Below are 72,089 nucleotides of genomic sequence, written 5' to 3'. Positions count from 1 at the left end.
TTACTTGGATATTGGAATTGATTAAGGTGAGGGTGTACTTGACCGCCCTCACCCCTTTTGATAGTATTACTGATTGGCTACCGTTTTACTGCATTACTGAACTTGATATATTGGTTGGTGAATTCCATTTCATGGAAACTGCTTTGGTGTCGTTTGGACGAATGTCCAACGGCCTTACTGTATTACTGAGCTCAACCCCGTTTGGTAGTCAATTGGATCGAGCCGGCGAGGGATTGGTCGTGAAAATTGTCATGCCACGGGAACTGTACTGAGGAACCTTGTAGTAACGAGACTCTTGGTTCCGGTATACTCGAGTATTACCAAAACTACTGAAATGAAGTGCGGGCTCGGTTGGGGTATGTTAGGTGGAAGGATTGGAAGTAAAGGGTGGTCTACGGTTTGGTACTTTTAACATTGACGGAGAGTCAATGAGGTTGGATCAAGATTGCAAGCGTGGAAATGGGCTCTTGAGAGCCGCCCGTATCCTTTTACCGTTTTGCTTCATTGCTTATTTGTGTACTTTAAGTGATCGGTTATGCTATATGCTAATGGTTGTTATTGTGTTAGTTGCTCACTGGGCTTTAGCTCATTCCGTGTCATTTGTTTTCCTTACAGGAAAATGAAACTTTTGAAAAAGATTGTGATAGTTGGATGACAAGTTGAGCTCTTGTACATGTATTTTTGAATAGCTCCTTGAGGGTAAAAACCCTAAGTGTTTTGTTTCCACCAATGTTTGGTGTGTAAATGGCTTTTGGTACATGTATGAACTAGACGAATATCTTGGTTTGCCGTTTGGCTTGTAAATGTTGATTTCCAGTGTATATATATATGCTTGGCCGTGGTTTGGATAAATTTCGGCTTCGATTTTCGTTTTTTTTTATTTTGTGATTTTGACTTGTTTGTGCGCAATGGTAAGTTCCGAAACGTAATAGATCGACGTAAATTGAACCGTTAGTCCTGGCGAGAGCTGGGCAGGCAGTCCGCTAACCCCTTTGGTTCGCCTTAGGGGAAGGTGGGGCTGTCACAATCCCCCTAATGTTTGGCATACTTTTTAATTTAGTCCCAAAATTATGGCTAATTACTCATATTATTGGTGAAAAAAATTAGTCGGAAGAATGTTGCTCTGACAAGGGGGCATATGAAACTATTGTTGTATATATTAAAATTGCTGCCGGCAGCAATTTTAATATATATATATATTTTTAAAAAAAAATTGGTTGCCATGTTAGTCTGACTACTGCCAGGCTGTGTCAGCCCGGTAGAACCTGCAAAAAGTAAAAAAAAAAAAAAAAAAAAAGGCAGCTAGATTCCAGCTTTGATTGGAATTCAATTCCACTACCGGACTGTGTTAGTCCAGTAGTGATGGTTAAATTAAAAAAAAAAAAGTGGCTTTGGAACGGCTAACTAGATTTTCATTAATGCTTTGTCCTCGCCTATATAAATGAGCATTTTTAATGGAGCATATAAAGTCATTTAAGAGTATTTTTGGTTAACAAAAAGTGTAAAAGTGTAGTTTAGGATTTTTCAAGATTTTGTCTTGGAAGGTAAGTAGTATTTTTAAAATTTTAGGAGTAGTAAGTGATATTAAAAGAAGGGAAAATCATTCAAAACGTCTCTCACATTTTACAAGATAATTTTTTTCGTCCCTCACTTTTAAAAGTATAATTTTACATCCCTTACAAATTCAAATTGACCAAATTTGGTCCCTACCTAGGTTTCTGACTAGTTTTTTGCTGGAATCCACCATGTGACTGCCATGTGATCATTTTTTAAGGGCAAAATTGTCAAATCAAATTTTTACATAATGTGATTCATAGTCCCTCATATTTCACAAAATGAATTTTTTGGTCCCTAACATTTTACAAAATGAATTATTTCGTTCCTCACATTTCAAAAAAATGAATTTTTCCATCCCTTACATTTTTCAAAATGAATTTGTTCATCTCTTATTGATCATGTATATGAATAGTTTTTTTTATAAACCCACGTATATGTATATTTGACTTAATCTGAACACTACAAATAACATGTAATTTATCTCTATTGGATTTCATCTAAACATGCTACTTGTAGTTGTACAAATGTTATTTAATAGATATATATAGGGGTTTAAAACTAATAATTTTGTTTGAAACCCATGTATATATTTATATGATTTCACCATTTGAACCTATTCCATATTTGTGACATTTCTATTTTGATAATAATTTATTTATTGAATTGTCTAATAAGTTCATCTAATTAATGAGTCCTAACTCGAATTTTATAATTGTACTAACAAATTTCAGTTTAAATACGAAATTTCTACTTGACATTTTTAAGACGAACAGTTGAATTACTTGCCTTGTGATTGTCTTAAAATTTGAAAATGCCAGTCACTAATTTCTTTTTGTCATACTTTTCTTTTGTTTATTTTTTCTGTCCAAATTTAATTCGATATAAACACTCGATAATATTTAGAATTAAATGTCTTCTTTATTTTCAAATTTTGAGTAAAAGAAAATTAAAATAAGTGAAAAACTAAAAACTTTTTTAAAATCCATATATATATCTATTTGATTTCACTTGAGCAGTACAAATAGTATGTAACATATCTTTATTTGATTTCACATGCTATTCGTACTGTTCAAATGAAATCAAATAGATATATACATGGATTTAAAAAAAATTATTCACACAAATGATCAATAAAAGATGAAAAAATTCATTTTAAAAAATGTGAAGGATGAAAAAATTTATTTTGCGAAATGTAAGGGACGAAAATTTATTTCATGAAATGTGAGGGATTATGAATCAAATTATATAAAATTTGATTTGACAATTTTGCCATTGAAATATGATCAGGTGCAAGGCACGTGGTGAATTTCGATCAAAAACTAATCAAAAACCTAGGTAGGGACCAAATTTGGTCAATTTGAATTTGTAAGGGACGTAAAATTACACCTTTAAAAGTGAGGGACAAAAAAAGTCATCTTGTAAAATGTGATGGACGTTTTGAACGATTTTCCCTTAAAAGAAAGCTGAATGTAAGTTTATGATATTATACCTTTTTCTTTAATTTTTTAGAGGTAAAATTTTTAAATTTTTTTAATTAAAAACTTATACTGCTTGGCTGACTAAGACAGACAGCCTTTTGGTTAAAAATTTTTCCAAAGTTGAAATGTAAGAAAAAGGTCAAGACAGATTTCCTAAATCAATTATTTTTATCTTATGTTAAACCCTAAAAAAAGCGTTTTTAAACAAAAAACCTCATTCAATTTATAATAAGATGCATTTTCCAAATCTTTGAAAAATAATCGTTGAAATAATTATGTATAAGATTTGATTTAAATTTTTTTTATAAAATGTATAGAAAATTGATATTTATCTAAATAAAATATACCAATAAATTATTAAATGACAGTGGATTTTTTTATAAGAATAGAGGTAGAAATAAATATGATAGTGGATAGTTAAACATAAAAAGTAATTTTTAATGTACACTCTAATTTTATAAATATAAATTTATTGTGCAATATAAAAACAAAAACTAGAAAAGAAGAAAAATTTGATAACATGAAATGGTGAAATTTAAAAATAACAATAACCATTCGAATAATAGAAGTTTAAAATAATGCTAAATAGCATATTGAAATGGTGATATTTAAAAACATGTATAGAAAATGATAATATCAATGCCCAGTGCGCCTTTTGCCCTTGCCTTTATAACCAGTGTTGTAGGCAAACAGCAAAATCTTTTGGGCTATCGTCTGCAATGTTCACGAAGAACTATAGGCTCCTGAGGTGTATCGATTGGAGGCACAAGATCTATGGAAGTAGCATCAAGTCCTATGTTCTCCTTATCGACTGACTCTGCAGTCGTACTGCTACCATAATCGATTTGAGAACGATACGTGATAAAATCTCTCGACTGACCGTATCCAGTAGTAGATATGGGTTGGATTGACGTATGTACTGCCATAGGTTGCCCAAGACTATAATAATCGGGAAGGTCTAGAGTAGGAGACTTACCACCCGTTCTGCTAAGAAAGTGAATATTGGATGCCGTTTAGGAGCAAAAAATGAGGCCAATGCAGTGGCAGCATATCCAAATGGGGGCACGTGTGATGAGGATGGAAATTGTTCACCAAATACAAGAAAATGTGAAGAGGGCGTGGGATGTGTACCAAAAGGCGGAAACTGTGGCGAAGGCGTGGCATCTAAACCAATATGCGATGAGTGCAGGGATGGCGTGGCCTGAGGGCCAAAGGCTGATAACTGTATAGATGGAATAACATGGACATCTATCATCGTCAAAGACATGGATGTGGTGAATTGATTACCAATCAAGCTGTGTTGAGACCAAGCACTCGCCTCCGTGTTTTGAACGCTGGTTTCACTGATGACTTCGTCTTGCAAGCCATGCCTGTGACATTGACTTTTGCTAGATGATAGTACACCTTGTGTAGGGACATGTTGCACTGGGTTTTGGAATGTAATATTTTGCGACGTGGGAGGATTATGATCGAAGGAGTCCAAATCACCAACTTCCATGCGATCAAAGCGCTGGAGGTATTGCATTGATCCAAATGCCCCATAAAAAATGGTCAATAGACGTGGATGAAACCGTTTTGCAATGTCATTAAGTTCAAGTGCGTCATGCGATTACCGGCTAATGCACTGCATAGTACCCATCTGGTATTATCGAAGATGGAAAAACTATTACCAATCGTTGTTGAATAGTAAATAAATTAAATACTGAGTAGTGGTAACTTACTAAATACTCTAATTGGCCAGAAACTCCATGCAACATTTGCTCAAACTGTGCATTTTGCTAGATAGGAGGCGTAATGTATAGAATGGTGTGATTGTGATACCACTCGAAGGATTCAATCAAAGGTTTGAACGTTACTGTGGGCACACCAGGTACCTCTGCATTTGCATATGCATTCCAGTATTCTATTCAACCCCTATAAAAATGAGCCAAATTCCTTCTTGGATAACCAGAAAGATCCAACTGGTGTAGGCCACCCCGATTAGTGTCAACTGGTTTCGAAATTTTCTACCTCATCCCAAATTGACACATGACACGATCGGGACAATATAGTTCGATTATGTGCTAGAATATAAGAGGGACTCTTGCTTGCCATATGCGCTCTCCCCATCTATAGTAATCAGATAGACTAGCCAATATACCATCGCTATACGGTATTCAAATAAACTAATAACATAACAATTTTTTAGTTGTGGACGAAACCTACGAGGTTACGATAACATATAACTAGTTGAGTTATAAGAGGAAATACCTTATCCATCCGTAGCAAGGATAGCTGCTTACGATAATGTGCTGGATTGGCTAGAAAGGTCAACCCCAGTTCGTTCGGCTGCCTATCTCCCACCTTTAGGAAAATCCGCAATTTTAGTACATAGGTGTAAATCAGGACGAATCACAAAAATTCGCTCCCATGCCCAACACTATAGTAACAAGTACAACCCACTAGTTGTGATAGCAGTAGAGCGCGATACGTGGCACATTCCTGAGTATAAATAGGCCAACGTTGCGAACCCCCAACTGTACTGGCTCATGGCATCCAGGTCATGAACATAGTCGAGCCAATTTAAACTGACGAGATTCTGACATGAATCCGCAAATAGCAATCTACCCAAGATATACATGCGGGCATACTGGCGAACCATCTCATCGGAAGCATCTGTAGGTAGTGGTGTACTCAACCGATGGGATATAGATGATAGTTTAAGATGACCGTGGTTGAGCATATTATCTTCTGGCCAGTGTCATAAAATATCATGCACCAACTATTTGCGCTATAATGAATTATGTCTAGTATATACCAATATAACCAGTAGACCATCAACGTGTAGACCCCATAAAACCTCCACATCCTGCAGAGTGACTGTTGCCTCTCCCATAATTGAAAGGTGAAAAGTATGTATCTCTTGTCTCCAATGCTCCACAAATGCATTTATAAGGTCATGATCTACTATGAGATAACCGGTTCTGCGAATACCATAAAAGCGAACTGCATCGATGTATTGAGTAACTCATGGATCTAAATCTATCAGAAATTAAAAAAATCTCTTATCACAATGCCAAACATCTAGATCCATACTTGTACCTTGAAAAATAGCAACGGACCTATATTCGGATTGTAGATATAAAACACTACCATCTAAGGGCTCGAGATGAGGGGATGCTGTGGCTGTGTTCTATTGCTCCATTCCAAATCCTATTTTCAAATAAAAGTTATACAAATAATGATAGGTTATATAATTACTAATTCATCGCACCAGATAATATAGAAAATGCAGCATTTATTAACATAAAATAGCAGTTCATATCAAAGTAGCATGAATATAGTCTTAGCTACAATCTCGACCTTCTACCACAGCTCATACAAACCCTATTTATGAAAGTAACCATTATAAGGATAATTAGAGGCAGTGTGATCCGACTGTAAATAGTTACTATACCCGGGTGGTGCATCAGAACATCTTCTATCTATTTGATTTTTGATCCTAATAGTTTTCAATGGTCCTGGCATCTTTTGTTTCAATCGATCTCCTATGATGCTTAACCTTAATTCTGCTACAAGCCAATATTTTGGATCCCTTAATGGTTAAAAAGAACCACTAAATGTAGTCTGATAAGAGAAAAATGTATGTTCAGAAGCGACAAGCGTCATTAGACTAATGCTACACCTAAAACACGCGGTCATGGCATGTGAATACGGGAATCGCAATTCTCTCCATTTTTCACATGTACATGCGCGATTTCCAATGTCAACAGTCTGGGCATTACCTCTTTGATGATTTTGCTAATAAATAGTCATGATGCAGTAAATATGCTTCCCGTGATCGAACACTTGAATTGCATGTGCCCTTTCCTTTTTTTCATTTTTGACATATTTATCCCAACATTTTCATGGGAGTGAGTACACCTGATCCCATGCAATCTTATGATTTTTTTTTACAAACAGACCAACCATTTGGCTGAATGTGAACCATATACTTGCGGTGATTGATAGCAACCAAGCGTCCCTCAGTAAATTGTTGAGCATTCAGCCATATTTATGGATATGTACCCCCAACGATACCCCTCGTCTTTACACCAAGTCCATTGCTTCGGTCGAACTGATCCACTCGTTAGCTATGCATATGCCTCCGTATTTAGGGAGAAAATCACGTTCATGAATTTCTCATACTTGTGCAGTTGATTTGCTACACCAGATGCGAACATCAAGCTCTTAAGTCTACGAGGCGTGGCAAAACACAGTTAGAATGTGATCGACACAAAAAATAACATAGGAACATGAAAAGATGTCATATGTGTAAGGGTCCAGAGACAATTGACTTTTCATTCTTGAATTTTTGTGCAAAATTGCTCCGAACGTTAATCAAACAGAATCGGTGCACCCCTAGTGGCTCCTGCCACTCTTTGAGTGTACATATAGCTTTAATGATGCCGTGATGATAGTAAAAAATAATACATATATTCCACACATCACCACACACGTGAACATGTGAATGCGTAACAGTCTCATGAACCAAGGCCAACTCCGATTATTCTCCTCATCAACTAGAGCGAATACCAAAAGGAAACGTTGAGTTGTTAGTATCAAAACCTATGGCGACAAGTAGTTTTTCCCGATAAGGTCCCTTAAAAAAGGTACCATCCACACATATAACCAGTTTGAAATAACGAAAGGCTTGGATGGCAGGATCAAATACCCAAAATATGCAATCAAAAATTGTTGTGAAAGGGATACTTAATGGATGATTGTCCCAAACAACTATCGTACCCAGATTGGACCGTTGTAACTCTTGAACATAAGCCGACAACTGCGATATAGAAATTGGCCAATCCCCATATAATATTTCATTGGCCTCATTTTTGGCGTACCAAGTTTTCTTATATGACACATCTCAACGAAATTCCTGTTTCACCAATGCCTGAATTTTTTTTTTATTTTGTACACTGGACCATTTATAATATGGGAAATAATGTGCGCGACAATTATGTCACTACTCAACTCATAGCGATTGTTTATATAACAAACACGGACACAGGTATACTTATCAGCAAGTGTGACAATCATCCACATGTTGCGGGAGCTGCGCAAGGTTGCACGAAGTTCCCAATTACATGGAGGTACATAGTTACGAACCCGACAACGAACATACCAAATCGTTGGTATGCTCTAATGGACTTTGAAATCCCTATTCTCCTATCGCGCCCCATTTTTTATAAGAAAAATAAATGGTTTTAAAAAGTGAATTTTTGATTTGAAAAAGAAAATGAAAAAATATGGGTCAAAATGGGACATGAAAATGCGACGATTTGACCCAAAATATAGTTTAAAAAGGGTTTATTGAATGAAAAATGGAGTCGCCACTTGGTATAGAGTTAAGGTGTACCAAGTCACCTAAAATAAGTTTTCAAAGGAAAAAGTGGAAAAAATCCCTTTTAAACGACTCCTAGTCTACGTAAATCAAAGAAAAAGGTTCGGGAGTCACATTTGACGAAGGGGAAGGCAAGGATGAAATCCAAGGCACCCCTTTGACCTAGTCAAGGCTAGTTGCGTGATTTAGTCAAAGATTTTCCTGTTTTAACCAAAGAATTTATCATATTTGGAATGTACTATATGGATGCGAACCCTAGACCTAGGAGGGTATCGGGGGATCAAAATGTATCTTCAAATCTTATTTGGTACCAATCACATTAATTGTGACGCCCAATAAAGACTCTTCGAAGAACTCACGAATAATGCAAGTCATGAGACTATAAAGAAAAAGTAAAGAAAATAATAATATACAAATGTGTATGACCTAAAGGAATGCATCATGTCGGGTGCGGGGGATTAATGTTCGTGACTCAATATTTCCTTTAATAGAGGGAATACGAGCGTGCTAAGGTTAGAGAAACCAAACTCGTCCATATCTCATATCCAAGGGGGTATTTCCCTATCTAATCAAGCAAATGCACTAATCTACCCCCTAATTTCCTAAATGAGATGCAAATCTAAATGTTATATATATACATAGGGGCAAGGGGTATTTTATTAGGGGAAATATTATGTGAAAATGATAAAGATCCTAACAAATGAAAAAATATGCATGAAATGTAATGTAATCATACAAACATGATCTAGCGAGGGAGGTCCCTAAGGGTTTAACATTGGACTAGCCCATGTCTATGGATCCTCACTAGCATTGGACTAGTGGGAAATCGGAACAAAGGGGCCACAACTAGCGTTGGACTAGTGTGGTGACGTCACACAGTCATTACAATCAAATAAATCAGATAAAGCATAATAAAGCGAAGAAAATACATAAATCACATATAGCACATAACACATAAACATGATATCTAGATGCAAGACCCTAGGAAAGCGAGTAACACATAGCACATAGACATGCAAAACACACATAAGGCAAATCAAGCAAATAAAACCCTAACTATTACATTCGGGGAAGCCTACTACAATCTAAAAGGGAAAACGGAATAAAAAATAATAATAACCTAGCTATTAAAACTTTGGCATTCAAGTGCATTTCAAATGATCGAAATTGAAAATAACTATATAAAACTAAAACAAATAAAGTGGATAAAAGAAATAAATCACATAGACATCCAAAAGGCATGCAATTTAGCACATAAAGTCACATAGGGCACGTAGGGTCAAATAAAGTAAGAAATAAGGGATAGGGTGTACCTCCCTTGATTTGGAGCCCCAATGGTGTGAAATTACTTATTTACCCTCCAAAATACAAAGAAAAGGTCAAGGCATCACTTTAATTAACAAATAATCATAAAAGATAAAAGTGAATTGTGAAATTGAATCAATTAAATCATATAAACAACCCACATTTAAGAAGTCAAAAGAAGAAAGGACTTGATTGCAAAAATTAACAAAGTTCAGGGGTCTAAAATAAAAGAAAAATAAAGTTTAGGGACTTATTTGTAATTAAATTAGGGACCCAATTGAAAGCATTGAAAGTTTGTAGGGCCATAGTGAAATTAAAGAAGAGTACAGGGACTGGTCTGCAAATTCGTTTTCTGGTTCTAAAACAAACAGGCCATTGGGCCATTTTTAACTTCTTCTTAGGCCAAGACCACTTGGCCCGATCGGAAGTCCAAGATACTGGAATGGGTTAAACCATTTTTACCAAATAAAATCCAACCAAATAAATCAACAACCCAATCCTAAAACCCAACCAAAGCTTTGAATTTAAACCTTCCAAAGTCCAACAAGAAACCCAAACAAATATTATTAAACCCACTTCTCAATCCCAATCAAATATTATTATCCAAAAACTCAAAACCATAAAACTAAACCCAACAAGATTAGCAAATCAACTAAAATAATCAAGCCACAATTATGATCTAAATCCCAAAATCAATTTATCCCAGAAAGTCACATAAAATAGGCAAACATAGGATTAAACTCAAGAAAGGCAAAATAAACTCGATTTTTCCCAAATTTTGGGGCCACGGTGAACAAAAGGAGACTTGGGGGGCCAAAGTGCAATTATCGAAAGTTTTTTCCTGCAAGTTCATGCAAATTTACGAAGCTTATGCTTCTGCAATATTTTCTCTGTTGCTAACTTGTAGCTTATCAAAACACCATTAAAATGCCGTAAACCTCTGCCGAAACTTTCAAAACAAATTCACAAGATAAGAACCTAAGACTCCAATCATAATCTTGCAATCAAGAACAAACAAAAGACTCAGCATTCACCGCAAACATCTCTCCAGGTTCTCGGATGGGGCAAATTGACAGCTTTTATTCAAAAGACAGAAATGAACAACAATGGCAAAACTGCAAACATGTTCTATTAAAGGAAATCTGATATGAGTCAAATCATTCACATGCAAAAACCACGAGCAAAGTGTAGAATTCTTTTGAAAAAAAAAACCATACAAAGCCACGAGGAAACTTTCTTTGAACAACAAATACTCTTCGCAAATTCTGATATAGAAGTCTCATACGGACCTTCAAACAGGACCAACTAATCTATCACCCCAAACACCACCGAACATTTCGATTAACAAATATGAACCCAGAGTCATTGTCTAGAAACACAAACTTGCATAAATCACGCCTTGCGGCTAAACAAAGACAACCAAACAGAAGACTAGTAGTAAATAAAGCTTCAAACTGCAAATCTAAACCAATAAACCAAAACTCATGCCAGCCAAGACTTCTTGTGACTAAGCAAAGCACCAAAAAATTTTTAAACGTAAGGAAAGGAATTGGATGACTTCGCCGGTTTCTTCACACGCAAAAATGCAGACCAGTTATCTTTCAATTAGAAAACTCAGTTGGGCATTTCATCAAACAGGTAAAGGGCATTAAAGAATTTTACCGGTTCTCTAATCGATTGGAGTTATAACCAGCCCAAGATTTGTCAGAAGCACAAAAGGTCTCATTCCAATCACAGCACATAAAGTGTATGTGTTCACAAATTGTGGACAATCATCAAGAACAATTCTCTGTTTTGAAAGTCTTAAGAGTCGGGTTTGAAGAGAAAACGAGATTTAAATGGAAAAGATGGCTTACGGTAGTGGAGTGGCGACCTCGCTTTCGGCGAGTGCTATCCCCAGGGGATGACAGCGTGTTCCCAATTGGGCCCGAAAGTATGTTATCAGGTGATAATGGACCGCCATTGATGTTACCTAGAGATGAATAGGAAGCCATGGTCGATGTGGATACTGAACTGCTAGCAGCGGTGCTGAATTCAGATGAGGTAGTGACGATGGATTCGGACGGCGGCAGTGACAACAGCAACTGCATTTTGATTCCTCTGTTTCCGTCTACTCTCTGGCTCTCTCTCTCGTTTGCGGCCTCACCCGAAAACTTCCTCCCAATTTTTTGATTGTTCCCCCCTGATCTTGCTCTCTTTTTTTTCTTTGGCCGAAGTCTTCCCCTTTTTTCTGTGTCTTTTTTTTTTCATTTCTTAGTCCGCCGCCTCTCCTTTTGTTTTCCTCAAAAACCCTAGCCGCTCTACTGTCTTCCTCTCCGAACCCTAACCGCTCCTCCCATTCTCTCTCTGTTTTTTTATTTAGCCTGAAGCCCCAAACTCCCCCAACTTTCCCCTGCGTTTTTCTCTTCTCACCGCTCCTCCCCTTTTTTCACTCTCAGATGAAGCCTCCCCCAATTGCCTTGTCCGCCGCCCCCTTTTTTTTCTTGCCTGATAGTTTCCTTCTTACTCCCTCCACCGAAGACCTCTCCAAGCTACCCTATTTTCCCCCTTTTCCTTCCTTGCGCACGTAGCCTCTTCCCAAAAAAATTCTCCTCCCTTTTTGCTAAACAAATGTCCCCCTAAATGTTGTGTTGTCAAATAAGCAAATGGACACTTGTCCCCAAAATCCTTAACCACTTGTCCAACTATCCTTAATACACTTTTCCCCTTTTTTTGTTTGTTTTTCTAAAATTTAGTATGAAGACAAAATAAAAAAATAAAATAAAATAAAATAAACTAGAACAAAATAAAATAAAAATCCTAGAATTGAAACAAATAAAGAAAAATTAAATTAATTAAACTAATAAAGTTAAAAAATCAAAAATTTGGTGTCTACATCTCCTTTATGGACCACAATTTCACAGCTCGTTTGATATGCACCTTTGTTTCAAACAGCTGGCCCAATTCTAAATCTTTGGTGTGTTCGTTCCACAACTTTAACTTCTCCACTCCCCCAAAATCAAGGGGTCAAAGTTTAATGCAGTGTCAACACCAACTTCATAAAGCAGTTGTGGTCCCTCACTATTTATCCAAGGAGCACTACGACCCATGTTGGGTCTGTAGACACCAAATTTTTGTCAATTTTTAATATTTTCTCAGGATTTTTCTATTTAATAAGTTATTTATTTTCTTGCATTTTAATGTGCATTTTCTCATTTTTGCAGGTTTGCTTTACGAAAAGAAAAAAAAAACAACAAAACAAAACAAAACAAAAAATAAAAAAATAAAAATCAAAAAAATCATTTTGATCATTTTGTTTCACCAAATTAACTATTAACCCATTTCACACTCAATGGCCATGGACTAGTCTTTTCAACAATTGAGAAATCATCATTTTGGAAGATTCAGCACACAAGCTCCATTTTGGCTACAAGACATCTCTCGGCTCTATTTTGGCTCTAGAGACACACACACGAAGAAAAAACAGAGAAGCCAAAAGAAGAAAGGAAAAAATTTTCCCTCCCTCTCTCGGCTGGGCTCTTCAGACAGGAAACAAAAACAGACAAGAAAAAAAAAACTCCCTCGGCTCTTTCTCTGGTCTCTCAACCGAAAAAAAAGAAAAAAAACTCTCTCCACTCTTCCTCCCCCAAAAATACATCCTTCGGCTCTCTCTAGTTTCAGGAGACCAAAAAGACAAGTCACAAAAGAAAAAAAAAAAGCATTCCAATCCCTCTGGACTCACTTGGCAGAGGCAAAAAAAAAAAAGAAACGCACAAGAAGAGGAAGGGAAGCACTCGGATTTTTGCAGCCTGACCCCTCACTCTCCCTCTCTCGGACTTGGGCGGAGGAAACAAACAGAATTCTCGATTCCATCTCAACCTCACACACACCTACATTGAGGTATTTTTTTTTAGTTTTTGTCTAGCACATTAAATCAATGCTTCATTGTTTAGTTTTCTTTCATTTCTGCTGGCTGCCTCGTATTGTTGTTGTTGCATTGCTGAAAATTGGGAAATGGCATGAACTAGATGAAGGAAAAGGAAATGATGTCTGTGAATGCATATTAATTGTTTGAAAAAATGCCAAAAAAAATTTTTAGGGACTGTTTTGCCTTAATGTAGTCTTTTGTTATTGTTTTCTGGTTAGTTAAAATCATAGTTGTATTATAGAGGTTATAAGGAGTATTGTAATATTTTTTTTATGATTTTTGGTGAAAGATTTGGGTGTTTTAAAAAATAAAAACTGGACTGTATTTTGACTTTTTGGCCACTTTCAGATCATCTTTTGTAAAAACTAACTCCGGAAATGGAACCTACGCGAAAAATGGAGTGGGGAGGTGCATTTTGAAAAATTTTGGCGACCGGAGAAGCCGCCGGAGGCGGTGGCGCCACCTGCGGCCACCATGGCTGCCAGCTGAAGCTTCTTCGGTTGGCCGAAGAAGAAGGAAAGGAAACGTATGAGAAAGAAAAGAAAGAAAAGAAAAGAAAGAAAAGGAAAGTGGTTTGGGCTAGTGTTTTTTTTTAGGTGGGCCTGTGGTTATTTTGGTTGGGTTTGGGGAATGGACTTTTGTTTTATTTCTTTCGGGTTTCGGTTGGGCTAGAAGGTCGGAGCCCATGCTTTAATTTTGGTTGGGTTTGAGTGATAAAAGACGGGCTGGCCTGTGTGTTTGGTCTTGGATTTTCGGCTGGGCTTAGGTAGTATCCGGCCCAAATAAATAAAAATAACGGCCCGATGGCCTTTCTTCTCCCAAATCAGAAACCGAATTTTGCACTTTGGCCCCCTGATCTTTTGAGTAGTTTCACTGCAGCCCAGAACATTTTAAATTTCTTTCATGTAGGTCCTTATATTAATTGCATTTTGGTCCCTGAATTTTATCTTTCATTTAATTTTGACCCCTGAACTTTGGAAAATATAATTTTTGTCCCCCAAAAGTTTTCAATTTTTGCAATTCAGTCCCTAGTGAATTTTGACTCTCTTTATTATGATTGCTTTTTTTTTAATAGCTAATTATGTTACTTTTGAGTACGTTTAACTTGTAATTTTTAAGTATTCTTAAATTTATTTACGTTTGACATATTAGTGTGAATTTAGTACTTTTATTATTATTATTATTTTTTCAATTAAATTGGTGCCATGATTCTTTTGTTCATTGTGAGTATAAATAGGATAATTTGACTCCACTTAGTCACCACTTCAAACGGGAGGTACTCCTATTTTATTATTTCAATGTCAATTACGTGCTCTTATGTGCTTCTATGTGTTCTTATGTGTTTATATATTTTCATATGTTTTATTTATTGCATTTAAATGTTCATTTAAATTCTCTTATATTATATTTGTTTAGTTAATTTTTATAATTATTCGAGAGGCATTTAAATACCTCAAAAATGTAATAGATAGGATAATTAGATTTGTTTTATTATATTTTTCCCTTCTAGATTGTAGTTAGGCGTTCCCCGATGTAATAGATAGGTTTGCGTGTTTATGTGGCTTATGTGTTATATGTTTTACCTGCTTTCCTTAGGATTTTTGCATTTAGATATTATGCTTACGTGTTACGTGCTACGTGCTCTTATGTGTTTATTTGTTTTAATTTATGCTTTATTTGTTTCACTATGAATTGTTAATGCATGACGTCACCACACTAGCCCAACGCTAGTTGTGGTTTCTCCCTCCACTTACTTGCTAGTCCAACGCTAGCAAGGATTTTTAGAAATGGGTTAGTCCAACGCTAGACCCTTTAGGTCATCTTGCGCTAGATTCATCATTGTATGCTATTCACCACATTTTCATGCATATTTTCATTTTTAGGATCTTTTCTCATTTGCATGATATTCCCTATTTTATTATCCCCTACCCGCTATAGGTGCTAATCATGTCATTTAGAATTGCATCCCATTTAAGCTAGTTCATTTGCTTGTTCATGTTAGGATAATTATTTTTCAAACATGGGAAATGGGTGATTATAACTTTCTAGTTTAAATACCCTATTAATCCATGTATAAGAAAATTATGTCACGAATTTTTTTGCCTTCCGTACCCTTTATGTTGCATTCCCTTTTTCTTTGATCACTTATATATATGTATATAATTTAATTTCTTTTCTTTTATTTTCTTTTCTTTTTCATCATTTGCATCCTTGTGACACCTTCGAGGATTTATTTTGACCTTCGCAATTAATGCGATTGGTTCAATTAAACCCTTGAATGAACATGTTGTCCCTTGCGATATTTTTTAGATTTGCATTCATATAGAAAACATCCAAATGTGATAAATTAAGGGTTAGATTAGGAAAATTTTGACTAAACCTCGCAACTAGCTTAGACTAGGTTGAAAGGGTGCCTTAGATTTGAGTTAATCGAATCTTTGCCTTCCCTTTCTTCAACCGTGACTCCCGAATCCATTTTCTCTTGTTTTCAAAGATCTGGAGTTGTCAAAAAGGGTTTTATTTTGTTTTACTTTATTTTTTTGGGTGACTTGGTACACCAAAACTCCATACCAAGTGGCGACTCCTGTTTTTTTTCTTAAAAACCCTTTTAGACTAAATTTTGGACCCAAATTGTCGCATTCTTTTTAAGTCCCATTCTAGGTCCCTTTTAACTTGTTTAAAAATAAAATCATATCTTTTATAAACCTCACACTTTATTTTTCTTTTCCATCGCGAAAAATGGGGCGCGACAACTTGGCGACTCCACTGGGGACGTTAGAGAGTCCAAGCACTTGGTTTAGTCGTCTTTTCTCTTTTTAACCCTTATATTTATCATATTTGGATGTTTTATGTTGCATTTTTCTTTTTTTAGGATGTTTTGCATTTCACACTCGTAATTGTTCCTCGTCTTACGTGTATGTGATGAATAATTTATTTATTTACTTTTGTTTCGCGCTTTGCATTTGGGGGGTGGGGAATATTACCCTAGAGCCTCGCATTGGTTCTCGATCCTTCCCCTCCAAACCGAGCACTAGCATACGTGCATACGTTTTATCTTTTGTCTCTCATTTATTTTTCTTTTAGTGGCTTGTCACGCCACTCTTCCCTGTTAGGGTTAGGCGACCCACTTGGACGTGTGATCGCGACACGACGTGTGCGTAGCATGATCCGAGGGGTCACTCAATCTTCCATTTTAAGCTTTGGGTTGATTGCCTTTAGCTTTTAGTTGAAGATTGAGGATTTTTGATAGATTCACTTGGACATGTGGCCGTGGCACGACGTGCGCGTAGCAATGTCTGGGGAATCGCTCGAGCCACCGACAAAGAACCTCGGGGTTGATGACCTTTGGTTTCCAAGTCTGAAAGCTCGGGGACCTAAAACCTATCGAGTATAGATGCATTAGCGAACTCCAACCTCATGCATCCATATAGTTTCACCTAGGGTAGAGTCTGCCTTACCCTATTAGGGACACCTTTCACGAGGGGAGGGATCCCACCCTTTTTCCTTATTTATGTTTCCTGCTTTTTATATCCTTTAATTGTCCAACGTGTTATGTGTTGAACTAACTTTCCTTGTCTTTTGCCTTTGCATTCACAAACGTTAGGAAATAAGAGGTCTGGCATGACCTTCTTTTAGAACCTACCCTTGTAGATAGGTTATTGCACGTTTAAAGATTTTGGTATATTGCATTCATAGATTCATAATGCCATACCATTTTAGGCCTACCTTGGCATATAAAGGGTCCTTTAGGCCATATTTCATTTCAAATTGCATTTTTCCCTGCTTTAATAAACTGGCATCATGCATAAACCCTAGAAAGGGAATGCCATTTAGGGGATCCCGTGTTAGGAATAAACCACCTTGTGTCTCGGATACTTAATCCAAAGAGACTTGCACGTTTACATTTGGTACCATCCAAAGGGGTAGTGCACAAGGTAAGGTAGGATCCGATCATTTTCATAGAGCAATCTTTGGAATATGAGCGTCTAATAATCACTTTTTGGCCATTTTATCAAAAATTGGTAAAAATCCCTTGCGTGAAGGACATTAATTTGAAGAAATTCACAAATGATTCCTCCTTTTGAGACGACAAATAAATTGAGGCCAAAATTTGATTTTTAGAAGGTCATAGACTAATGCACTTCAATAATTTTGAAATAACCAATGGCCGGACAACTCAACCAATCCATTTTGCCGATTCATTCAATAAATCATCAATTCATTTGACCAATTTACTCTTTTTAGGGTCATTTGACCAATTTACCCTTTTTAGGGTCATCCGGTCGATTTTGAATAAATCGTCAATTCATTTGACCAATTTACCCTTTTTAGGGTCATTTGACCAATTTACCCTTTTTAGGGTCATCCGGTCGATTTTGAATAAATCGTCAACTCATTTGACCAATTTACCCTTTTTTAGGGTCATTCGAATAAATCACCAATTTCATTCAATTCATTTGATTAGTTAGGGCAATTTTGTCGATTTTCGATAAATCATCCATTTCGTCCAATTCATTGGACCAGTTTACCCTTTTAGGGCGATCTGGTCAATTTTGAATAAATTCTTGATTTCATTCAATTCATTTGACCAATTTCATTTTGAACAAAATTCTCAATGTCATTCAATCAAGTTTTTTTTAGGATGATTCGGTCAATTTTGAGTAAGTTTTAAATTTCATTCAATTCATTTGACCTGTTTCCCTTTTAAGGGTAATTCGGTCGATTTTAAATAAATTGTCAATTTCATTCAACCCATTCGACCAATTTGGGTCTCAATGTCGAATTTCAAATAGGGAAACCTGGTCAATTTTGAGAAAATCATCAGTTGGAGTTTTGATCCGTGCTTCACTGAGAAAGTTTGTCAACGAATTCCAATCTCTTCGATAGGAAGTTCGTCAAGGTCATACCCGTACGTTTTTTGCAAATTCTTATATCGATCAAAAGTGATCAATCCCTTCGGACGAGGTCCTCATTTTGACCAACGTCTCTTCTCATTCCAATGGGCCAAATTTTTCAAATTATTTTTCACTCCATGAGTTGATCAGATCCATCAGGTATTGTATAGTGCCTACTCTAGCGGATTGCATTTTCATGCTAGGCCTACCCTTGGCACAAAAAGGGTTCCCCCATAGGACATGCATACCGATTTTGCAGTTTTGCCTACTAACTCTGGGTATTTTTCTTTTGTTTTCCCCCTCCCCTGCATTCATAAAAAACACTTCAATAAAAGGAAAAATATTTTTCTATATCTGATGACACTTCTGATCTAATAAGGTGTCAAAATTGCAAGTATTGTGTGATTCTTGGGCAGATCCTACAATGAAAACATGAATGATCTATCTGGAAGCTCTACGCTAAAGCATCTGAGAGATTTTATAATTATTTCCAGAGGAAAATTTTGTATATTTGATTTGTTAATACATTTTGTTCAAAAGAAAAGGAGACAAAAAGTGTATATGTGGAGCTCTTTACAAGTTTCTCTTTTCTCATTTGTATCATAATTGAATAAAGAATTTTGTTTCAAACTGTTTCAGCAATAAAATTTTTGGACAATTATTGTTTTGTGTATATTTATGTACATTTCATCCTTTATTCTTACTCATTGGGGATTTCATGATGAGTTTTGAGAAATAAAACCAAATTGAGATTTTTTCAACCTCCAGCCTGAAAATTCACAAGTGTCTGCTTTCAAAAATCCTTACGTACACCAGATTGTTGATCCGAGTCATCCAATAAGAGTGCTAAAAAAAAAAAAAAAAAAAAAGGGTCACTCAGAAGACCCGTGAGATGCCTTTCTCCTTCACTTAACCCCAAAATAAAATCAGTCACATTGATTGATAAATTGCAAATTGGGGCCATCTTTGCTTGAAAATATCCATTGTGTTTAACCGATTCAATTCACATCTAAGTGAAAGCAAAAATGTGCATTATTCTTGTTTGTTTTGAAAATTTGGAATGATATTTTGAGCATTCTTTTCTCTATCTATACACATTTTATCATTTGCTCTCCCATTTGAGCCTTTGAAAGAATAATTTCGTTTCAAATAAGAGCCTTGTTGATCACAACCCTACATTGATGAAATTTTCAAATGTCAAAAAAGAAATGGATTTTTTCAATGGGTTATTCTTTACTTTGGTTGTCATGAGAAATAAGAATGATACTTTGGCTATCGTTTCTACTATCTGCACACTATCCATCCTTTGCATCCTCGTTTGAGCCTAAATTGGTGGTTCGTTTCAAAAGCACTTATGATCGCACCCCCACACTGGGGAAGGAGATTTGAGAATTGAAAAAAAAAATGGCAAAGATGCTCAAAATTTTTGAAAGGGACATCAAATAAAGAAAACAAGTGAAAAAAAAGAAGAAGAAAGAATTACAAGTTGGGGGATTTTGACTCTACCATTGATATTTTGGTATTCAATATCGAAAAGAAAGAAGGGCCATTTACACTCCAAATTAGGGAGTTTTCAATTTTATCATTGACATTGGGATATCAGTATTTAAAAAAAAAAAAAAAGAAAAGAAAAATGTGAAAAATGATGAAAAATATGAAAAGAAAAGAAAAAAGCAAAGACATCCAATGCTGAATTCCCTCTAGTGATTGAAAAAAAAGAGAGAGAGAGAGTCACATCAAAATTGGGGCAATTTTTGAAGGAATGCGATCTTAAGTGCGTTGTCCTTGAAAAGTTTATTTCTTTTAGCTATCGTTGTTAAGCCATATTACAAGCTCATAAAGTCCATTGTTGACTTATCTTTCATGACAATTTGAAGTGAAAATCTTGCCTCTAAGGAACCTACCATTCACTCGTGATCATAAGGTCATAACTTGTTTCCATATGTTTGGCTATCGTTTCTACCCATACATTATAAGCCCATAGAGATTATATGTTGACTGAGTTTTCTCAAAAAATAAGAGTGATAAGCTATTTGCTTTCACCAAGATGTGATATTGAATGTGTTGGGTACAATTTGGGCACCAAAAAAAAAAAAAAAAAAAAACAGATTCTGATATACCATTACCCTGAGCCATCTCAAAATCTTGAATAATATCCATTTGATTGGTTCTAAAAGATGAGCTCATAAGAAAAGTGGTCCTTTTCCCTCAACACCAATCCCAAAATAAGGAAGAGATCTTTTTCAATTTGGTCTTATTTTTGAGGGATTTATCATGGAATCTTCTACATGAGTTTGGATATGATATTTAAATTCTTCATTTGAAAAATGTAGTTTCTATTCACATTGCATGTGATTATTTTGCAACTAAAAAAAAAAAAAAAAAAAAAACCCCCAAATCTGGGGCAAATTTTTTGTAATATATTGTGAGATTTCACCAAATAAGTTCAAATTGGGGCAAAAGTTTTATAATACATTTGTAGGGTATGTCCAAGATCAAGTATATATTTTTTGAAATCTTGATAAGTCAATACTTTGCATGAATCTTAATTGTTACATCATTGCTCAAAAAAAAAAAAAAAAAAAATTCAAGTGCTTTGAAAAATTCCCCTTATGCAGGTGTTTATGGTTGAGATCGAGGAACAAGTGCAATTCAAAACTTGCAAATTTGGAGATTAATCACGAATAAAAATGGAGCAATAATGCTACATTGCAAAGTGGAGGATCGGCTATTTGCTCAAAAGGAGTACATACTTCAGCAACCAACTTGAAAAAAAAAAGAGAGAAAAGAAATGGGGAATGGAAAGAGAAAAGAAAAAAAATAAAAAAAACAAAAGAGAAAATGAGGGGGGAATAAAATAAAAGAGAAAAGAAAAGAAAGGGGGAATGAAAAAAAAAAAAGAGAAAAGAAAAAAAAAAGGGGGATTAAAAAAAAAAAAAAAAAAGAAAAAGAGAGTTTTTCCTTCGATTTTGCAAATTTTGCAATTGAACTCTGGGAGCATTTCATTGGAGATTACATTTCTAAGTTGGGGCAACACCTTGCCTTTTTATGCTGAAATGGAAGTGGTAATACATGCCCAAACCGAGATCCCGTCCTTGCACATTTTGACAAAGGCTCAGGCAGAAGAAATCAAATGGATTAAAGAGCACAATGAGTTGCTGTCTCTAACTGACGAAAAAGAGGTTGAATGTTTGCCATAGACAATGCTATCATCAAATGATGGTTCGTTGGTTATGACAAGAAAGACAAATCTCGCTTATTTGAAGTGAGAGATAAGGTTTTGAAGTAAATTCTACCGATTCAAGAGGAGGTTAAAGAAAAGTTTGCTCCAACTTGGCAAGGGCCATTTATTGTTCAAAGAGTGCTATCCGGAGGAACACCCATTCTCACAGAACTGGATGGACAGGTTTTTCCTCTGCCAATCAATTCAAACATGTGTAAGAAATTCTTTATCTGATTATGTGATTTTTCTTTTTGAGATACCATCTAGGGTGGATTAAAGGCGAACCTTCTTCTTTTCTCTTTGAATATCTTACCCTTGATTTTTCCCTTTGAACCTTCAGAATAACTTAATAATTCTTTTTGATAGCCCCTTAAAGATTGCAAATCCCACACCGGGGCAAATTTTATCTCCTATTTGTCATAAAAAAAGAGAAGGAAAATGAAAAGGAAAAAAGATTCAAAAGCCAAACTGGGGCAATTTTTTCAGTTTTAATACCCTCATGCTGGGGCAAATATTGATAGAACATGATCTTAGGGTTTTTGAAACCTCTTTGAGGATTTTGCTCTCAAGCCTTAACATTTCTTCCACACCCCACCTGACCCCATCATAAAAAATCATGAAGTCCCGACCTCCGCCTTAGTAGTATCTCTAACAAAAATCACTTAATCAAATGGCAAATGATGTCAATACACCTTCACCAATTTTGCATGGGAAGGATTGTCGCACTGATGCCATTATTTCTTAAAACATATTCTTGAGTTGATAAAGGTTGTTGACAAAATTTGTTCATTGAGTGAAAACCCGAATGGGTGTCTTTTCAAAAAGAAAAAAAAAAGAGAGAGAAAAGAAAAAAGAAAAAAAAAAGAAAAAAGAGAAGAAATAGAAAAAGGAAAAGAAAATGGGGTGACCTTAGGGAAAATCCGAAATGCTAAGGTCATCAATGTAAGGTTTTGGAGCACAAGAGATCATGAATGAAGAGCAGAGTGTTGAAACTTGAAACGGGCAGTCCTTCAGATCTAGTCATTAGAAAAGTTGATTTGTGGTACAAAGTGAGGTATGGCTGACTGATGTAGAAAATTGAGAAGATTCAAAACAAATTGCAGCACAACTCTTGAGGAGCAATTTTGACATCAAAAGATCATGCTTGCATGGTTCTCAGGGCCAAAAGGAGCACAAGGAATCACATGGTGGCATTATGTGATCACCTTTTCTGCATTTTCGAAAGCATGAAAAATGTGGTCTTTGTTAAACATGATTTACGCTAGAGCAAATAGCAAAAGGAGTGAGCTCCAATTTTGGTAATGCATTCTAAATCGTTTTTGTGAAAAAAAAAAAAAGGTGAAAAAAAGAAAGAGAGTTTTTTACAGTCGAGAAGATAGTGACATATGTATGCACCTCTCAAATCTCTTGAAGGGAGAGTTGTTATTGGTATTCTTCAAGTTTTAAAATTCTCAACAAAAAAAAAAAATGTGTTTCTTTCATTCCTTCTAAAGTTTGAAAAAAAAAAAAAAGAAAAAAAGAAAAGATTGCAAATCCACCGACTTGAGCAACATGCATTTTAATCTTTCAGTTTGATAGTATTGGACTTGCGTTTTCATTTCTTTCAGTATTTCATTGGATCCGGGTCTATACCACCAATCTGCTATTTTAAAATCAAAAAATCAAAAAATCAAAAAAAAAAAAATAAAAAAAAATAAAAAAAATCAAAAATCAAATCAAGTTCATCACGGCAGGCTCGGGTTTGATCCCACTGTCCGATTGTCAAGACATTTTATTCTCATTGCTATTGGAGTTGGGTTTGTCCCGCCAGTAAGCATTTTATTTACATTGCTATTGGAGTTGGGTTTGTCCCGCCATAAGCATTTCATTTTCACAGCCACTGGAGCATGGGTTTGTCCCGCCAGTGAGCATTTCATTTGTATTGCTATTGGAGTTGGGTTTGTCCCGCCAGTAAGCATTTCATTTTCATTGCTATTGGAGCTGGGTTTGTCCCGCCAGTAAGCATTTTATTTTCATTGCTATTGGAGATGGGTTTGTCCCGCCAGTAAGCATTTTATTTTCATTCCTATTGGAGCTGGGTTTGTCCCGCCAGTAAGCATTTTATTTGCATTGCTATTGGAGCAGGGTCTGTCCCGCCAGTAAGCATTTTATTTTCATTGCCACTGGAGCTAGGTTTGTCCCGCCAGTGAACATTTCATTTTTCAGCATTGCTGGAACGTGGGTTAGTCCCGCCAGTAAGCATTTCATTTTTCAGCATTGCTGGAACGTGGGTCAGTCCCGCCAGTGAACATTTCATTTTCATCGCCACTAGCCGTTGGGTCAGTCCCACTAGTGCGCCTTTTATTTTCCCCCGCCGCTAGCGTCAGTCCCACTAGCGTGCGTCCCATGATTTTCATTTTATTCGGGTCAGTCCCTTGATTTTCATTTTATTCGAACCAGTCCTATGATTAAATTTTGTTCGGGTCAGTCCCATGTTTAATTTCCTGTTCGGGTCAGTCCCATGTTTAAATTCTCGAGTCAGTCCCATGATAAATTCTTGTTCGGGTCAGTTCCATGTTTAATTTCTCATTCAGGTCTATCCCACCAATTTGTTATTTAAAAAAAAAAAAAAATCAAATCAAGATCAAATTTTAATTTTCTGTTGGAGCGTAATCGCGTCCCTCCGCGCATCAATTTAAATTCCTGTTGGTGAGTCTCAGCGTCCACCGCGCACCCTTCTATCTCCCATTCTTGAAAATTTTAATTTTCTGTTGGAGCGTAATCGCGTCCCTCCGCGCATCAATTGAAATCCCTGTTGGTGAGTCTCAGCGTCCACCGCGCACCCTTCTACCTCCCCTTCTTGACAATTTAAATTCCTGTTGGTGAGTCTCAGCGTCCACCGCGCACCCTTCTATCTCCCATTCTTGAAAATTTTGAATTCCTGTTGGAGCGTAATCGCGTCCCTCCGCGCATCAATTTAAATTCCTGTTGGTGAGTCTCAGCGTCCACCGCGCACCCTTCTACCTCCCTTTCTTGACAATTTAATTTTCTGTTGGTGAGTCTCAGCGTCCACCGCGCACCCTTCTATCTCCCATTCTTGACAAATTTAATTTTCTGTTGGAGCGTAATCGCGTCCCTCCGCGCATCAATTTAAATTCCTGTTGGTGAGTCTCAGCATCCACCGCGCACCCTTCTACCTCCCCTTCTTGACAATTTAAATTCCTGTTGGTGAGTCTCAGCGTCCACCGCGCACCCTTCTATCTCCCATTCTTGAAAATTTTGAATTCCTGTTGGAGCGTAATCGCGTCCCTCCGCGCATCAATTTAAATTCCTGTTGGTGAGTCTCAGCGTCCACCGCGCACCCTTCCACCTCTCTTCTTGACAATTTAATTTCCTGTTGGTGAGTCTCAGCGTCCACCGCGCACCCTTCTATCGCCCTTCTTGGAGCGTAACCGCGTCCCTCCGCGCATCTTTTTCTAGTTATGACAAGTTACTTTTCTTGACTGTTTTGGTTAATAATTGTGCTTTCTCATTCATTTTGTGTTTCATGTTTAGAAGTTCTGAGAGCTCAGACTTTTTCGACTTTGCAAAGATCACAGTTGGTCAATGCACTTGTTTCATTGTGGTTCACTTGCATTCGAACTACGTTTGACCTGATTCCCATGGTGGGATACGTAAACAACTCTACATGAGTTCGGTTACATTTTCTGCAATGTTATTGCATCATTTTGTCCAATCATTTCAGCCAAGTGTTGGCTTGTTTATTTTAGTTCAGGTGCAGTTGCAAGAGACAGGTAAGCAATTTGGTGTCTACGTCTTTGTCTTGAGTTTCTTTGAAACTCTAGACAAAGAGGGGCAAGCTGTAGACACCAAATTTTTGTCAATTTTTAATATTTTCTCAGGATTTTTCTATTTAATAATTTATTTATTTTCTTGCATTTTAATGTGCATTTTCTCATTTTTGCAGGTTTGCTTTACGAAAAGAAAAAAAACAAAACAAAACAAAACAAAACAAAAAATAAAAAAATAAAAATCAAAAAAATCATTTTGATCATTTTGTTTCACCAAATTAACTATTAACCCATTTCACACTCAATGGCCATGGACTAGTCTTTTCATCAATTGAGAAATCATCATTTTGGAAGATTCAGCACACAAGCTCCATTTTGGCTACAAGACATCTCTCGGCTCTATTTTGGCTCTAGAGACACACACACGAAGAAAAAACAGAGAAGCCAAAAGAAGAAAGGAAAAAATTTTCCCTCCCTCTCTCGGCTGGGCTCTTCAGACAGGAAACAAAAACAGACAAGAAAAAAAAAACTCCCTCGGCTCTTTCTCTGGTCTCTCAACCGAAAAAAAAGAAAAAAAACTCTCTCCACTCTTCCTCCCCCAAAAATACATCCCTCGGCTCTCTCTAGTTTCAGGAGACCAAAAAGACAAGTCACAAAAGAAAAAAAAAAGCATTCCAATCCCTCTGGACTCACTTGGCAGAGGCAAAAAAAAAAAAGAAACGCACAAGAAGAGGAAGGGAAGCACTCGGATTTTTGCAGCCTGACCCCTCACTCTCCCTCTCTCGGACTTGGGCGGAGGAAACAAACAGAATTCTCGATTCCATCTCAACCTCACACACACCTACATTGAGGTATTTTTTTTTAGTTTTTGTCTAGCACATTAAATCAATGCTTCATTGTTTAGTTTTCTTTCATTTCTGCTGGCTGCCTCGTATTGTTGTTGTTGCATTGCTGAAAATTGGGAAATGGCATGAACTAGATGAAGGAAAAGGAAATGATGTCTGTGAATGCATATTAATTGTTTGAAAAAATGCCAAAAAAAATTTTTAGGGACTGTTTTGCCTTAATGTAGTCTTTTGTTATTGTTTTCTGGTTAGTTAAAATCATAGTTGTATTATAGAGGTTATAAGGAGTATTGTAATATTTTTTTTATGATTTTTGGTGAAAGATTTGGGTGTTTTAAAAAATAAAAACTGGACTGTATTTTGACTTTTTGGCCACTTTCAGATCATCTTTTGTAAAAACTAACTCCGGAAATGGAACCTACGCGAAAAATGGAGTGGGGAGGTGCATTTTGAGAAATTTTGGCGACCGGAGAAGCCGCCGGCGACCGCCACCGGAGGCGGTGGCGCCACCTGCGGCCACCATGGCTGCCAGCTGAAGCTTCTTCGGTTGGCCGAAGAAGAAGGAAAGGAAACGTATGAGAAAGAAAAGAAAGAAAAGAAAAGAAAGAAAAGGAAAGTGGTTTGGGCTAGTGTTTTTTTTTAGGTGGGCCTGTGGTTATTTTGGTTGGGTTTGGGGAATGGACTTTTGTTTTATTTCTTTCGGGTTTCGGTTGGGCTAGAAGGTCGGAGCCCATGCTTTAATTTTGGTTGGGTTTGAGTGATAAAAGACGGGCTGGCCTGTGTGTTTGGTCTTGGATTTTCGGCTGGGCTTAGGTAGTATCCGGCCCAAATAAATAAAAATAACGGCCCGATGGCCTTTCTTCTCCCAAATCAGAAACCGAATTTTGCACTTTGGCCCCCTGATCTTTTGAGTAGTTTCACTGCAGCCCAGAACATTTTAAATTTCTTTCATGTAGGTCCTTATATTAATTGCATTTTGGTCCCTGAATTTTATCTTTCATTTAATTTTGACCCCTGAACTTTGGAAAATATAATTTTTGTCCCCCAAAAGTTTTCAATTTTTGCAATTCAGTCCCTAGTGAATTTTGACTCTCTTTATTATGATTGCTTTTTTTTTTAATAGCTAATTATGTTACTTTTGAGTATGTTTAACTTGTAATTTTTAAGTATTCTTAAATTTATTTACGTTTGACATATTAGTGTGAATTTAGTACTTTTATTATTATTATTATTTTTTCAATTAAATTGGTGCCATGATTCTTTTGTTCATTGTGAGTATAAATAGGATAATTTGACTCCACTTAGTCACCACTTCAAACGGGAGGTACTCCTATTTTATTATTTCAATGTCAATTACGTGCTCTTATGTGCTTCTATGTGTTCCTATGTGTTTATATATTTTCATATGTTTTATTTATTGCATTTAAATGTTCATTTAAATTCTCTTATATTATATTTGTTTAGTTAATTTTTATAATTATTCGAGAGGCATTTAAATACCTCAAAAATGTAATAGATAGGATAATTAGATTTGTTTTATTATATTTTTCCCTTCTAGATTGTAGTTAGGCGTTCCCCGATGTAATAGATAGGTTTGCGTGTTTATGTGGCTTATGTGTTATATGTTTTACCTGCTTTCCTTAGGATTTTTGCATCTAAATATTATGCTTACGTGTTACGTGCTACGTGCTCTTATGTGTTTATTTGTTTTAATTTATGCTTTATTTGTTTCACTATGAATTGTTAATGCATGACGTCACCACACTAGCCCAACGCTAGTTGTGGTTTCTCCCTCCGCTTACTTGCTAGTCCAACGCTAGCAAGGATTTTTAGAAATGGGCTAGTCCAACGCTAGACCCTTTAGGTCATCTTGCGCTAGATTCATCATTGTATGCTATTCACCACATTTTCATGCATATTTTCATTTTTAGGATCTTTTCTCATTTGCATGATATTCCCTATTTTATTATCCCCTACCCGCTATAGGTGCTAATCATGTCATTTAGAATTGCATCCCATTTAAGCTAGTTCATTTGCTTGTTCATGTTAGGATAATTATTTTTCAAACATGGGAAATGGGTGATTATAACTTTCTAGTTTAAATACCCTATTAATCCATGTATAAGAAAATTATGTCACGAATTTTTTTGCCTTCCGTACCCTTTATGTTGCATTCCCTTTTTCTTTGATCACTTATATATATGTATATAATTTAATTTCTTTTCTTTTATTTTCTTTTCTTTTTCATCATTTGCATCCTTGTGACACCTTCGAGGATTTATTTTGACCTTCGCAATTAATGCGATTGGTTCAATTAAACCCTTGAATGAACATGTTGTCCCTTGCGATATTTTTTAGATTTGCATTCATATAGAAAACATCCAAATGTGATAAATTAAGGGTTAGATTAGGAAAATTTTGACTAAACCTCGCAACTAGCTTAGACTAGGTTGAAAGGGTGCCTTAGATTTGAGTTAATCGAATCTTTGCCTTCCCTTTCTTCAACCGTGACTCCCGAATCCATTTTCTCTTGTTTTCAAAGACCTGGAGTTGTCAAAAAGGGTTTTATTTTGTTTTACTTTATTTTTTTGGGTGACTTGGTACACCAAAACTCCATACCAAGTGGCGACTCCTGTTTTTTTTTCTTAAAAACCCTTTTAGACTAAATTTTGGACCCAAATTGGCGCATTCTTTTTAAGTCCCATTCTAGGTCCCTTTTAACTTGTTTAAAAATAAAATCATATCTTTTATAAACCTCACACTTTATTTTTCTTTTCCATCGCGAAAAATGGGGCGCGACAGGGTCGTAGTTGGGAGTTTTGGATACCCTTCTTGTTTGTCGGTACCATGTTGGTGGTTCTCATCATCGAAACCATCAAGATTCGGCTCTGGTTCGGAATCTATGTAAACATCTACAAACTAAACCTCAGTAGATGGCAGTGCATCAAACATCGGTGTTGATTCAATATCTGCACCTTGAGTTTCAAATGTCGACTTGTGTATTATTAGTCGACCACTTGTACTTAAAGGGTTATTATCTGTCCGCCAACCATTACCCCTTTTTCGCCCTCTATGCCTTAGTTGAACATCTCCTACATCTAATTGGGCCATTGACTCTCAAAAAGGTCGACTAACTAGAACAAAGTTACATGTTCCGAACTACTGTCACTTTGCTCAGGATTAGCACTTACAATTTTTAAGGTTTGGGTATCATTCTCTTCCAAACCAAAGAGCTCATTGACCTCCACATACATTTCGGTGCATGTCTACTACCAGATTATAAGTAGTAAATTCCAGTAACTCCATTATCATCCACCAAAGGCATCACAGCAAACACGTTATTTTGGAGGCAATTTTGAAATATCAAGCTAATCTTATGGCTATTCCAATCTAAGCTCATAATATTGTATATTCTGTCTACCAATTTATCATAACCTACCCTCTCTGTAAGGAACAACACTTTTTTTGGGTATAGGGGGGTCATATGAAATTGACCCTCCGACGTATATAATTTTTCCTCCCCAATATAGTTGAATCACCAAACAATTATCACTTGACATATTACACCTATTAGAGGTGAGTGTTGATAACATTTTAAAACCGTATTAATATGCTTGTTTGAAAAATTAATTGAATCAAATATATTTAATTTATAACAAATAAATAAACAATTGTGATTTCTAAAGTTAAAACAAATAATAACAAATAATGATTTATAATTAAATAATTAAATCATTTATAACAAATAATTGAATAATTAAATAAATAACAGATTAAACCTAATTAATCACCTTAATTACTACATTTATTTACATTTATTTTTCTTATGCTAACTCTATCAATATCCTACATTTCACATTCTATCAATTAAATAACCATTCTAATACCATATCTTTTTAAATATTAATAATACCTATTTTGACATTAGCTATACTAATTATATTAATTTTATGTATTTAATATATTAAATGCATCAATTATTTGAAATACTTAAATTACCTCGACTAAATAGCTATCATAACCAGAAGTCAATACATATCTCGGCAAATACATCTAAATTCATTTAATCGAGCTCTTAAAATTAATTCATTAAACTAATTAAAACAACTAATTAAACCACTAAACTAATTAAACTAATCATATACCAAATAACATAAACTAATTATCAACTAACTTACATAATAAAGTAAATTACATTAAACTAATAACACTAATTTCAACATTTAGCTAAACTAAATAACAATTATTTTATGTATTCAAGTTATTAAAGATGCCAATTATTTCAATTACTTAAATTGGCCTAATTAATTGAACAGCTATCATAATCAGAAGTCAATACTACATTAATTACATCTACATTCATTTAATCAGTTTCTTCAAATTAATTCATTAAACAAATTTAAACAACTAATTAAACTATTTAAACTTATTAAACCACTCAACTAATTAACCTAAGCATGTACCATGTTATTAAACTAATATTAACTACCTTAAGAAATAAAGTAAATTACATTATTTGTCTACAACTACTTTTACAATAAATTAAATATTAATTTAATAACATAATATAACAATAACATAAATATTTACCACTAACTAACTAAGATAATATAAAAAAATATAACAACTTTCATATAATACAAATCACTAACCTCTTCAAAGCTGATCATATTTAAAAAATTGATTTCCTTATTTGGACAGTGAGTAATTAGCACGGTGATCTTAACAAAAGAACCACAAATAATTAGCATGATGGTCTTAGCAAAAATGTGACACCAAGAGGCACTCACCAATTCTGCTGATGAGCAAGGCAATAATTGGAGGCATTCGCAGCCAATAATCGGAGAGGTTTGGCCAATTCTGGCAAGTAGCGATTCTCAGAGAACTCGTTTAACAGAAAGAGCTGGCGAGATCAATTGAGATGGGAGAAAGTGAGAATTATTCCCAAAATGCAGCAAACGAAATGGTGTAGAGTGATGTTTGCTTACCGTGAGGACTCGTAATTTTCTTAATTTCTAGGGTTTTATTTTCTTTTAATTGCACATTTTTCCATATTTTCTTTATTCGAAAAATTTTAAAAATAATTTTTATGAGTAAAGTTAGTTTTTAAATGATTTTTCTAGTATTGGTTAGTTTTTGAGAAATTAAGAGCGTATACTGGACGTGGGACCCACTAGTGCGTTAAGTGCGGTAAATGTTGTTCATTTGGAGCAGCTTTGTATACATGGATTATATTACATGGTGTTATGAGATAATTAGGGGTTTGGCTAGTTCATTAATTCTTGCAAGACAAAAGAAATGAGATAAGCTTGAGATGGACACATGTTGCATTGTGATTGGAGCTTGGCATTTGCCTAGTCTTTCTTTACCTTTACTAAACCAATTTTGACCAAAAATTAGCTTCCATTTTCATCCTTTTGGCCGGACACTCTTGGAGAGAAACAAGAGAAAACTCTTCAACTTTTGCTTCCTTTTCTTGCCCAAATCTCGAAATCCAACCGTTTATTTCTCAAATTCCTCCATAAAACTTACTTGCTAGGAGTGATTGAAGTGCTTGGTGGTTTTTGTTTGGAGGGAAAGACTCTCATCTACCTTGTATCTAGTGTTTGTAAGGTAAGTGGTTAAGAAATTGTTTCCTTGTTGGTTATGAGGTGAAATTAGTAGGTGTGGTAGTTGAAGATGAAATTTTGTGGAGTATTTCATGACTTTTGGTGGTGTTTGATGGATTTTTGATTTTATGCATAATTTTTCTAATTTATATGGTTCATGTGGTGTGGCCATGTATGATGATTGGAAATGATCTAGAATGAAGCCTTGGTGTGTGAATGGTAGCTAATTGCAGAAAATTTCTGTTTTGGAAAGCAAATTTGAAAGTTAGGGTTTCATTCCTCTTATTTCTGCCTGGCACTGTTCATCATAGTTAGAGGCCGAATTAGCCTTGGATTAAAACATGAAAGTTGTAGGGAATGACATTTTAGAGATGCCTGTAAAATTTCAGGCAAATCGGAGTAGCGTATCGTATGAAAAGACGGAAATACCCTTGCTGCCCTGTTTCTACCCGAACTTGAGAATTGCTTCTGTAATTGGCTAATTTGATGGGGAATATGCCTGATTTAGTTGTTGAGGTCTTCTGATGAAATGTAGCCTGATGTCTTAGCTTTCGGATGGCTTTGGAATCACTTGATTTGGAGGTAGGTAGACTGAATTACAGTTCGTTAACGAGAATGCAGTTTGTTCACCTGTTTTTGCGGTTCTGGTTTAGTATACTGAATTTTTGACCTAGTTGCACTATGAACTGGTCTGAGTGATCTTCTGTAACATTGTATCCCTATCTGTTAGCTTTGAAACGGTGTATCTTGCACCTCCATCCGATAATCGTAGTGCCAATGGTACCAAAACCGCAAAATAATGTCAAAAACTGTTTTTAGGATTTAAAGTTTAACTTCATTTCCGGACTTTTCCCTAGATTGAATTGTACTCGTACTACTTGGAGCCTATTGAATGGATATTGAATGAAATTATTTTGTGTGTGACTTTGGGAGTGATTGAGGAAAACAAAAAAAGGAAGCCTTGATGGCTGGAAAAGTAAGCAAATTTAGGGGAGGTGCTGTCCAATTTTCTAGGCCGTTTGGTTCCTTTAAGTTCGAATTGCCTTTTGGTAGAATTGAAGCGCTTTTGGGTCGCTCAAGCCCTAGGTCCTTTTGTTACCTTTTCGTTCCCAAAAATCATGTTTTGCACTCTTGCATTAGTAAGTATTTGGCGAGGCATAGACCAGTAGTCGGGCCTCACTTATACATTTCGTTTACTCGATTTTGGATATGGAATCTTTAATTGTTTTACTTCGATTATTTTAGGGTTTCTTGGCGACTAAAGCCACACTGGCGTGAAAACTTTTGGAAGTATCTTTACGTGAATCGGTGAGTGTACCACTCCCCTCATTTGCTATTTAACCTGGCTTCTACCTCTGCAATCTTCGATTTAAATGACGGCACTATCTGTTTATTTTGTTTGAGACGAGGGTATACTTTATCACACTCGTTCTCTTGTCTGTTCATATGCCAATTTTTGGTGCGAATCTGTATCTGTTATCTTGTATCTGTTATCTGTATCTGTATCCGTATCTGTATCTGAATCTGCATCTGTATCTGTATCTGTTCGGACGTCGTTTGGAAGCTTGTATCCAACGACCTTTCTGTGACCTTTGAGCTCAACACCTGTGGCTAGTTACTCGAATCGGGCCGGCAAGGGCCTGGTCGATTAGATAACGAACCATGGTAGTCTGTTTTGGGATCTTTGGGTATTGAGACCCTTGATTCCGGTATACTCGAGTATTACCATTTCTGAACTGATTGGAGTTCGGGCCTAGTAGGGGTATGTGAGGTGGAAGGAATCAGAGAAAATGGAGTCTACGGTATTGGTTACTTCTTTAACGTTGACGGAGTGTCAACTATTATTTCGATCAAGTTTCGGTGAAGCAAATGGGAATTTGGCTCTTGAGAGCCACCCGTATCCTTTCTGTCTATGGTGTTTGTTCATTTCTTTATTTGATTCGCATATGTGACTAATTGAATATGAAATTCCACTTTTCTTACTTGCTATTATTTTGGTACCTCATTGAGCGTAAGCTCACCCCCTTTCCGTTACCTTTGTTTTCCTTACAGGGAACCACTTTTAAGGCTAAGATGTTTTGAAGCACGAGTCGAGTTAGTTTTAATATATTTTGTAAAGCTCCTCAATTGCTGGAAAACCCTAAATGTATTTTGATTTAATTATCTTCTTTTTGTTTCGTAAATTACAAACGTATGTGTATAAAACTATTTACCCTGTTCATGTGTCCTATTTGGATTGGGAATGTTTTCGCGAGTTATATGGCCATATCTGTATTTGTTTGGCTCCTAGTTGGATGGTGACGTGGCAACCACTATTCATTGTGGTTTCGATTTTCGTTTTGCCGTTTGGCGACTTTGAATCGTTTGAGCGTGCTATTTCCTTCCTGAACGTTTCGATTTCATTTAACTGCTCGATAGTCCTGACGAGAGTTGAGCAGGCAGTCCGCTAACCCCTTTGGTACGCCTTAGGGGAAGGTGGGGCTGTCACACTCACCACTTGTTTATATAGAGGCTTGGTGAAAATCTAGCCGTTCATTTGAATGGCTAGATTACAAAGCCAAATTCTTTTAAAAAAATTTTTTACCATCCCCATCGGGCTATGTCAGCCTGGCAGGGGACAACCACCCGCAGGAAAAGGTTACTCACGAGATTCTAGAAAAAAGATTCCAGTCAAAGCTGGAATCTGAGCTGACATATCTTACTGAGGCAACTTTTTTTTTTTTGGATTTTTTGCAGGTCCTGCCAAGCTGTCAAACTGACACACTGGCTGCCAAGCCGTGTCAGCCTGATATCAATTGTGATGACCCCATCGCACTCAGAGGCGTACCAAAGGGTTTAGCGGACCGTCTGCCTAACTCGCGTCAGGACTCGAAAACGCAAAGCAATGAAAGCCATATAAATTAAAAGAGTACTATTCATAATATATACAGTAACAAAAGAGTTCTATTTACACCCTCAAAAGTAGATATCCGGACCACTACATCACCTTATGATAATAACTAAAATCAGAAAGTAGACCCGAAGAAAGGTCCTTACAAAGATCACTATAACAAGAAGAACCGGTTTAATAGTCCGGTTATTACAAACTAAACCTAGTTATACTAGTGACAGTGCCCAAGAGTTTCCCACGTCGGCCCCTGTTAAGGAAACAAAGGGAAAACGGTAAGCTATAAGCTTAGTAAGTAAACAGGGGTAAAAACATAAATAGCACATCAAGACAAACAATTACAACACAAAGATTCCAAGTCAAAAGCAAAAAAAAAAAACAAAAGCATAAGTTAAGGATACAAGTTGGTTCCAAAGCCAATTCATTCGCCACGTGTGATCTCCTGTCGACACTCGTCGACCACAAATAAGGGTCCATAAAACTCCACTTGTACTCCCACCGTACCCCTTATCACCCTTACTGGCCAGTCAACCGTATAAAATGGCTCGATCAATCAAAACGAAAACAAACTTGGTTCACAAACTTGTGACCTCAAGATTAGGTTGGACCGACTTCGACCAAACTCCGGCCGGCTCGAATAGTCTGTCTAGATCTGAGATCGGGTCCCAATTTCATCATAGTTCACAAATTCACAAAAGTCACCCCGAACTACAAGCTCAAGGGGTTCAGTCCCAACACAATTCATATACACATGTAATGTACAAATATATATGTAAATTAGAGTTTAGGTCGAGTGTGATAAAGTACACCCTCGCCTAAGTACCCTTTCATTCACCTCAAAATACATAAGCAACTTATACATAAAAACAGCCTGAATACTTACACACAGAATAAGGATAGCAAAAGTGCGAAAATCGCATCGCGAATGATAGCTAGTAAGCCCCACTAACTCCGTCTAACTCACCACCGTTTGAAATAGAAGATTGCACCACATTATTTCACAAATGATTACTAAGAGGCATAAATCAAGTAAAACGGCAAAACGGACACACGCGCAATCGAAAACGGCAAACGGAAACAGAAACAGAAACGGCCGGCAAAACGGAAACGGGCATATTTGCCATCCCAAATTGTTTTGACTACAAGTTAGGCTAGGAGTGTCGGATTAAAGTGTATGAGACATTGTTTCGAAGCTAAGAGAACGAGTTACAACTTTCATGAAGGACCTGTAGTCTAGATCGTAGCGGAACTAGGGCAAAAATATACAAGACAGTCCCAGCCGTTTCAATTCAGGTTATCGAACAGGCCCTGTTTGAACGACCATAACTTATGACTCATAGATCAGAATTAAGAAATTCTAAAGGCATTGGAAAGATGATTTATAAGGCTATAACTTTTGTGTTTTGACCAAAAGCTGAATCAGTACAAAGCATAGGGAAAAATGGGTCCAAATTTCATGCTCAGAACTGACCGGCTTCAACGGCAATTCTAACACCTTACATTATTTTGGGCATAACTGGAGTTATGGAACTCGGATTTGAACGAATTTTATACCGTTTTGAATCTGAAACAAAGATCTAAAAGTTTTATGAAGACCTCAACACTCAGTTCCTTTGTTATCATTGTGAATCGAGCATGGTTAGTAGCAAAACCACAAATGTCACCAAATCCAGAATTTTGCATAGCCATTAGTGTTTTGGTCATAACTCAGGCTATACTGATCGGATTGGGCTGAAATTTTGCAGGCACAACAAGGACTTAAGAAGCTAAAACTTTGATGTTTTGAGTAAACCCTGAATCAATATGTAGCACAAAGAAAAATAGAGCCAAATTTCGGGTTCTGGCTGCCCTATTTTCCAAATTGAACGGTTTCGCGTGACGCAAACGCATGATTCGTTTCTATGGTTGTCATGCAAGTTTTCTAACCAAATTCATACAAAATAAACACACATATACTAGCTTCTAATTTCTCCACAAGAGATCTGAAATTTCTTCCTCAACCTAATCTCAAAATCTAACAAACACTAACCATATTCTATACTTTTAATCTTACAAGTTCAACTAACCCCCAAGCCTAATTAAGCACATCTAAGCCCTAGCTAAGCCAAACTAACTCCCCCTTAAACTAGGGTTTCTTGGTCAAATCTGATTTTGCTAAGGATCAACCATACAAGTGAACTTATCACACCAAAGATTCTATTTATAAGTCAAACAACCAACCAAACCAACTAAAAGAAACATGAAGCAAGAAACCTTAATTTTTCATAGCCTTGACCGAAATTTATGCAGCAATAAACCATTAAACTACTCAATATTCACCATATAAACCATAAAAGTGTACAATCACAACAAGAGAATCACTTTCATGGTTTCAAGATTCATTCACCCAAAAACCAACTTCCAAGTGAGATGATTTACTTTCAAGTAAGCTTTGTAAGTGATGGAACTACAACAATCAAGTGCCAAAGTTGTTGCCCTAAGTTCCAAGATCAAGATGGATAGCTAAACTTGAATGAACTTGGAAGAAATTTGTTTCTTCTCTTCAAGCTTCAATCTCGGCTCTCTCTCTCTTTTTCTCTTTATTTTTGTTTTGTTTTAAACCTTATGGTTATCTTACAATTTCCTATGATACATATAAGTCAAAGCTCATAAGAGATATTTTCTACTACAACCAATCACACAAAAGTTTGAATTTTGCTCCTTAGCCCCTACAACTTCACTTTCTCTTTCTTACACTCTTGCCCATAAATATATGAAAAGCTTTCAATTAACTCCATAGATTACAAACTTAATATAGTCCAAAACACGTAATCACACTTAATTGCTTCACTAATCACCCTCCTATCTTAACCACCTATACTTAATCATACCTTATTTCACATAAAAGCAACTAAACAACAACCTTCTTGTCATAGGCAAAATTAGGGTTTTAAATCCAATTTAGGACTTCTAATAGATTATAACACTAGAGGTTTTGCTCGTTTAGGGTTTTCTAACCTTTTTAAACCTACTTACCCTTTGTAAAATAAATCAAATCCTATACTTACCTGTACCAAAATACACACTAGAATACCTAACATGAATTACAACTCAAACTTGTGATTAATACAAAACTAAAGTTTTAGTCATAACCCAAATTAGGGTTTTCTATATCATTAGTACAAAATAACAGTTAATGCTCTTTAATACCAATAATATCAAAATAAAGGATGAACCGTGGTCTCACAACCTCCCCCAGTTAAAATAATTTCGTTCTCGAAATTAATACCTTTATTCGTGATCAGAGAAGGATACTTTTTCTGCATGTCGTCCTCCACTTTTCAGGTGGCTTCCTCCATATCATGATTTCTTCATAAAATCTTCACCAAAGGTATCTGTTTATTCCTTAGTTCTTTCACCTCTTGATCCAAAATTTGTACTAGTTGTTCCTTGTAGGTGAAGGTTTCATCTAACTCCACGTCCTCAGGGTGTAGAATGTGAGTGGGATCGGGATGGTATTTCTTGAGTAATGAGACACGAAAGACATTGTGAATTCGGGACATACTAGCTGGCAATTCTAACTGATATGCTACCGTCCCGACTCGTCGTTGAATCTTATATAGCCCTATATATCGGGGTTTCAATTTTTTTCTTTTCTAGCCGAAACAGTTCCCCTTAGTGGTGTAACTTTTGGAAACACCATGTCTCCTACCTTAAACTCTAGATCTTTTCTTCGATGATCGGCATAACTCTTCTGCCGGTTTTGAATTGTTTGTATTTTCTGGCGAATGATTTTGACTTTTTCTATTGTTTCTTCAATCCACGGTACTGTGGTCGAATCCAACACTTTTCTCTCACCTATTTCATCCCAAAAGATCGGTGAGCGGCACTTGCGCCCATACAAGGCTTCATACGGTGCCATTTGTATGATGGAATGATAGCTGTTGTTATAGGCAAACTCGATCAGAGTGAGGTGTTGGCTCCAATTCCCTCCAAAATTCATAACACATGATCGGATCATGTTCTCAAGAGTTTGTATAGTTCTCTTCGATTGTCCATCTGTCTGAGCTGTCTGAGAATGATAAGTTGTACTTAAATGAAGTTTAAACCCCATAGATTCTTGCATCTTTTGCCAGAATCGTGACACGAAACGGGAATCTCTATCCGAGACAATACTCACCGGTACTCCATGTAGCCATACAATCTCATCTAGATACAACTGAACTAGTTTTTCTAGGGAGTACTTCATGTTCATGGGAAGGAAATGGGCAGATTTGGTTAAACGATCCACAATTACCCATATGGCATCATGTCTTTTTTGTGTCCGTGGTAATTCTGAAACAAAATCCATCGTAATGTTTTTTCATTTCCACTCTGGCACTTCCAAGGGTTGGAGTAACTCTGAAGACTTTTGGTGCTCAGCTTTAATCTGCTGACAGGTTAGACATGTTTGTACAAACTGAGCTACCTCCTTCTTCATACCATCCCACCAGTATAATTTTTTCAAATCTTGGTACATTTTTGTCGTACCTGGATGTACAGTATACCGTGATCGGTGACTTTCTTCCAATATCTCCCTTTTAATGTCTTTATCCTGTGGTACAACCAACCGATTGCGATACCTCAATATCCCATCTGAGTTCATATTAAAGTCAGGTATCATCCCTTTTCCAACTTTCTCCTTCTATTTTTGTACTTGAGAATCATCCTTCTGAGCTTCTTTTATACGAGGTATTAGAGTAGAAGTTATCATAATATTGCTAAAAAGCACTGTCGATAATTTGAGTTGAGAATTCCATTCCCCAGGTTTCTCTAATAACTCCTACTCTTTTACTTGCAAACTGGACATTTGAGCTTTACGGCTAAGAGTATCAGCTACTACATTAACCTTCTCTGGATGATACTTAATAGTGCAATCATAATCCTCTAGGAATTCCATCCATCGACATTGCCTCAAATTCAACTCTTTTTGTGAAAATAAGTACTTGAGGCACTTGTGGTCGGTGAATACCTCAAAAATTATCTCGTACAGATAATGACACCACTTTTGAAGAGCAAAAGCTACTGCTGCTAATTTCAAGTCGTGGGTGGAGTAGTTTTGCTCAAGAGATTTTAACTTCAGAGATGCGTATGCTATCACCTGCCCGTTTTGCATAAGTACACAGCCTAAATCCATCCGAGATGTATCTGTATATACCACAAAACTGTTCTTTCCATTGGGCAAAGTCAAAATTGGTATGGAAGTTATAGCTCTTTCAACTCTTGAAAACTGGTCTTACACTTTGAAGTCCAGACAAATTGATTATGAATTTTGATCAAATTCGTTAGAGGTCTAGCTATCTTGAAAAAATTCTTGATAAAGCGGCGATAATATCCTGCCAACCCTAAGAAACTCCAAACTCCGTTGGATTTTCTGGTCGTTTCTATTCAGTGACCGCTTTCACCTTTGCGGGGTCCATCGCTATACCCTCTTTTGAAATAACATGGTGACAGGTGCCGAACCTGTGCAATAATAAATACCTGCTCAAACAAAATATAATTTCTATAGATAGTGATAAGTAGGGTCGAATCCACAGGGACTGGGGATAATTTATTTCTTTTAGAGTCCGAAGTATAGGGGATTTTTGGAGAATATAAAAAAACTAATTAACTAACTAATAAAACAACTAATAGAAATAAATAGAAATTAATCAATAACCAATATGACTCTAGCCAAAGGTATAACTTTTCAGACACGGTCCATGCAACTGATCATCGATGCAAAGATAATTCAATTACTAATTAATAGATTGGTTATAGTTGTCATACATGCGATGAACAACCAGTCTTTCCTTAATTTCTCGATAGTTAAGGTACGACCGTTAACTATTTCCCTAACCAAGAAATAATCCTAGGTACGACCATAGGATTGAATTACTCGTTTGCATTAATAATTAGAAAAGCCCAATCCTAACCAACAAATACGCTACGAGGGTTTGTTTAAGTTAGATCATACGTTTTCCTAACATGAAACCAATCACGCTAGTCGCCACTGGTATTAATCAATTGAACAATTACGGATTCAATCAATTAATTTGGCAGTAGATTATTAGGTTAATTCGAATATCAGACCCTTGACATTCAAATAACATAACAAGCATAGGCAATTAAATCAGGAAACGTACAAATACCAATAAATAAAGGAAATAAGTAAAATAATTAGATCTCACAGATGTTCGGGACCGAATCCTCAAATTGACCTTTGACTAGATGAGAAACTTAGCCACGCCTCATGAAAAAATCTCCAAGTAATTTTACTGAGGTCCAGGCCATCAAAGGAACTAAGAAAGAATAAAACTAAACTATGCTAAAAACTAAACTAAAACTATTGATAAAAAAACCTCCTGTACGTTTGTCTTCTTTTTAAAGCCAAAGGGAAAATGACTTCCTGCTATCCAGCAGTCCCCGCCGAATAAGGAGTCCAAGAGCCAAAGAATTGAGGCTCTGCCGAAATTCCTCCTTGTTTAGTTTCCTATTGCTAGTCAAAGATTCCCTCGTACAAGTCATCTATCTAATACTAAAGTCCACATACAGCAACCGAAAAAGGCTTCATTGTAGCACCATATGGGGCCCGATTGTTTGAAATCTCAATTATCTCCAGAAAGTCTCATTTTTTGTAGTTTTCTGTTCCATTCCCTGAAATTCGGTCCAATACCAAATATAAGTAAATATTAATAATTAAAACAATATTTGGCAAAGATAAAAGGGAAAATTAACAATAAAATTGCTAACAATTAACACCCTATCAATTCCCCTCACACTTAAATCATGCTTGCCCTTAAGCATTAGAACAACAATTGAACACCAAAATTTGACAATGACTATTGCTCTAACTATCATATTGCCAAGATACCAAGGAAAACATCTATCAAGCATCAGTGATCAGGGTTCAAGAAACATCACCCCGGTTAGCTTCTAAACCATAAACTCCTCCAATTTGAAGCAAACTAATCTAAGAAAACTGAATGGTTGCTCACATTTATCAGCAAACGGTCCAATTACTAACCAAAATCTCAACATTAAGATCACAAATAGGCAAGCTGACTTTTTTTTTTTAATACTAACACAAACTTTACTTTACTCTTTTTCACATTCTTCCATTTCTCTCTGTCTTTTTTTTTGAATAGTAACAAAAAACTTAGCCTCTAGCCATCGGAGCCTTTTGACGAGGACTCCAACATTTGTCAGATGAAGGAGCCCGGTTACTCAGCCCCCATCGCTGTATGACCACGTACTCATAGAAATCACTACCTTTTGACGCGAGAATCGACACTTTAGGTGAAGATTCCCGGTTACTCAGTAGTAACCACTAGCGGAGCACAGTCAACTCTTATTTACAACCATATAGCACAATAACTAAAAATAACACAAAAAAATAACAGCAGCCAGCCTCAAATTTCCAAATATGGAGAACTAAAATTAATAATTGGACCAATTCACATGAAAAATGCCAACAATCATTCCCTATGCCTAGAAAAGTTAACCAAAAATTGGAAAAGTTAAGCAATTATTGATATTCACCAGAGAGACGTTCTTGAACTCAACCCTATTAACTTGATACCTTTTTATTACTAAAACTCGGCAATGTTAGAATTAGAGACAAAAATCCAACATCAAACTTGGTATTCAAATAAGAACTGACCACTGGGAAAAAAAAAGAAAAGAAAATAAACGAAAAGAAGATAAATATCAAACTAAAACAAAGGAAAAACCTCTAGAACCTAAAAACTAAAAATACTAGCACCACAACGATCCCCCCCACACCTAATTCACACATTGCCCTCAATGTGATAATGTAAGAGCAGAAGGAAGGAGAGGGGCAACGGTACTTCCCTGAAGTCATCAAAATAGGGGCGGTTCAGGTGGAAATTGTGGATCAACTCACATCTGGAGCTGGTGCCATTCGTGGGTTCACCATGGACTCTCGATATCACTCTAAGCAACAAGAGACTACAATTGCCAACAAATAATGGAAGCCAGAAATTCAAAGCAATACCAATTTTAAAGCCAACCCAATGAGCAAAGTGCACAATTCAATCACCCAGAGGACATACAAATACCCCAACACTTATAGCAATGGCAATCAACAAGCACTTGTGGTCCCAAACTAGTCAATTTCAAAATCAATGCAGTCCAAAGTGCAACACGTGCTTCCAAGAGCTTAGTAAAGGAAACCAAAAGGATAAAATGCTCCTAAACAAGGCAATCAGAGGCAACTAACTTCAATAAGCAAATTTAAGCGTTACAGGCACCTCCCAATTTAACAAGCAAATTACCCACAATTAGACACAAATCACAGCAAATTAGACATAATGGGACCCAAAATCGTAATAACCGCCTCCAGTTGGACAGTCAATTACCCAATTCAACCTGCCAAAATCAGCAATTAACCCAAGAAATGCTCAAATCACCTCCTGCTTTATCCAAAACAACTCAATCACAGGTTGGACAGAAACGACTCAATCACAAATGCCCAGAAGTCACAACTCGATCAATTGGGCAACTAATAACACAGGATAAACAAATGTTAAACAACTACCATCGCCAGTACCACTGGTAAATGCACAAGGAAAAAGTAAATCAAATGGCCAACCAAAGCCACTAAGAAATACAAACAATTTCAGACAGTACTCCGAGAGCCTAAACAAACGATAGTTATATCAAACCAGGCAAATCAGCTGCAGGACATAACCCAACCCACTGGCTCTAGTAACACAGATGCATCCCAAACAAAATTACTCAATGAAATCGCAATCATCAAAAGCCCATCAACATCAAGAAATCGGATTCGGGGACCAGAAAATTAATAAAGAAAAACCTGGCACCAGGGAGGTCGGGTTACCGATGGCGGCAGGCGGCGGTGTGCGTCGTGTGGGTAGCCGTTGGTGGATAGCGGCTAGTTAGCAGCTGCCGCGAGCAGGAGGTGGCGATGGAGCTGCTGGAGTGGAGGCGAGCTGGATGGAGGCGCGGCGGCGGTCGCCCGTGTAGGTAGCCGCTGGTGGGAGGCGCGGCGTGCTGGTGGAGGAGGAGGTCCGGGGGCTTCAGGCGGCAGGCGGCGGTGTGCTGGGGTTGTGGCATATGAAAGAGATGGGAGAACTGGAGCTTGGAGATGGTGGCGATGGACGCGAGCTGGGGTGGCGTTCGGTGGTGGACGGCCGTGCGGGAGGGCAGCGCGCAATGGCGGCGCTTGGCGCGAAGAGAGAGGGAAAAGTGAGCTGGGAGGGCCGGTGGAGCTCGTGAGCAACATTGAGTGGTGGACGGCCGCGAGGGGAGAGAGGAGAGATGATGGAGAAAGAGAGGGTGGCGGTGGCATGGGCAGGAAGCGTGCTCTGGTAGTGGGTGGCGCAAGGTGGAGTTGGCGGCGTGCAGCTGTCGCGGTGGGAAGAGAGAGGCGCAGCGAGTTGGAGGTGAGCGAGGGAGGCGGCGACACGCGATGGAGGAGCGTCGGTCGAAGAAGAAAAGAAGGAAAAAGAAAAAGCCAGGCAGCGGGGAAGAAGAAGAAGAAAAGGGAAAGAAAGGAAAGAAAGAAAAGAAAAAGAAAGAAAGAAAAAACAAAGAAAGAAAGAAAGAAAAAGAAAAGAGAAAAAAATAGTTTTTTTTTTGGGTATTTTTGGAATTGGAGAAAAAAATGTTTTTAAATTCATTTTTGGGTCATCAAACACCGCGTGAGCACGCCAAGATTGGTAAACGTCTACTGATCTCAGGAGACACAAACATGGCGTAGGCACGCCAAGAATGCATTTCCTGCCACTAACCTCAGGAGTCACAAACACCGCGTGGGCACGCCAATATTGCTGTCCTGACCACAGTAGAGGAAAACATTAAGACCGACTACAACCTAAATAAGAAACGACATAATTAAAGAATTTAACAACGAAAAACAATAAAATCAATATTTGGGTTGCCTCCCAAAAAGCGCCTTTCTTTAATGTCTTTGGCTAGACATGCTATGCTTGTTCACGGAGGATAAAATCTTGTGGTTCGCTTCAATGCTTCATCTTCAATATGATCCTGGTAACCCTCATAGATGGAGTAATCTTTGAGCACATGAGTTACGATTTTCCATGGACTAGTTGATGGCGCCAAATAATCAAGCATTGATCGCAATTCTTCATCCACTCCTCCATCAAGAGCATTCAACGGTTCAAGATATTTGATCATAACTACTCTTAACTCATTCCTGCCATGAGACTCAAGAACTTCCGGTATAACAAAATCAATCTCATTAATAGAAATCATAGAGTAAGAGTTAAGAAAATGCGGGTTAGAGAATGGAGGTGGTGTCACCACATTTGATGATTCTTCACTGGATTCTTTCACTTGAATGGGTTGCGGTTGGGGTTCCATTTCTTCATTTTTAGCTTCTTTTTCAACTGCATCTGTAGATCTCTCATTTTGACACTCTTGCATCTCCTCATCACTAGTCAAGCAAATTGCACTCTCATTTTCTTCAAAATCAACAATGATTTTCGAGGACAATTCTTCAAATTGAGAAGCCAATCGATTTATTCTGGATGTCAATAGACATATTTGATCTTCCAGATTACTCATTGCATCCTTCATCATCCCATTTCTCATTTGTGTCTCCTGTTGGAATTGATATGTATTAGTAGCTATTGATTCAACTATTTCTTCAAGAGACATACCTGACATAGATGATGATTCTTGAGACTCATACTGCTGAAAATTCATTGGCCCTGTTGTATAATTATAACTGGAGTTATCCCACCATCCTTGATCATACCCGTTTGGATTAGGGTTATACCACGTTTGAGACCAGGGTGAAAAATCTCCATAATTGTTGAGTGGGACAGTCAGATTATCTTGATATTCGGGGTACATACCGGTTGAATGATCCCTGGCATAACAAATTTTACAGGTTGCAGCAGCCACTCTGTCTCTAATAGAGTTTAGTGCCTCTGATATGCAAACTTAGCAAAAAAACTAGCCTCATCGCCTTCCCCGGAAACAAAATCCATTATATCACCAAAATACGGAGTGTTAGAAGCCATAAGAGAAAAATAAATTAAAAATAAAAACAAGGTGAACTCAAAAAGAAACAAATTAATCTGACACCAGTCCCCGGCAACGGCGCCAAAAATTGACAGGTGCCGAACCTGTGCAATAATAAATACCTGCTCAAACAAAATATAATTTCTGTAGATTGTGATAAGTAGGGTCGAATCCACAGGGACTGGAGATAATTTATTTCTTTTAGAGTCCGAAGTATGGGGGGTTTTTGGAGAATATAAAATAACTAATTAACTAACTAATAAAACAACTAATAGAAATAAATAGAAATTAATCAATAACCAATATGACTCTAGCCAAAGGTACAACTTTCAAGACACGGTCCATACAACTGATCATCGATGCAAAGATAATTCAATTACTAATTAATAGATTGGTTATAGTTGTCATACACGCGATGAACAACCAGTCTTTCCTTAATTTCTCGATAGTTAAGGTACGACCGTTAACTATTTCCCTAACCAAGAAATAATCCTAGGTACGACCATAGGATTGAATTACTCGTTTGCATTAATAATTAGAAAAGTCCAATCCTAACCAACAAATACGCTACAAGGGTTTGTTTAACTTAAATCATACGTTTCCCTAACATGAAACCAATCACGCTAGTCGCCACTGGTATTAATCAATTGAACAATTACGGATTCAATCAATTAATTTGGCAGTAGATTATTAGGTTAATTCGAATATCGGGCCCTTGACATTCAAATAACATAACAAGCATAGGCAATTAAATCAGGAAACGTACAAATACCAATAAATAAAGGAAATAAGTAAAATAATTAGATCTCATAGATGTTTGGGACCGAGTTCTCAAATTGACCTTCGACTAGATGAGAAACTTAGCCACGCCTCATGAAAAAATCTCCAAGTAATTTTACTGAGGTCCAGGCCATCAAAGGAACTAAGAAAGAATAAAACTAAACTATGCTAAAAACTAAGCTAAAACTATTGATAAAAAAACCTCCTGTACGTTTGTCTTCTTTTTAAAGCCAAAGGGAAAATGACTTCCTGCTATCCAGTAGTCCCCGCCGAATAAGGAGTCCAAGAGCCAAAGAATTGAGGCTCTGCCAAAATTCCTCCTTGTTTAGTTTCCTATTGCTAGTCAAAGATTCCCTCGTACAAGTCATCTATCTAATACTAAAGTCCACATACAGCAACCGAAAAAGGCTTCCTTGTAGCACCATATGGGGCCCGATTGTTTGAAGTCTCAATTATCTCCAGAAAGTCTCATTTTTTGTAGTTTTCTGTTCCATTCCCTGAAATTGGGTCCAATACCAAATATAAGTAAATATTAATAATTAAAACAATATTTGGCATGGATAAAAGGGGAAATTAACAATAAAATTGCTAACAATTAACACCCTATCACATGGCCTAAAAAGGATATTTTCTCCAACCAAAACTCACATTTGCTAAATTTGGCATATAATTGGTGTTCCTTAAGAGTTTGTAGTACTAGTTTCAAGTGTTGTTCATGGTCCTTATAAGTCTTAGAGTAGACCAAAATATCATCAATGAATACTACAACAAATTGGTCTAGATATGGTTTAAAGACGCGGTGCATTAGGTCCATGAAAGCTGCTGGAGCGTTGGTCAATCTGATGGGCATGACAGCAAATTCAAAATGTCCATACCGTGAATTAAAGGCGGTTTTAGGTACATCCTCTCTTCGTATCCTCAATTGGTAATATCCCTGCCGAAAATCCACTTTAGAAAATACAACTGCGCCTTGCAGTTGATCAAACAACTCATCAATAAGTGGCAGGGGATATTTATTTTTAATGGTGAGATTATTGAACTCTCGATAGTCAATGCACATTCGTAATCCTTCATCTTTTTTCTTCACAAATAATACCGGGACTCCCCACGGTGATTCACTCTCCTGTATAAATCCTCGATCCAGCAATTCTTGCAACTGAGTTTTTAACTCTTTAAGTTCTGTAGGAGCTATTTCGATATGGAGTTTTTGATATTGGCTCTACTCCAAGATGCAAATCAATTTTAAATTCTATTTTCCTTTCCGGAGGTAGTGATGTCAGTTCTTCGAGAAACATTTTCGGAAATTCACATACCACCGGTACATTTTCTACCTTTAGTTGATCCACCGGAGTATTCATTAACATCGCCAAATAATCTTGTGCCCCCTTGTATAGTAATTTTCAAGCCCGAATCCCAGAGATAAAAGTAGAGAAAATTAACTTTTCTCATAAATCTAATTGTGATATGGACTCACCCGATATATGAAAGTCAATCTTCTTGGTACGGCAATTCAACTGTGCATGATATTTGGCCAACCAGTCCATTCCCAAAATGATATCGTATCTCTTGAGAACTAACTCAATAAGGTCTACCAATAATTTCCATTCTCCTATACATACCTCACACCCCTTATAGACCACATTAGCAATTAAAATCTTACTGATAATAGGGGTTTTAATTTCTAAATTATACGGTAATTTTTCAACTTTAACATCTACATGAACCATAAATGCAGGGTTTACAAAAAGTACGTGGCACCAGGGTCAATTAAAACACTTGCGGTACTTCGAAAAAGAGAGAGCGTACCTTCGATGACTGCCGAAGGGTCAGTCACATCTTGTTGACGCATTGCATATACTCTGACCGGTACTTTGGGTCGATTTCTCCCTGTATTTGTCGGATTAGTTGTGGTCCCTTCTGTCGGTGGTTTAGCTCTTTCTTTCTGCATCTTTGGGTATTGGGCAATCAGATGTTCCGTACTGCCACATTTAAAACATTTTCGTACCGAACTATTCTTCAAACAGTTTTCGTTTGTGTGATTGTCCCTGCAGAAATCACAGGTCTGCTTAGTTCCTGTAGTTGACCCCCCACGCTGGGCACCCCTTTGGGGCCTTGCCCTGCCTTTTCTAGTGCCTGGTTAAAGGTGTCCAACTTAGCAACTACTAGTGCCTCCTGAATTTCCACATTCAAGCCTTGAACGAAGCGACGGATTCGCTTTTGCTCCGTTAACACCAAATCTGGAGCAAAACGAGAAAGTTTCATAAATTGGATTTCGTATTCTGCCACACTGGATGCCCCTTGGCGCAGACGGATAAAGTCATCCTCCCGCCTCTTTTGTACAATGGGTGGCAAATATTTTTCATTAAATTTTTGAGTAAAATTGACCCACGTCCAGGGGGCCTGTTCCCGCTCCCATTTAGCCTTGATCACATTCCACCAAGTTCGGACGGCCCCCTCAAATTGAAAAACAGGAAAAGATATTTGCCGTTCCTCTGAATACCCAAGCGCAGCAAATATATCCAACATGCGATCCAACTAACCCTCCGCTAAGTCAGGATTGGGTCCACCTACAAATTTCGGGGGTGCAAACTTTTGGAACCGTTCTAAGGCACGGTCCTCTCCCTCGTGATTACCCGCATTATTTTCAGGGTTTCCGGCATTATTTCCCTGACTCTAACCCTGTTGGTTAACCATTCGTTCTAACAGGTCAGCCATTCGCTGGATGGCTGTAGCTACCTGATCCGGCTCATTCTCATTTTTTCCTTTAGGGTCTCGTTCTCGCCCTCTACCTGGATTGCCGGAGTCCATTTAAGTTCAAAAGTTTATAAATCGAAACATAATGTGTACTTATTATTCGAGATATAAATAAAATAAAGAACACAAAATATAAATGTGCATACACGAAAGACACACAAAAGATAAACCCAAAAATTGTACTCAGATATATACATATATTCACAAGATCACACCAAAAAATATACAAGTTATCTGACATCCGGTCGGTACAAAACCCATTAAATACATGAGCACTTCAGCACCAAAATCCATTCAGCCAGTCAGATAACAAAAGAAACTAGCCCAACTGGCTATAACAAAAGCATGTCAGATGTTCAAAAGAAAAGTTAAACAGCGGCTGTGAGGACTTGCAAATTCCTTATATTTTTCTTAAAAATGCCCTTTTATTTGGAAATTATTCATTTAATATGGCCCTACTATCCAATCATCCCACAATAAGTGCAAAATGAATCTAGAAAGTAGGGTTTCACTTTTCGTTTTCAAGAAAGAGCGAATTAGGGTTTTCACGTTTTTTCGTAGTGTGACTATTCGGTACCGAGTAAGGATCAAATTTGATAGTTAAGAGTGACTTTTGGATGAGAAAATATTATATGATTAGAAGTGATAATAATAAGTTAGTGATTAGAAGGTAAAAAAACCCTAGTATACGCGATTTAAGAAAAATCGGTTGAAACCGACGGGTATCGATCACTACCGATTGAACCCACCACTTGACCACCACTTCCTTACCACCACATACCTTGATATTTTTGTAAAATATCCCCCTCTCATCCTCAGCCATGTGACCAAAATATGTGGCCCAAAATGCAAGGAAAAGAAAGAGAAATTTGGAAGGTTTTGGTGGTGACAAGTGTCACACACCTATGGCTCTTTGACCAAACCAATTGTCTTGCCTTTATATCTTCCATTTAGCTTCATTCTTCCTCATTTTTCTTCTGGTTTGGCCGAGACAAGAGGGAGAGAAAGAGAGAGCAAGAGAAACAACCTTCTTTCATCTTGATTTGCACCATTTGAGTGAAAGAAACAAGATTCTAAACCGATTAACTTGTGAGTTGTGAATTTGGGAAGCTAAGCGAACCAAAAATTTCAAGAGGAGGTGAAGTATTACTCTTGCAAGCCCTTTTGTTGAGGTATAAGGTCTGATCCATGGCTTTGATTCTTTTATTTTTGTTTAAGTTGTTATTGTTGGAATGTATGCCCTAAAACAATGTATTTGTTTTTATTTTATACATTCCTAAATTTTATGTTTTGTATTTTAATAACTTCTTATTTATCTGTTAAATATTAGATATAACTGATAAAGTCCTTAGAATGTTTACTAATGTGATGGTAGTCACAAGAGTTGATGACTATGAGATATTAATCGCATTTATAGTAATATTCTTAAAATTCCCTAGTTGTAGTACTAATTGTCGCGCCCCATTTTTTGGAAAAATAAAATGATTGTTTTTGTGATTTTATTGGTTTGGAAAAAGTGAATTTTTTGATAAAAATAAAAATGGGTCTAAATGGGACTTTTGAAAATGCGACGATTTGACCCAAGAAAAATAGTTCAAAAAGGTTTTTTTTTTATATGAAAAATGGAGTCGCCACTTGGTATAGAGTTAGGGCGTACCAAGTCACCCAAAAAGTGAATTTTTTAAGGAAAAAAGTAAGAAACCCTTTTGAACGACTCCTAGTCCACGCAAACAAAGAAAAAGGTTCGGGAGTCACATTTGACGAAGGGGAAGGCAAGGATAAAAATTCAAGGCACCCCTTCGACCTAGCCAAGGCTAGTTGCGTGATTTAACCCTTATTTTCCTAATTTTTTTCTACCCAAAGTATGTATTTGCAATTTGGACAAAGACTAATGAATGAGAAATGCAATCCTAAATCTAAGAAATGTCTCTTATGAGGCTCGTGCTCCCATTCACATGAATTGTGAAGGCCAATAAGAAAGACCTCATAGAAAATCGTGAATGATGCAAATGAGGACTCAAATAAGAGTGTAAGTGTGCAAAGTGTAGAGAAGGGCATGTGTGCAATTTGAAAGTGTTTGTGTGCAAATGAATGAAAATATAAGTGCTCGTGTGCAAGTGAACAAAAATAGTAAATATATATAAGTAAAAAGATAGGTGCAAATGTGTGAGGTGAAAAATAAAGAAGTGAATAAGTGTGTGAATATGGCATATGGATTAAAAAATTTAACGAGGAGAATAATGAGAAAATGAAAATGTATGAACTTAGAGGAATGCATCAAGTCGGGTACGGGGATGACCTCTAGTTTTATGATTTTAATTTTCCCTTTGACTAGAAGGAAAAACTAGCGTGCTAAGGCTATTTGAAGCCACACTCGCTCGTTTCCCTTATCGGAAGGGGATTTTCACGCAAATGAACCCTAACTAGCATGAGATGCAAGTCCTAAAGTGAAGGGGAAGGGGTTTGAGGAACATGCCAAATGATAAACTAAGGAAAAATGCGTGATATGTGGTGATCATGCACTTAATGAAAAAGGGAAAAAAGAACCTATTGGGTCTAGCATTGGACTAGCCCCTCCTATGAATTCCGACTAGCGTTGGACTAGTGGAAACGATAAAAGAAGCCACAACTAGCGTTGGACTAGTGTGGTGATGTACATTCATTCATTCCATTCATCCACACTATAAAAAGCGAGTAGACATGCGAATCACTTATAAACACGTAGCACATAACACTTAGCATGCTTGACTAGATGCAAAATCCTAATAAAGCATTTAACATATAACACATAGGCATGCAACCATTACATTTGCTAACTAAAACAAAAGGGAAAGGGAAAGTGGACCAAATTACTTGCTACGCCCTATCTATTACAAGCCAAGAGGTGTACACATACCCCATTAAAAGAATAACTTAATGAAAGCAAAAAGCAAATGACATAAGTAAAAGGAATTAAAGAAAAGCTAAGAAAGCAAAGTAGACATGCAATTCACTTAGCACGTTGAGTCACATAAGAGAAACAAAAAAGATAAAAGGAATTATACCGCTCCCTTTTGTAGTGTTAAATGGACGAGATTTAAACTGGGCTAAGTCACCAACTAACGGGATAACATGTGCTAAGACCATTCAAAGCAAAGGATTAACGCACCAATTTAATTATAAGATATAAACAAAACAATTGGAATCCACCTAATCATCAAATTTTCCCCCAATTACAACTTAATGAAGTAAAAAGCTAATTAAAGACCAAGCAAAGACATGATCATCCAACCTCCAAGCATAACATCCACTAAAGACCCAAATGCAAGCACTACTCAAATCATTTGAACCTAATTGAAGCATTTAAAAACTCAAAGGTCCCCAAGTAAAAATTAAAGTCCAAGCAAACATCATATCTCAAGAATCCAAGAGTGAATGAAGGTCCATGAATGGTTTAAACTTGCATTTCTAGGACCCAATAATGATCACTAATCAATCACAATCAACGTCAAAATGAATCATCAAAGAGCTTCAAAGGTCCCCAAAATAATAAAGATCAATTAATGATTCGAATGCAAACACCTTAGGACCTAATTGCAAGAACATGGAATGTAATTGGGCCATAATGCATTGCTGCAAAAATCACAGGGACCCAATTGATTAGCTTTCTCAAATTTGTGGGTCATAGTAGAACAAGGGGAGACTTGGGGGGTTAAAGTGAAATTTTCAAAAATAGTTTCATGCAAAACCATGCAAAGGTACGTAAACATTGCCTGCAACAAGAATTCTGATGAAAGCTTCCCTCAATTCGGCATTAACAGCTTTCAAACTCAATTAAATCCCAAACAAAAAACTACCATACATTCCTCTCATTTTGCATCATGAAACTTATAAATTTAACACCAAAGGTCAGCCAACAGACATGCAAAATCTGAACAGTTCAGGTGACTTCATGCAAAGCTTAGGAAACATTTCTGCAGCCAAAGGGAGTCAGCCGAGACTTTGGAACTTCAGCAGCCTTATGCGGCAAGAGAAAAGATTTTAACCAAGAAGAAAATCCAGCTTCCTAGCACTCGCTAAAGGTTGCAAACTCATTCTTAAAAACACCTTTTATGCATACAAAAAAACAAAGAGAAATCTGGAATGAGAAACCAACTCATGATTCAGATTGGTTCAAGACAACTCACCCACCATTCAGAATTTTTAGGGAAATCTATTTTACTTGGCCAACATTCAAGCTAGTTTACGTTTCCTGTGATTCAAAGAATGCAAACTCAACACCAAACCTTCTTTTCTTCCATTCAAACATAAGATTAGGCATGCAGGTTAAGTAGGAAAACTCAACAAATCAAACACAGAGAAGAAAACATCACAGAAAAATTGTGGCAGCTTAGGCTTCTGTACTAATTTGCTGCATTTTCAAACACAAACTTTGGACTTTAGCACCTCACCTTTAACCAAACCTTTCACCTAACAAAATCATTACTTCAAAACACACATAAATGCCATGGTACAATGAACCATGAGCATGGAAAAACATGCAAACTGCTTGAACCTTTCAACAAACTTGCGGATTTGGCTTCTGCAATTTTCAGCCATGACTTTCTATCCTTGCATGTAAACTTTCGGCAAAACCAAGTTCATTTAAAACTTCAAATCAACTTCACTCAAAACCACGTTAAACACCTCTCAAAATATTTCAAATAACCAGCAAACTAAGTAATTCAAACACTCGAAAAATTCAGCAGCCAAAAGTGAAGCCTGCTGCATTTTTTTTTTCCTAACTCAAATTTCCAATTCGAACACACGACTTTGATTAGATACCCTTCAACCCCAACATCACGGCTTTAAACTACGCAAGTAACTATACACCCACCCCAATCCAGATGAACAAAAACCAGACTGAAGCCATGCAAAAAATTCTGGAAAAATATGTGTGCAAAGGTGGTTCAGCAACCTGAAATGATCATTTTCAGCAAGCATTTGATCTTAATTCAAGTGTTTCAGCCCCCAAACATACAAAACATGCATTTTATACCTATAACTACCCAAAAACAGCTTACAAACTCACAGAACGAAAAGGGAAATCAACGAATTAAAAGTCAGAAATTCAACTTGCCGAAGAAGCACTCCATTTTCTGATTTGGTTCTTGTTCCTCACATGGACAGCAGCAATACTTAAAATGAGAATCTATGACACTAACTTACAAGAAAAATCTAGTCTTGCAACCCAAAACTCAACCTAAGACGAACCACCAACCAAAGTTGGAAACTTTAACCATTTTCTCTCGGCCAAAACACCCATATGTGAAATATCAACCCCCCACCCAAACTTCAGATTTTACCAAACCCAAAAACAAGAAACCTTAGTCATATTGAAGCCGGACCAGAATCAACAAGGACACAGAAATGCAAACAAATAACTAAAGGAAAAAACTTTGACCTTTAAAAGAAGAAATCGATACCTGAAACGAAGAAAGAACTTGAACGATTCAGCAAACACTCGACGGAGGAGCGATGATGATGCAGTTGTCTTCTCTCTCTCTCTGTATGCTCTACTCCTTCTTCCTAATCAGCCGCCCATCAGCCTCTCTGATTTCTCAGCCTGTTTTCCTCTCCTTTCTTTTGCTTGTTTCTGATTTTTCCCTTTAGTCTACAGCCGACAACCTTTGTCTCTCTCTTCTCAGTTTTCCTTAGCCGTTCCACTCTCTCCCCACTAGCTCTCTCTCTCGATTGTTCTCCCTCTTTTTTCCTAGCTCTGCCCCTTTTCCCTCTTGCTCTCAGTTCTGCCGTTCACTCCCTTCTCTCCCCAGATTTTCAGCCGTTCCTTTCTCTCCCAAAAACCCTTTTCAATCTCTCGGCTGTTGTTCCCTTTTATAGGAGACTCCAGCCTTAAACCCTCACCTCAACGTTGAGGATGAGGGACTTGTTACTTCCATCAAATCTAGCCCTCCGCTGAGGGCGTGTGTGACTGTCCTTTGCACGCTGCAAAAAATTGCAGCGTGCATGTTGCGGTGTTCTATTTTTTTTTTTTTTCAAATTAATTACAGAAATGATAAAATAAAGTATAAATAATAATAACAACAAAATTACACAAACCAGGTGATAATAATAATAACAAAACAAAAAATAATTTTAAACAAAAAACTAAACAAAAATGGCCATTTTTAATTAATTCTTCAATTTTTCATTTTTCATCATTTTCTTTTTCTCAAAATAACTTAATAAAAAATAACTAAATTGCCCAAAGATTGAATTTAAAGAAATAAACATATTTTTGTGAACAAATTTTCCTTTTTTTTTCTTTTTTTTCATATCCAACTAAAGCCTATTTTTTCTTTTTCCTCTTTTCTTTAATTTTCTCTTTTCTCCCTTTTTTTTTTTTCATTTTCATTTTTCCTTCGAGAAAGCATTGAATAAAAACAAAATGACTAAAACATATTTTTGATGTTTTCCTTTTCTTTTCTCTAAAAACTCTATGCTAATCTTAAACTTAAAAGCTAAAACTAAAAACTAAAACTAAAAGTAAATAAAAATAAATAGCAAAAGAAATAGGTCAACTAAAAGGGCGAAAATGAATAAAACTAAAATATCATAACAACTAATAGTGCAAAACACACAATAACGAACTAAAATGCAAGCAATCTAAAATAAAAATCATGAAATAGATGCTACATAAAATTATTCAAAATTTGGTGTCTACACTAATGAAATAGGACATCTTTAGTACGGTAAAACTAGTACACAGTTAGCCTCTAATTAATGTAATTAGTGGTTGTTCTCATCAGTTATGGTATGATGATACCTAGGCTAATGTGTAGATTGTGACACTCCGAATATTAGGAGGTTGTTTGTAAAGAAAATACTAAAGTGTATTTCTTTGGGTTTGATTTAAAACCTTATTTTGTTTTAAAAGATTAGAAACCCTAAAATTTTTAATCAAAAACTCTAGTTTATTTGTGACTAACCGGTTTTCTTAAATCTCTCATATTTAATTGAAACCCTAATTTTAATTACTGAAATTGTAAAACCTCTCACGTTTTTCTTAAAAATTTTCTTTTATTTGGAAATTATTCATTTATTAAATCCCTACCAACCAGTCATTTCACAATAAGTGCAAATAAATCTAGAAAGTAGGGTTTCACTCTTCATTTCCAAGATTGGAGCAAATTAGGGTTTTTGCCATTTTTCACCGGATGATTTTTTTGGTACGGAGCAAGGATCAAATTTGGTGATTAAAAGTGACTTTTAAGTGAGAAATAATATGTGATTAGAAGCAATGAATAAAATTTAGTGAAAAGAAATTAAAAACTCTAGTACGGGTGATTTAAGGAAAAACGGCGCGAACCGACGCGTACCGTGTACTACCGATTTAACCACCACCTGATCACCACTTTCTTACCCTACAAGCTCATTACTAATTGAGCAAAATATCCCCCCCCTCATGGTCATCTCTTGGCCGAAAATTGGGACAAAAAAATGCAAGGAAAGAAAAGAAAATTTTGTGGTGAAAGTTGAGCCAAGTGTTGGCCCAACTTGTGGTTACAATTAGTCCTAATCCTCTTACCTTCTTATAAGACAAACTAAGCTCTTTCTCCCTCATTTTTTCTTGCTTAGGGCTGAGACAAGAGAGAGAGAAAAGAAGAGCAAGAGAAACAAATTTCCTTCTTGATTTGCTTCAACCAAGTGAGAAAATCCAATTCTAAATCGATTAAAGTGTGGGTTGTGAGTTGGGAAGCTTGAGGAACTAAGAAATTTCAAAGGGGGTGAAGTATCACTCTTCCAAGCCTTGTCTTTGAGGTATAAAAATCTGATCATGATCCTTGTTCCTTTAAGTTTTGGTTTAAGATGTTATTTAGATCATGTTTTAGCTTGATTACAAGATATGCAAGTGGATGTGATGATTTTTGGGATGATATATGCAAGTTAGGGTTAATAAATTTCTACCTAAACTTGTTGTATAGTTAGTATATGTTGTATATAAGGTTATATAAGGGGTTTGGTAGCAAGTGAAGCAAGAAATCATGAAAGGTTGCATTGAAATTAACAAATTCCAGATTTCTGTAAAATTTCCCCTCTTTCTGTCCGGTTTTGTTGCCTCATGATAGAGGCCTAATTGGCCTTAGGTTAAAACATGAAAGTTGTATAGAATGGTATTTTATAGGTGCCTACAAAATTTCAGCTTAATCGGAGCAACGTAGCTTGTGCAAAGATGAAAATACTCTCATTGTTCTAGGTTACATTCCAGAGTTCCGCGTGGACAGTTTAGTCTATTTGGTTGTGTTTATTCACTATAATCCGGATTTAGCCTTTTGCCAAAACATGAAAGTTTTAGTACTCTGTCTTAGATTTTCAACACCACCCAGAACGCCCTAAACGGACCTTGGTAGACTGAGATATGGCCATTTGAATGCAGTACGGTTGATTAGCCGAATAGTTGAAACCAGATTATATGAATTGGGAATTTGATTAGGTTACACTGAAAATTAGACTAAGTGCTCTTCATGAAAATTGTAGCCCTGTGTCTTAGCTTCGAAATGGTATAAGTTACACCTCAATCTGATAAGCGTAGCCTCAGATGTGTTCTTTTCGCAACCACACGTCAAATCTGTCTTTGCTAGGTTACATTTCCGCACTTGTTATCACTTTGGGCTTTGTTCTTATGTTATTATGAGCCTATGGAACGGCTACTTACTTGAATCTATGATATGTATGACTTTGGGATTGGGTGAGGAAAAATAATGAAGCTATAAATGGCTAGAAAATTAGATAAACACAAAGGGCATGCTGCCCAAATGTACGCTCGAGGACTATAGAAAAAATACTTGCGACTTGGGTCGAGTTGATATGAATAGTACTTGAGCCATCTAGGACTTTGGCTATCTTGGTTCGAGGGTTATATGTTAAAGCCTAGTCGAACTTGTGCCCTTGAGGAAAGGACATAATGACCAATGTAAACTCGTTTTTCTTGCACTTTCGACTCAAATGTTATTTCCAAGTAAATATGCTGCAAAATCTTACGATTTGATATGCGAGAAAGTGTTTCACGAATGTCTCTCAAATGAATTTCAATTATTTGATTCTCATTGAACGAAACGTTTAAGTTTCGAATCTTAGTCATGTTTCAAAGTTCTCAAATTGAATTTTCATCGCAGATCTGGACTCCAAAACCTGGAGTATAACTGAACGTGAATACTAGAAGCACTATATCTTTTGGTGAGTGCTTTCAAATACCGAATTGAACTTGAACTTGAATTTGATACGTGACCAATATGATTACATGTTATATTCATGAATTGTTAGGGCAAGAGTGTACTTTATCGCACTTGCTCTTATGTGATATATACTCGTTTATTGTTGCAATTGACTTGATATACTTGTTTATGATGCGCGCACTTCCTGGAATTCCAGAAACCCGGTGGCGAGTTACTTAAGTCGAGCCGGCAAGGGTTTGGTCGATTGGGTAACGAACCCTGGGTCTCTTGTTTTGTCGAGTGGAGTGATATCTCCTCGGCTAATCGGTATACTTGAGTATTACCACCCGTGTTCTTGAGGATTTTGGGCCCAGCTGGGGGTTTGAACGGTGGATGGAGAGTCGTTAAGTGGTGTTCTACTGGATTGGTTACTTACTTGAAAGTTGACGGAGTATCAATTGTTACTTGATCAAGCTCTGGAGATGCCATGGGAATTTGGCTCCTGAGAGCCTTCTGTATCCTTATACTTGACAATGATTATTGCTTATCGGATTGTTGTTCCTTTTGAAAACCAAAAGCACTTTATACTTGATCATTTGGAAATTTGTTACTTGAAATATTATTGTCCACTCTTATGAATTTTGATGCCATTAACTTGCTATGTTGATACTCGTACTTTTAAAATGGTCAATTTGTTATTTGGAACCTCACTGGGCTTTTAGCTCATTCCACGCTATTTGTTTTCCTTACAGGGGGTACGAGCGAGGCGTGAGATGTGTAAAGACTAGCGTATTCTAGTTGTTTGACTTTTGACTTTTGTCTTGTACTCGCGCTATTTTTCGAATAGAATGTTTTGTATTTGGATTGGATCCGCTTTGAACCAGTTTGGGTATATTGAGGCTTTGTTCCTTGATTTTCATCAATGTAAATTCTAAGCTTGAATTGCGATGTTAATTATGGTCCATGGATGTATGCACGTGATTCGAGTGAGTGAGTGAGTGAGTCCTGGCGAGAGCTGGGCAGGCGGTCCGCTGAACACTGGGGTAAGCCCTAGGGGGAGGTGGGGCCGTCACATAGATGATTTGGAAAGTACAAATGCATTGGAATGATCCATTTAGAGATCCCGTTAGGATATTTATCTAGTGCCAATGGTGTATCTCTAGTGGAAAATTGTGTAAGTGATCCTACGACTTGAGATCACCATAGTATCTTGAGTGTGAATCGCTACATTTTGACTCTATTTACTTGTTACTCTTCGTGAGTGCCTTAAAGTGTAGAAGTTGGATGTAGTGTGAAGCATGTAAAGAGAATGGATGATCGAGATAGGATTTACCACTCTGATAGAAGGAGTTGATATCCGGATGGCCACTAGTGGGAAATTAGCCCTAAAGTCGACTATTAGGTAAATTGAAGAATGTCTTCAATTTAACCTAATTCAGGGTAAATTTCGGGAACTAGAAAACTTAATCAGTCATCAGGGAATTGGCACTTATTCTTTATTCCTGACTAATTGGATATCTTTGGTGAAAGGATAATAATTACACGGTAATTTTTCACGGAAAGGTTAGGTCAAATTCCCTTGACTAATTCCGAGTAATTGGGCGGTTGCGATGTGTTGCTAGACACCGCTCGTGATCTTTAATTATGGATTAATTATTTATTATAAGTTATGATAAAATAAAGTCGTTTATTTTATCTAATTATTAAACCATAATTATTACCAACTTATTCGGGACCTATTGGGTCACAGGCAATATAGATTTAATCCTGGATTAAAACTATGTTAATTATTGGGGTTTAATTTTAAAAGAAAATAAATCCCAGGCCTATTTGAGTAAATAAGAGTGAACGATTATCTCTTATCTGTCAGATAACTGATATATAGAGTTTTGGGTGATGAGAAGTCTTATCGTTTGATTTTGAATCAAATAGAAAGACTCATCATTCTATCTTATTATCTCTCTTTCTCCTTTTAACTCCTAAGGGAGAGATAGAGATGTGAGAGAGGTGAAGGTAACAAAAAGGCAAAAGGGAGAATCTGTGAGGGTCACATATTTTCGAATAAGAGCAAGAAGGGCTAGCAACTTTTTCATGCTCTTCAGTACATAGTTCGTGAGACGACCCAGGGTTGCTCTAGCGTGGATATCAGTAGAGGCAGGACGACTGGACTGCTCAAGGGCTGACTATCCTCAAACAACGCTGCAGGGAGACGCCGCTTGGATTAAGGTAATCCTAAAACCCTACTTTTAGTACATCATACGTAAAATCTAGGGTGATTCCTGGATGGTTTTAGGAAAAAATTTTTATTTTTCTGCTGCGTAGTGTCCCTAAAACCCAACAGTGGTATCAGAGCCATCCCTAAGAATTTTACGTATGATTTTAAGCAATTTTGGATTCATGGATTAATATTACTGGTTGAATTTAATTGATATGCGAAATTGTGTGTAAGAACAAGTTTCGGAGGAATATAAATATTGGGACTATATGGAAACTTGAATACCAAGGGCGTTTAGAACTGGTTTCATGCACCTTGGACTCTTGTTATGGTTCCGACTAGTCTGATATTCTTCCATCTTAATCCCTTGCATTAGCCAAGAAAGCTTTGAATGAACAAGTTTGCTATAATTTGATTATAGCATTGTTATGGGTTTGGTTTTCTGAAATTTTGAGGCCTCCGACTAACCTTTAAATTCTGGAAAAGTTACAAATTTTATTGGTTATTCATTCAATCAAAACTTGAATTTTGATCATCACTTTGCCGGGCATTTGCGGGTCATGCTGTCCAACGTGATTATCAGGTTTTCTTTTTCTTATGAGATGGAATCAGACCTGAATCTTTGTTGATGATATGCAAGAGTTGCTGGTCTCTTAGTTTTATGAAAAAAAAAAGGTTAGCAGCCAAAGTGCAGCAGTTTTGCTGCTGCAACAGCCGACATTGCTGCCAGCGATCTTCCAAGGGCTGCCGCTTGCTGCCGCTGCTATGTGAGGCCATGGGAGGCTTCCTTGGTGGTGGTGGAAGGTTGCTATAGCTCTTGGTGGTTGCTGGGTAAGCAAACCAAGAGTTTTCAAGGCGTGAGAATGCATCAAAACTGCTGCAAATTACAGCAGCAACCTATGCAAGAAAAAACTGCAGCAGGTTACTGCTGAAGATGAGCACCTGGGAGCTACTGCTGGGAGCCGTTGCCACTGGCGATAAGTGTAGAACCCAGTGGTGGTGACAGTAGAAATGGTGGCCAGTGGTGGTCGCCAGTGATGCTAGAAAACGATTGCAAGAGTGGTTTAGGAAACTGGAATTTTTTTTTCCCTAAAACTTGAAGTTTTGAACTTTTGGCAATCCTTTGAATTAAATCCCATTTTAATTGTTAAACTGTGTTATGGAATCATTTATTTCATATATCATTAGGTTGGGAATTGATTCACAATTAATTTGATTAATTGAAATTATCTTTCCAATTATTTTCCTAATTTAGTTAGGAATAACAATGACCTAATAAAAATTAATTTTACCAAAATTTCTCGCATATGCATGGACCCAAATTTTGTTTGGGACCTTAGGAATTAAATCCAATTAATCCATGAATTGAGATTGCTTATTTTACATGCTTTTCTTTTATTTAAAGTTGTTTAAATTTTGAAAATGCATGGTGGATGGTTGTGGATATAGTACGCAATATGATTGTGGTATTTTGGAAGGTTACAATCATTCTAGGTTTGAATAGTTGTAATTAATTTTAAAATAGGGCCTGCGTGTCCTGTCTTTCTTATTTTCTAATTGTAATTTCTTTTCTCATCTAAATTCCCCCCGAATGTAACTCGGGGTTTCTTCTATACTATTTGTAATGTACAATAGACAGGAATAGATGATAGGAATTTATATTATCGATACAGAAATTGTAACTTTGAAAAGAAGAAATGAGGCATACGACGACGAAGGGGTTCATCTCGTATTCAGAGACCTTAGTAAATTGCTAATTTTCCTAGTGGCCGGGGAAATTAGTTTAGGAATATCCGCAACCATCCACGATTTAAATTCATGTTTATAAGTTTGAAATGGTTATATGCATGTTTATTGATGAGACCAAATGAGCAATTTTTCCAAAAATTTTAATTATAAAATATTTTTGGAAAAGGAGACAAATCCCTCAACTATAATATTAAATCAATAAAATGCCTTCCATCATTATAGTATAAAAACTAGAGTAGTTATTAAGTGCTAGCTTGTTGGGATTCACCCAAGGCTGCCTTACTTACTACGTGTTTTTGCTATGAGAAATGTTCTCAAGAATGATGGGTTTGATTTAGCTAAAATTATGATTTGTTGGGATTCACTCAAAATCATTAATTTTAGAGGCAAGTGTTGGGTTGATTCATAGAGATTTAAAGTCAAGAGTTGACACCCAACTGATCTAGGAATTACAATAAGTTGTAATTGGTAAAAGTACCTACCTTTCATAATTATTTTCGATTTGTTGGGACACACTCAAGGTCGAAATAAATTAAGATAGGATCCTAGCCACTATGGAATTTTAGAAATTCCCGATTCAATTTTAGAGGGTAATTGATTTGGAAAAAATAGTGGAAATAAAATCATAATTTTGAAGTTTTTATGATTTTATTAAACAAAACATTTTTCTAACAAATTCTATCTTTCATTTTGTTGTAGAATGAATAACAATTTGAGCCTTCGCACTATTCTTACTGATTGCAAACTCAATGACACGAACTTTCTTGATTGGCATTGTAACGTCCTTATCGTTCTCACTCATGAGAAAATTGAGTATGTACTTGATGGTCCAATGCCTCAAGAGCCTGAACCTACTGCACCTGCTGCTGTTAGAAATGCTTATAAGAAACATAAGGATGACAATAGGGAAGCTTCATGTATCATGATAGCTTCCATGACTCCTCAGCTTCAGCAGCAGCACACGAACATGGGGGCGTATGATATTGTACAACACCTGAGAGAGTTGTTTGAACAACAATCAAGGACGGTTAGATATGATACCTCTAAAGAATTGTTCAAGTGCAAGATGGCAGAGGGAGCACCTGTTGCTCCGCATGTCTTAAAAATAATTGGGCTAATTGAAAAACTGGCCGAATTAGGTTTTAAGATGGATCAGGAGCTGAATGTTGATTTAGTGCTCCAATCTCTACCAGATTCTTTCTCATAGTTTGTTATGAACTATCAGATGAATAATCTACAGCACACTTTGCCTCAATTGTTGAATGTGCTGAAAACTGCTGAGAAAGAAATCAAAAAGGGAAAAGGCTACTGGTGTGCTTGTCGTTACTTCCTCTAAGAAGAGGAAGAGGCAAGAAAAGGGATTTAAGAAATCCAAAAACAAGCCCACCCAAAAGCCCAAAAAGGCAAAGGCGGACCAGTCCAAAGCAACCTGCTTCCATTGTAATCAAATTGGACATTGGAAAAGGAACTGAGCCTGAAGCAAAAGAAGATTGCTGAAGCTTCATCATCAGGTACATATATGATTGAGATTAATGTGTCTACTTCCAAATCAGACTCTTGGGTATTAGATACCGGATGTGGTTCTCACATTTTCACATCTATGCAGGGTCTAAGGGACAGTAGAAAGTTGGGAAAAGGAGAAGTCACCCTACGTGTGGGCAATGGAGCAAAAGTTGTTGCTTTAGCTGTAGGGACTTATTATATCACTTTACCCAGTGGATTGATTTTAGAATTATCAAATTGTTATTGTGTTCCAGCACTTACTACAAACATCATTTCTATTTCCTGTTTGGATTTAAATGGGTTTCGGATAACCCAGGAGAATAAATGTTGTTCTTTTTCTAAAAATGGTGTGTTTTATGGTTCTAAAAGTTGGAATAACGGTTTATATATTCTAGATATTGATCATCAAATTCTCAATGTGAGTGAAAAAAGAATGAGAACAGATAAACTAAATAAAACCTACCTCTGGCACTGTAGGCTTGGTCATGTAAATGAAAAACGCATCTCCAAGTTATACCAACATGGATACTTGGATTCATTTGATTATGAATCATATGATACATGCAAAGCTTATTTACTTGAAAAAATGACCAAAATGCCCTTTACTGGAAAAGGGGAACGAGCCAGTGATTTACTTGGGCTAGTACATACTGATATATGCGGCCCAATGTCGATCACTGCTAGAGGTGATTTTTCATACTTCATCACCTTCACGGATGACCATTCGAGATATGGTTACGTGTATTTAATGAAATACAAATATGAATCCTTTGAAAAGTTTAAGGAATTCAAGAATGAATTACAAAAACAAACCAATAAAAGTATTAAGACACTACGATCTGATCGTGGTGGAGAATACTTAAATGACGAGTTTGGAGTTTATTTAAAGGATAATGGAATAGTTCCACAATGGACTCCTACAGGTACACCACAGTTAAATAGTGTATCTGAAAGGAGAAACCGAACCTTATTGGATATGGTTCGTTCTATGATGAGCCACTCAAGTGCCCTAAAATCGTTTTGGGGATTTGCATTAGATGCAGCCTCTTATACTCTTAATAGAGTACCCACTAAAGTTGTCGACTCCACACCATATGAGATATGGAAAGGAAAGAAACCAAATCTGTCTTATATGAAGGTTTGGGGCTGCCCAACTTATGTGAAGAGGGCAGAGTCAGACAAGCTTGAAGCTAGATCTGACAAATGTTTGTTTGTAAGGTATCCAAGAGAGTCTATAGGATACTATTTCTACAATCCAATTGAAAAAAAGATGTTTGTCTCAAAACATGCTATTTTTCTAGAGAAAGAATACATTCTAGAAAGAAGCAGTGGGAGTAGAGTAGATCTTGAAGAAATTCAGGATCATCCAACAAACATTGAACGATCTAATGAAGAACAGCTTCAACCACATAATGATGGGGCAGGTACTGAAGCTGTTGATACACAAGGGCTTCGTAGGTCAGTAAGAACACGCTCAACTCCCAAGAGATACCAATTTATTGTGAGCCATAGCAATGATGTTCTAGTCATTCAAGATGACGAACCTACCACCTACCAAGAGGCAATGAGTAATCCAGACTCCTCTAAATGGTTAGAAGCCATGAATTTCGAAATAAATTCCATGTATGACAATAAGGTGTGGACCTTAGTTGATCCACTTGAAGGGATAAAACCTGTAGGGTGTAAATGGATCTTCAAGAAGAAGACTGACATGGATGGTAATGTGGTTACCTATAAAGCTAGACTGGTAGCCAAAGGCTACAAGCAAAAAGAGGGAATCGATTACGATGAAACTTTCTCACCAGTAGCTATGCTTAAATCCATTCGGATATTGCTTGCTATAGCAGCATATCATGAGTATGAGATTTGGCAGATGGATGTAAAGACCGCGTTCCTTAACGGGACATTGCATGAGGATGTGTATATGACACAACCTGAAGGCTTTACATCTACAAATCCTAGTCAAATATGTAAGTTACAAAAGTTTATTTATGGACTTAAGCAAGCATCTAGGAGTTGGAACATCCGATTCGATGAGACGATCAAAGAGTTTGGATTTCTCAAGAATCCGGATGAATCTTGTGTGTATAAGAAAGTTAGTGGGAGTTCAATTGCTTTCCTTATTTTATATGTAGATGACATATTAATAATGGGAAACAATATACCGATGTTACAATCGATAAAGGGTTGGTTGTCGAAGAACTTTTCCATGAAAGATTTAGGAGAAGCGGCCTATATATTAGGCATTAAGATCTATAGGGATAGATCTAAAAGACTACTAGGTCTTTCACAATCTACATACATTGATAAAGTGCTAAAGAGGTTTAGCATGGATCAGTCTAAGAGGGATAATTTACCTATGACTCATGGTATAAGCCTTTCTAAAAACATGTGTCCAAAGACACAAGTTGAGACTGATAAGATGCACAATGTTCCATATGCTTCGGCAATTGGATCAATTATGTATGCTATGTTATGTACAAGACCTGATGTCTTTTATGTTCTGAGTGTCACAAGCAGATTTCAGGCTAATCCAGGTGAGGGTCATTGGATAGCCGTTAAGAACATTCTTAAGTACTTAAGAAGGACCAAAGATTTGTTCTTAATTTATGGAAAGGGTGAGTTAGAACTCAAAGGCTATACTGATGCAAGTTTTCAATCAGATAAGGATGATTGTAAATCGCAGTCAGGTTTCATTTTTACTCTTAATGGAGGTGCCGTCTGTTGGAAGAGTTCCAAACAAGACACCGCAGCAGATTCTACAACAGAGGCTGAGTATATTGCAATCGCGGAAGCAGCTAAGGAAGCAGTTTGGATCAAGAAGTTCGTAACTGAACTTGGTGTGGTTCCAACCATTGTTGATCCGGTCACTTTGTACTGTGATAACAATGGGGCTATAGCTCAAGCCAAGGAACCTAGGTCTCATCAGCGATCCAAACATGTGCTTAGGAGATTTCACTTGATTAGAGAAATCGTTGCTAGGAATGATGTAAAAATAGAGAGTCTCCACAGAGGATAACATAGCTGATCCTCTTACTAAAGTTCTTCCTCAAAAGAAGCATGATAGTCATGTATTATCTTATGAGATGAAAAACATGGATAATGTGTTTTAGTGCAAGTGGGAGATTGTTGGAATGTATGCCCTAAAACAATGTATTTGTTTTTATTTTATACATTCCTAAATTTTATGTTTTGTATTTTAATAACTTCTTATTTATCTGTTAAATATTAGATATAACTGATAAAGTCCTTAGAATGTTTACTAATGTGATAGTAGTCACAAGAGTTGATGACTATGAGATATCAATCGCATTTATATTAATATTCTTAAAATTCCCTAGTTGTAGTACTAATGAAATAGGACATCTTTAGTACGGTAAAACTAGTACACAGTTAGCCTCTAATTAATGTAATTAGTGGTTGTTCTCATCAATTATGGTATGATGATACCTAGGCTAATGTGTAGATGATTTGAAAAGTACAAATGCATTGGAATGATCCATTTGGAGATCCCGTAAGGATATCTATCTAGTGCCAATGGTGTATCTCTAGTGGAAAATTGTGTAAGTGATCCTACGACTTGAGATCACCATAGTATCTTGAGTGTGAATCGCTACATTTTGACTCTATTTACTTGTTACTCTTCATGAGTGCCTTAAAGTATAGAAGTTTGGATGTAGTGTGAAGCATGTAAAGAGAATGGATGATCGAGATAGGATTTACCACTCTGATAGAAGGAGTTGATATCCGGATGGCCACTAGTGGGAAATTAGCCCTAAAGTCGACTATTAGGTAAATTGAAGAATGTCTTCAATTTAACCTAATTCAGGGTAAATTTCGGGAACTAGAAAACTTAAGTAGTCATCAGGGAATTGGCACTTATTCCTTATTTCTGACTAATTGGATATCTTTGATGAAAGGATAATAATTACACGGTAATTTTTCACGGAAAGGTTAGGTCAAATTCCCTTGACTAATTCCGAGTAATTGGGCGGTTGCGATGTGTTGCTAGACACCGCTCGTGATCTTTAATTATGGATTAATTATTTATTATAAGTTATGATAAAATAAAGTCGTTTATTTTATCTAATTATCAAACCATAATTATTACCAACTTATTCGGGACCTATTGGGTCACAGGCAATATAGATTTAATCCTGGATTAAAACTATGTAAATTATTGGGGTTTAATTTTAAAAGAAAATAAATCCCAGGCCTATTTGAGTAAATAAGAGTGAACGATTATCTCTTATTTGTCAGATAACTGATAGATAGAGTTTTGGGTGATGAGAAGTCTTATCGTTTGATTTTGAATCAAATAGAAAGACTCATCATTCTATCTTATTATCTCTCTTTCTCCTTTTAACTCCTAAGGGAGAGATAGAGGATGTGAGAGAGGTGAAGGTAACAAAAAGGCAAAAGGGAGAATCTGTGAGGGTCACATATTTTCGAATAAGAGCAAGAAGGGCTAGCAACTTTTTCATGCTCTTCAATACATAGTTCGTGAGACGACCCAGGGTTGCTCTAGCCTGGATATCAGTAGAGGCAGGACGACTGGACTGCTCAAGGGCTGACCATTCTCAAACAACACTGCAGGGAGACGCCGCTTGGATTAAGATAATCCTAAAACCCTACTTTTAGTACATCATACGTAAAATTTAGGGTGATTCCTGGATGGTTTTAGGGAAAAATTTTTATTTTTCCGCTGTGTAGTGTCCCTAAAACCTAACAGTTATATAACTCATGTTTTGGTTAGATTAGTAGCTATACAAGTTGTTGTGATGATTTTGGGGTGATGTATGTAAGCTAGAGTTTGATTGATTTCCTTCTCATACTTGTTGTATGTGACAGCCCCACCTCCCCCTTAGGCGAACTAGAGGGTTCAGCGGACCGCCTGCCCAACTCTCGCCGGGACTTAGTCGTTCACTCACACAAATCAGAGATAGAACCACAAGAAAGAGCAAAACGAGGATCCAAAACTTAAAACAAAACTTGTATACATTTCTATCTCAGAAAGAAATACAACCGTCGCGAATACAAAAGTTCTCAAGTCACCATACAACCAGCCCGTGCCAAGCACTAGGGCGAGAACCAAAACTAGATCCAACCAGTCGATACAGAACTCTCGCCCCCGCTCGCCTTCCCTTGTTAAGGAAAACAAAACTAAAGGGATGAGCTAAAAGCTCAGTGAGGTTCCGAACATAGGATCAAGACATAAATCAAACAATAAGTCAAGAAACATTTACAACATTTACAATAAGTCACACATGAAAAGGATACGTTCGTTCATTCGTTCGTTCTCCTGTCATTCCCCTTATTCCTTCATTCGTTTGAAAATGTATTTTTCATTTATCAATGAAACCCTCGTTCGTTCGTTCGTTCATTTCATTCAACCCTTCTTGGACATTGGCCAGGCTCCACCAACCTCCACCAACCTACAAGGTAATACTCGAGTATACCAAACGTTCACCCAGGTCACCATATCGCCCAACCGAGTCCGCTTCTGGCTCGAGTCGATCGGTAACAAGGGGCAGTGGCCAATTCAGCCAAAAGGCTTACATTCATGCACAAGTAACATTTCAATCGTTCAATCATTGAAAATTTCACAATCATTTAGGCTGAGTGCGATAAAGTATGCACTCGCCTAGAAAACTTGTTTTGGCTAATCATTGAAAACGTTTAACATGTTATCAGTCATATATAAGCCATATAATCAAGAAACATAACAAACAAGGAACACTCACCTATTTACGTAAAACAACGTGCAAATATCCTTCCGGATATTACCTCAGTCACCGAGAAAATCTAAGAGTAAATGAGAAAGAATATTACAATCTACCTAGCACAAACAAGTAAGTGAAATCAAAGAAAAACCAGCAATTGATAAGTAAAACGTATAAAGACGCCTTTATAGTGAAAAGGGGATATTTGGATCGGAGGATGAAAATAACTAGGGTTTCATAAACCAAATACAAAACTAACTCAAGCGGGTTATAAAATATCCGGCGGAAAAAACTTGGATCAAAGACAACTCGGACCCCAACGAGATAGGCTAAAAATATTGTTTTCGAAATCGTTTAGATAGTTCAAAATCACCTCATACCCAAGCAGTTAGTATAGACTACACGTCATGATAAAATCATGTGAAAAGGAGGACAATACTACCTTACGTTCACACTTAAAACCTCACTTAAACGTGGTTCACTTGTGGCCTAGAAAACCCTAATAATAGCCAAGAAAAAAATACTATAGTTAAACCCCTCCAAAATTTAAGTGAACCAAAGAAAATCCGAATAACTACTAGTACAAAGTATAAGTATAGTTTTGGAAGTGAAAAGAGTACATTTAAACCAAGGCTATGAGTAAAATATTTGTAAAACTTATGCTTACTCGTAAAACTTTGAAATCTCCATTTAAGTCGAAGTGATATAGAAAACGTACTCCGAGCAGTCATTATTTTATTTCTCAAGGGTATAAGTTCGGCTAAATCCTTACTTATATACCTCGGTAAAAGAAGATGCAAATATCCTAGATGGTTCAAGTGATATTCACTCTTAACCCTTACTCAAGTTGCAAGTATAGTTTTCTAGTTCTCGAGCGTAAATTTGGGCAGTATGCCCTTTGTGTTTACCTAATTTTCCAGCCATTTTGGCTTCATTATTTTTCTCATTTAAACCTAAAGGTACACACACAACAATCTAACTTCAATAGCCGTCCAATAGGCTCAAGACAATACAAGGACAAAAATCAACTAACAACAAGTACGGAAATCAAATTTAACAAGAGACAGATTTGATAGAGTTTTGCGTAACGAACACAACGGAAGGTACGCTTATCGGATTAGGGTACAACTTATACCATTTCGAAGCTAAGACAAAGTCCTACAACTTTCATGAAGATCACTTGGTCAAAATTCCAATGTAACCTAATCAAATTCCCAGTTCACAGAACCAGGTTCCAACTAATCGACTAATTAACCGTACTACATTTAAATGGCCATATCTCAGGCTACCAAAGTCCCTTTAGGGTGTTCTTAGAGACGTTGAAAATCTAAGACAAAGAAATACAACTTCTATGAAGACCACTCAGTCCAGTTCTCACCCTAACTAGGTCAAATTTACCAAAACAATTCCAGATTTTCCAGTTCGAGATTCACTGCAGAAATCAACTAGCAGTCCTGCTTTATTCACTCATATCTCAGCACACACAACTCCAATTCAGGTAATTCCAAAGCCATTTGAAAGCTAAGATACAAGGCTATAATTATTAATAAGACATCATCAACCAAATCAGTAGCAATCCTGGTCAAACTAACCAATTATAGAAGCTGATTAGCATGTTCGGGTAGAAACAGGGCAGCAGGGGTATTTCAGTCTTTTCAAAGGCTACGTTGCTCCGATTGGGTTGAAATTTGTAGGCTACTATAAAATGTTATTCTATACAACTTTCATGTTTTGTGCTAAGGCCAATTCGGCCTCTAGCATTGTCAAACAGGAATTGGCAGAACTGGAACCTAGAATTTCAGAAATCTGGATTTCAAGCATATAAGTGCTAATCCTCACAAATTGAACTTGAAACACCCCTACTACCTCCTATACATGCTTATATACATCATATATCATTCATACAACAAATATGAGAAAGAAATTATTCAAACCCTGACTTAAATACATCAACCCCAATCATCCAAATCCACTTGATATAAGCATAACAAGCAATATTACATGCTACTACACAACTCAAACATGGTTAAGGGAAAAGAAAAGTTAGTCAGCCATTATACCTCAAGAAAAGAGCTTTCAAGAGTTATCCTTCACTTCCCTTGGCAAAATTTAGCTCCTTAAGCTTCCCAAGCTTCCAAACTAATGATTAATCGGTTTAGTTTTTCTTGTTTTCACTCATTCAAGCTCAAACCAAGATTGATTGAAGTTTCCTTTTCTCTTGTTTTTCCTCCCTCAACTCACGGCTGATATGCAGAAATAATGGAAGAAATGGTTGGTTTTTGGTGATAAATATGGTGTAAATTAGTTAGTCAACCATCCA

At 36.7% G+C, this 72,089-nt stretch overlaps 1 protein-coding gene across 1 annotated transcript; it reads left to right on the top strand.

Annotated features, from left to right (window-relative positions):
* The first annotated feature begins 63,243 nt into the window (after positions 1-63,243).
* LOC140014114 (uncharacterized) lies at positions 63,244-63,750 on the top strand. The gene has a single exon (XM_072064514.1). The coding sequence runs from the start codon at positions 63,244-63,246 to the stop codon at positions 63,748-63,750; it is 507 nt and encodes a 168-aa protein (XP_071920615.1).
* Positions 63,751-72,089: the final 8,339 nt, after the last annotated feature.

The sequence above is a fragment of the Coffea arabica genome, chromosome 9c (assembly GCF_036785885.1).
Source record: "Coffea arabica cultivar ET-39 chromosome 9c, Coffea Arabica ET-39 HiFi, whole genome shotgun sequence".
NCBI lineage: Eukaryota > Viridiplantae > Streptophyta > Magnoliopsida > Gentianales > Rubiaceae > Coffea > Coffea arabica.
The sequence above is the reverse complement of the archived record's forward strand: the minus strand, read 5'-3'. Positions and strand labels throughout refer to the sequence as shown.

Bases quoted from the DNA above. Each gene is read 5' to 3' on its own strand.
- LOC140014114 (XM_072064514.1), top strand. From the start codon at position 63,244: ATGAATAACAATTTGAGCCTTCGCACTATTCTTACTGATTGCAAACTC.